The sequence below is a fragment of the Canis lupus genome, chromosome 31 (genome assembly GCF_048164855.1).
Source record: "Canis lupus baileyi chromosome 31, mCanLup2.hap1, whole genome shotgun sequence".
Taxonomy (NCBI): Eukaryota; Metazoa; Chordata; class Mammalia; order Carnivora; family Canidae; genus Canis; species Canis lupus.
This window is the reverse complement of record NC_132868.1, coordinates 13879312-13950746: the sequence shown is the minus strand read 5'-3', so window position 1 is coordinate 13950746 and position 71435 is coordinate 13879312. Positions and strand designations below refer to the sequence as shown.

Sequence of the window (71435 nt, the reverse complement as noted above, 5' to 3'; positions counted from 1 at the left end):
TTGCTGTGACACACTTGCTACTGAGCCCGTGTGGTCAGCACAGGACCCTGGCTGGACAGGGGACGGCATCTGGGGGCTCATCATACTATGTATGTTAACAAGCAGTGCAAATTGTCTAAAATTCAATGCACAACATTCAGAAATACATAAGAACACTGAGGGTGGGTGTCACTTTCACCGTCATTGGGTCCATGTTGTGTCCTGGTCAAGTGGTGGCGATGCTGCCCAGCCCCCAGATCCCCTTACTGCCCCCCTCAGCCCCCACCCCTGCGCCCTGCTCATCACTGGGCAGCTCCACACCCCTTGAGGTTCAGCTCCCACAGTGACACCTGGAGTCCCCATCTTGGTGGCTTCCCCATCCCAGGGACCCTGGTGGGGGGGGTCATGTGTGTCATCCCGAGCACTTTACCACGAGGCAGTGTTTTCTTTGTTGCCGCAATTCCACCTGGCCTCAGACACCCCGTATTACCTACCCAGGAGCCCTCAGGCCCCCTCTGGGGCCCCCAGTCACCGCTTGCCCAGGAGCCACACCCAACCCCAAAGCAGTCCCACCACATGACCATGATGTGGTTTGGAAGCTTCTGTTGATATCTAGATCTATCTGTTTGATGTCCCAGGAGGAGACTTGGGTTGTCTCCTTCATTCCTGTGGGGAGAACCAGGGAAAAGGAGCCAGTATCAGGGACACAGAACACCTATCGTCACCAACTGCCATCCTAAGGAGGAGCACTGCTGGCTATCATGTGATTATGTCCTACAGAAACCTCCTTCCTTCCCCTGTGAGGCCAGGGACAGCACAGGTGTCCAACATGCCTTTGGGGCCTCTGTGAGGGCTTGTGCTCAGCGGTCGTGGATGGGAAGGGGACTGAGGTTCAGCCCTGGGCCCGGAGGTACATGGTGGGTATCCCTGGGTGGGGAAGGGACACGGGGGTACACCACGTGTGGACAGAAGACCCTGATGGTGAGAGGATATTTGGGTTCAGCTGGGGCTGGGATCCCTTGGACCCCTGTGCTCCAGGCCCCCAGGCTGAGCCCCACTCTCCCCCAGCCCCTAATCACTAGGGCATGTAGGATCCTTTACACACTGGTGTGGGAGATACGGCAGCAAAGGTGTGCAAGCTGAGCCCGCCCGGTGAGGGGGCCTGGGTGCCTGAGCTGCAAGTGCCTGCTGTCGTGATGTCCCTTCCAGGAACATGCTGACTACCCCACTGGCCCTCTGTGCCCCAGGAGCACAGGCTGGGGTAGAAGAAGGATGGAAGCACTTCTGGAGCCCAGCCCGTCCAGGGAGCTTGGACAGAGGCAGCTCAGATCTCCCAGGGCACTTTGCACAGTCCAACGTGAACTGAGGCCACCAGCCCCCAGCTGTCACTCTCTTCTAGCTCCATCCTGGCTGGTGGGGCATGGGCTGAGTCCCAGTAAGTCTGTGATGGTCCTGCCCCTGGCGTCTGGCCGAACTTGGAAGGCACGGGGGCAGGTCAGTTTTGTGTGCCTGGTGGAACCTGTGCAGGTGCTGGTTGGGGCCTGGGCAGTGCCCCCTCCTCCTTTCTGGGGGTCTGTCCCCGCTGCTTGCACAGAGCTCTGGGAGACACAGAAATGGGCTGGCCATGCATTTTAACTCTCAACACTTTGTTGAACTTTCAACAACAAACGGGCTCAGACCTTAGGGTGCGCACCTTCCCCGGGGTAGGGGGCCATCCTGTCCTTTAGGGCAAACCTGAAGTCACATATAAGTGCGGGTGCTAGAGTCCCCCAGTTTGGGAACTAGGCAGACTCCAAGTGTGGGCACATTTCCTGAAGTTGTGGCCTGAGAGGCAGATCTGAAGCCAGCAGACCTGACCTGGACCTGGAGCTTAGGGGTTCCTGTGCTGGGTCCCAGCAGGTCATCTGGACCCCGGCCTCTGGCCCACTGGTCCAGGTGAGTGACTGCTGGAGACCCAGCATGTGGAGGAGCCTGCCTCCCTGTGTGGGTGAGGGTGTGGCCCAGCGGCCTGCCCCTGCTGTCCTTGCCCTGGGGTGTCCTGAAATTCCCAGTGTTGTCGTAGGTCATTGACCTGGATCTGTGGGGCACACCTCTGGCCCTGGAAGCCACATCCTGCTCTGAGAGGGTTGCTCATCCTTAGGGGAGAATCCAGAACTGGTCAGGGCCACCGGGGGCTCAACCCATCAGTCTGTATTCTGAGCCTGGGTGAGCTCATGTCCACCCTGCCTCCCCAGAGCCTGAGGAGAGGCCAGCCCAGGTCCCTCTGGGTCAGGTACTTTTTCTGTTGGGGGGGTGCCCTCCAGGAAGGACAGTGTGATGAGGCAGGGCATGGTGTCACCCTGCCAGAGCCTCAGGGCCCACATTTTCACCATCTTGCTCTGCCCCAGAGACCCAGTAGCATGGAGCCTCCTGTGGAGGCAAAGGTCAGATGGTCCCAGGACTCTGTGGGGCCTTGTCGTAGGGGGTTCAGCACTGCCCTGGCTCTGGCCTGGCCCTGCCTATCAATGCCTAGCAAGCAGCTTGAGCTGCTGTAGCCCCAGGGCAGGAAGGGTATCTGGATTCCTACAGTGTCACCTTAGTGGGCTGGGTGGACCCCGTGACAGGAGTCCCAGGGGGATTCTAGTGTCTGGTTTGCTGTGTGGCCTGTGGTGTGGCCCAGGCAGCTGCCAAGGGGAAGGGGACCCAGTGTTCTGACTTCAGGTCCTTGTTCGATGCCACCTGCCTGCACTCTCCTGGTTCCCTGGGAGCATGAGGAGGCAGTTCCCTGTGGGGCAGCTGGGCTGGCAAGTGGTCCTGGGCTGGGGGCAGCTAGAAAGAAGCAGAGCCCCCAATGTTCTGGACACAGGTGTGCAGTTGTGGGCTCTGGGAGGCTTCCCTCCTGCAGCAGCTCCTCGGCCTTGAGGATGTCCCTGCCAGGAGGGAGTCCAGACTGCTCAGGTTGTGTGGTTGTGCCTGCGGAGACCAGCTCGTCCACTCTGGGCAGCATCTTGGCAGTAGGAGAAGGGAGGAGACGCTCAGGTGCCAAGGACACTCGCTCCAGCCCCAGGGGCCTCCTGGGCTAACTCTCCAGGTCCCGTTGGAAAGAGACAGGCTGGTTTAACATCTCCAGCAAGCTGTAGGTCCCGAGCTGGGGGCCCCAGCGTTCCTCAGGACTCCTGGGTGCCCCCTGGTCTGACCCTGTCCACAGCCCTCCACACTACTGGTGAGCAGCCCCTGCAGTGAGTGCCCGGATGCCCAGCCCTGGCATCTAGGCACTATAGAAATCAGGCCATTGTCCCAGAGCCCCTCACCTCTGGAGCCCTTGCTGAAGGACAGGACACCACCACCCTGATTCAGGAGGCAGACACCTGGTCCTCCCCACAGCAGGCATGGAGGCCACTTCTCTGAGTGCCCAGAGGCTGGCCCCCAGGCCCAGCTCCCTTCCTACCCACTTCCCGGGTTTCCCTCCTGGGTCTCTCAGCTCCAGCTCAATGCAGACAAGGCCCTCAGAGGACTCCAGTGTACGAGGTCCTGACCCAGGGGGATGATCCAGCCTCCAGACAGGCATTCCTATAAATTCAAACCCCCTCCTGAGATGGATGAAGGGGTGCAGAAAGCTCAGATTGTCTGTGACCTTCCACAGTGATGGGTCAGCATCATCTCAAGGGTCACGTGGAGACCCCACTTGGCGTGCCTGAAAAAGAGGGGACGCCGTGGTGGGGACCAATCTGTGCCAGGGACATGGGAAAGGAGGGAACAGAATGGCTCATCTCCCCTGAATCCTGAGGCAGATAAGGACCCTCTAGGATTGGCCCAGCATCAGAGGACAGGCCTGTCTGCCCAATGGGAACAGCCTGACAGCCTTACCTGCTTTACCAGAGATGATCTCAACCTGGGCCTGACCTGATCTGGTGACTATTTCCCACATGTGACTCACGTGGACCTTGTGACCGAGGTCCCCATCTGGGCTCATTGGCTACTGATCACTAGGAGCCAAGATGGACCCTCGCTTCTCCTGATGCCCAGGAATGTCCCCAGGGTATCACTTGTTCCTGGTGACTATGGTCATTGTCTGGGCTAAGCTGGCTCATTCTTGGCTCTGGTCCCCTCCTGGGTCTCACCAGGCTCTGATGCCTCCAGCCCTTTCCTCATGCTCTGCTCCTCTGCTTTTCATCTCTGCCTGGGCCCTCCCTGCTCAGCTTAGATTCGGATTCCTGATTCGGTCTCACCTCCACTTGCCGGCTATACATCTGGACATGTGGAGCACCTGAGGACTATGACCCCTTGCTCCCTTACCTGTGCCTACTGGAAACAACACCCACTTGGGTCTCATTGGCTGGATTCTGCTATGACCCACACCTGGTACATAATTGCTGTTGCTGCTTATGATAACATTTGGGCCATACCCGCTGCTACATACCTGACTATACTCACCACCTGGGACTCACTGGGACCTGGTGACTATGATCCCCACCTGGGTTCAATGGCTACTGATGTCTAGGATCCAGGATGGACCATCAATAGCTCCTGATGCCCAGGTCCGTCCCCAGGGTCTCACTTGTTCCTGGTGACTGTGGTCCTTGTCTGGGCTGACCTGGTCCATGCTTGGCTCTGATTCCCTCCTGCGCCTCACCTGCTCTTGTAGGTGTGGTCCCCATCTCTAGTGGGTGCTCTAGCGTCTATGTTACTTCTCTGGGCTTCAGCTGATGGTATTTGACTATGATACAGCCCTTTCCAAGGCCAGCAGGGTCTCCAGGTCCTCTTGCCTGGTGCTGCTAACCACACACATCCAAGGATGACACTGCATGAAAACCTTCAGAGGACACAGGCATCTGTGTGCTCCCTGTGGGCAGGTCCCCATCTGTCTAACTGGAGGGTGGAGACCACCCCATAGCACCGAAGGGGATGTGCTGGGCTGGAGAATCACTCACGGGCACTCACTGTCTGTAGCTGGCCGATCTACAGCCCACCTTCCCAGCCACTGTCCCAGGACATGCCGTCATGCTGACTGGACAGAGCTCTCCCTCCCCCTTATCAGGAGCACAAGGAGGCCCAGGTGGCTGCGGGGAACTGCTGACCTGATGCTTGGGGTGACGTCTCCCAGCCCAGGGCTGGCACCGAGATGGTGGTGGATGGGCCTGCCAGTGAGTGTTCCTGAGGACTTGGGGCAGATGGAAGATTTCTCTTAGATTCCACAAGCACAACAACCAAAGGGAAAAAGCAATGAACTGGAGTGTGAGACAAGAATCCATCCAAATCCTAGAGGAGAACACAGGCAACACCCTTTTGAACTCATCCACAGCAACTTCTTGCAAGACACATCACCAAAGGCAAGGGAAAGAAAACCAAAAAGGAACTATTGGGACTTCATCAAGATAAAATCTTCTGCACAGCAAAAGAAACAAAAAACAAAACTTAAAGACAACCTACAGAGTGGGAGAAGATATTTGCAAATGACATCACATAAAGGACTAGTATCCAAGATCTATAAAGAACTTATCAAACTCAACACCCAATTCACAAATAATCCAATCATGAAATGGGCAGAGGACGTGAAATTTCTCCAGAGAAGACCCACACACGGCCAACCAGCATATGGGAAAATGCTCTGCATCACTGGCCATCAGGGAAATACAAATCAAAACCACGATGAGATGCCACCTCCCACCAGTGAGAATGGCGAAAATTAACAAGACAGGAAACAGATGTTGGGGAGGATGTCGAGAAGGGGAAACCCTCTCACACTGTTGGTGAGAATGCAATCTCCTAGAGCCACTCTGGAAAACTGTGTGGAGTTTCCTCAAAAAGTTAAAAACAGGGCTACCCTACGACCCAGCAATTGCACTGCTTGGTATTTACCCCAAAGATACAGATGCAGTGAAACGCCAGGAAACCTGCGCCCCAATTTTATAGCAGCAATGTCCACAATAGCCAAACTGTGGAAGGACCACGATGTCCTTTGAAAGATGACTGGATAAAGAAGATGTGGTCCATATATACCATGGAATAGTACTCAGCCCTCAGAGAGGACGACGATCCACCCTTTGCTTCGAGGTGGATGGAATCGAACGGTATTATAGTGACTGAAGTAAGTCCATTAGACAAGGAGAATCATCATATGGCTTCACTCTTACGAGGATTATAAGAGATAGTGAAAGAGACTATAAGGAAAAGGAGGGGAAGTGAGTGGGAAAAATTAGAGAGGGAGACAAACCATGAGAGACCTCTAACCCTGGGGAATGAACAAAGGGTAGTGGAAGGGGAGGTGGGCGGGGGTTTGGGAAAACTGGGTGATGGGTACTGAGGAGGGCACTTGAAGGATTGAGCACTGGGTGTTATACTATGTGTCCGCGAATTTAACTTCAATAAAAACAAACAAACAAAAAAATACAATAAAAAGTAAAGCAAAAATAACAATAACAACAATCCCCCCCCCCCAAAAAAAAACACGAGGGTATATTTTGCCCTGATTTTAAAAAATATTTTATTTATTTATCCATGAGATATACAGAGAGAGAGAGGCAGAGACACAGGCAGAGGGAGAAGCAGGCTCCATGCAGGGAGTCAGACGTTGGACTCGACCCGGGGTCTACAGGATCAGGCCCTGAGCTGAGGTCGGCGCTAAACAGCTGAACCACCTGGGCTGCCCTGGCCTGCTTTTAAAAAGAATCTAGATCCTAAAATAAGAAATAAATTTAAGAAATGTAAAGGACAATGCTTTTACATGAAAAGTAAGTACAATGCTTTTACATTAAAAGTAAGTTATTAATAAAAAAGAATTGAAGAAAATAAATGAAAAATAATAAAGAACAAAGTAGAAAGGAAGCAAGATCCTACTTTCCCCATACAGCTGAAGCTTTGCCGGCCTCTGTGATCAGTACTCTTGGTGGCAGCCAGTGGACTGTGGGGGTCTCCTGGGGGAGAGGTCGGTTATTGATTGTCAGGTGTGCACTTGCCTCAGTGGAGATGCACCTGCAAGGCTTGGAGGCTGGGCTCCGTGTAAGCGGCCCTGACCTCCACCAGGCGGCGCTGTGCTGTTCCCTGAAGACTCACAGGGCTGATGGGAGGGATGAGTGGGGGCGGGGGGCTGGGTTCTCTGGCCCTGGAGCTGAACATCCCATCCCCCAGTCTGCAGTGAGCCTTCACAGAAGAGCCATCAAGCCCTCATGTCTCCGCAGATGGTGTCAAAACCCTGTGTTCGCCCTGCCTGTGTCTCAGCCTTTTTTTTTTTTTTAATCTCAGATGAGCCACTGAGTTTGAAAACTACAAAATTTAGGACCTCCTGGGGTGGAGACCTGTGCTATTCCTGCCCTAGAGGGTCACCTCCCACTTCTATTCCAGTAAAGCAGTCTCATGACTGCACACCGGTTTACAATTCATGGCCACACAGGACAGAAAGCTGGCCTTGACACCCACTGCTCTCCTGTGCCTGGGAACACTTGGCACCACCGTCCTTGTGACCCCGGGACCCTAAGCGCACCGAATGGCTCCTGGGGCTGACCCTCACTTCACCACCTGAGCACCGTTAAGGCTGGTGTGTCCCCCACACTAGCCAACTACTGAAAGTTCTGAATTTGTGCTCTGCTGCTTATGATCCTGTGTGTAGACCTGTAAACTAGCTCCCTGCCCCTGTGGGATCTGGAACTGTGTCTCCCCAGATCAACTGATTGATTGATTTTTTTAAGATTTTCTTTTTCTGTAATCTCTACACCTAACCTGGGGCTTGAACTCACTACCCCAAGATCAAGAGTCACTTGTTGTTACCAACCACACTGAGCCTGCCAGGCTCCCTGTGATGGATTGACACATATTACTTGAACCAGACATACAGCATGTGTCGGGACAGAAGTTGAGCCCACACTCTCAGGTACGGTGGAGTCATTGGATCTTGATAAATGTTAAAGAAAGCATAGCTTCCCTGGGAGCCCATGGAGCGAGGCCCACACACATTAAAACTTGACAGTTTCCTCACCAGTAGTCATTTTACTGACGACGATTGATTTCAAGTGCCATTGAATGGCACATATAGTTCTAGGATTTGGATGTAGCAGGTGGTTCTGGGATTTGGAGGTAGCTAAAGCTCCCCCGTCATGGAATCAATGTTCCAGTTGGATGCAGAGATTGGCAAGCAAGCAAAGAGATATAAAACATGGCACTGGGGTGCCTGGCTGCCTTGGTTGGTGGATCTTGATGTCAGGATTGTGAGTTCAAACTCTATATTGCTATAGAGATTACGTAAAAATAGTATATTTCAAAACTAATAAATGGATGAAGACATAAAACATGATATCAAAGGTAAGTGCTTGCTTCAGGAAAATACTCGATCCAGACCATATCTAACCTACAACCTATTCTTATTTGCTCCTGCATTCACTACTTTGCCCAGATGACGTTCCCCACAAGTGAGGGTCCCGCCCAAGTGGGAGTGGGCTTCTTTCATTATAAGACTTGTGTTTCCTCTCATCAAGTGTGATCACAGGGTCCAGGATGGAACCTCAAGTGGGGCTCCCTGCTCAGTGGGGTCCTGCTTCGATCTTGCCACTGCACGTGCTCTCTCTGTCTCTGTCTCACCATGCCCACCCATACATCACTAAACGTTTCACAAATAATGAAATGCAGATACAGATATTTGTGGACATGCATGTGTGCACAGAGCTGATTAAGGGAGGCAGAGAGGTTGGGATATAAGGGCTAACTCTCAGAACTCCACTTCCCCACAAAGGCTGAAAACCCAGGTGTTGGCTCCGTGGGCCTCAGATCAGGATGTGAAGTCTCATCTCCAGGGCACGTGGGGCATGTCAGGGGCAGAATAAACCCGAAGGGCCCAACCACTCACACTCCCCATATTCTTCCAATTTTCCACCCACATTCCTCTCCCGAGGTTCGGTGACTGGACATTAATTTGCAAAGGCTGGATCCCATGACAGTGTAACCTCTGTGTGTGTCTACCTGTAAGCGCAAGTGAAATAGAGGGGTCAAGAGACAGAGAGAGACAGAGAGAGATTTAAGGAAATAGGGAGAAACAAGGAGAGAGGGAGGAGGCGACCATGAGGGAGGAGTGGGGAGATTCACTGCCCGTCCCGGAGGATCGGGGTTAGGGGTGAATTGTGCCTCAGCTCAAAGTATCCTGGTCAGATCCTGTGCATGGAGTGTGTGTCCCTGGGCGTCCCCGTCGAACCCTTGGAGGAGTGCTCGCATGAGCAGCGCCTCCTCCCAGTGAAGGAGGGTGAGTGAGGCCTGAGCGTGTGTCTCTGCCAAGGTGGGAGCTGCAGGTGGGCGTCGTGGTGTCTCCACAGCCCGTCTCAGGCACGGGAACAGGAAGCATTCCGAGTGTTGCAAGACGCAGGGAGTGACAAGGCTGAAGCCCCGGGGGATAAATGACACAAAGAGAGCGCTCAGGGGAGGCAGGGAGATATTTATTGTAGCCATGGGACATCCCATGGAGCTTGAACAACCAGGATGAGGTTTCTTCAAGTGACCCTTGGCAGGGAAGAGAGGAGACCCGGCTGAGGGACGATCTGTGACAGGCTGACAGCTAACGTCTGCTGCATCCTGAATAGCCAGGGACCCTTATGGTCCAGGGGCCTGCTGATGGGTCCAACAGAAGGAGAACACATGCACACGCACATGCACACACACACACACACACACACACACACACAGCTGAGATTCTGGAATGCAGCTCAGTGGGACCGTCTCACACTGACCGCCCTGAGTGGCGGAGGCCGCCCCTCTGCCTGCCATTTGTGGACCGTTGGCAATGCTCCAGGTGAGATGCCAGGCTGAGGCCCCAGGGCATTCCAGCCATAGCCTGGGACAGGAGGCCAACAGGGAGAGACTGCAGGCTTTGCCCCTTAGGCCAGTTCCTGCCCTGACAGCCTAGATGCATCTGTGTCCCCGGGCTGCCACGGTCCAGACCTGGAGCATGATGGCTGCTTCTCAGGCCTCAGGCTCCATCGGGGCCCGGGCCGTGCTGTGGGTTCCCCTCCTCCAGGTCACGCTAGGGCCACGTGTTCCCCCGGAGCCCTGAATGAATGTGATGGGCGTGGGGAGGACGGGGCCCTCGTCCTTGCTGAGGGGTGCTTCCAGGGGTCCTGAAGGCTCATCCTCCTATAGAGGCCCAATCCGTGAGGGGTGCGCGTCTTCCTCCATCTCACTGGATGAGAAAAGCTCTTGCAGGAAACTGTGGGTGCCGGCACACAGCTGGAGTTGTGGGGGCATCAGGGCACAGGGCCCTGCAGGAGGGGGAGGCTGCTGCCACCAAGTAGGGCTCTCCCTGAGGGCGGGCTGCAGCCCTGTCCCACCCTGGACCCCCTCCTGTGCCTATGATTGCCTGGGACCCCTGGCCCCTCCTCAGCGTGGCCTTGTCAGTACCCAAGGGACCTGCATGGCTCCAGTATTGCAGGGGATCAGCAGGTTTAGGCCACGGGTCATCTTGGGAGGGCAGGGGCGCCTTGCGGGGGTGCTCATTTAGCTGCTGGCATCTCCCAGGGGGAGGGGAGGCCAAGGTCAGCATGATCTGGTGTACCCCTCCTGGAGTCAGTCCTAAGCAACATCGGCTCCCCAAGGTCTCTGGGTGCAGTAGAGTTTCCTCCTTGCCCACCTAAGGTGGGTGGGACCAGGCTGGCCCCCAGACTCAGGCTCCACAAGCCCCCACAGAAAACTGGATGGGCAAATTCCACGTAGGGGAGAGGAGGTGTCCCTGCAGCCTGGGTCTGCATGCTTCCCAGGGGATCGAGGGAGCCAGATTTGGAGAGCTCCTGGGGACCCTGGACAGGTGGCAATGGTCCAAAGGGACTGTCTCGGGGGGACTGAGTTTGGGGTTTGCCACCAAGGCATTCACAGGGCCACTTGGGCTCTGCCCTGGGTGCCGAGCTCTTCTGTTTGAAACTAAACCTGGCACAGACAAGAGGGGTCATGGCCATCAGAAGGAGGAAAGGATGCCAAGTCTGCTTGCCTGTGTGCTGTCCGGTCCCACCTCACTCAACAACACACAGACCCCACCTTGTGCTCTCTCCAGGGAAGAGGCAGTGAATGTTTGTGGCTGAATCTCGGGGCACGGCTGTGCCTACCTTTCCATGGGCCCTTGAAAACTAAGTGCACGTCCTCGGCAACCTTGGCCACCTGGCCGGGAGAGGACTGGACCTGCATCGCTTTGCCTGGCAGGTGCTTCCCCTGCTCTTCATTCCCTGCCCTGCCCTCGCCTTCCCTGACAATTGTAGCCTGGGGATCGGTGGTGCCCTAGTCCTCGGATGGAGACTCAGACGACAGACTTCCCCACTTTACCCAGGATACTTCATGTCCTGTGGTCTGCTCCTGGCTGCCCTCAACACCTCTGTCCCCATCTACTCTTGGGTGCGAACGTGTGGAAAACCACATCCTCTGTCTTGGAGCCTTGGCCTCATGGCTACCTCATCTGACTGCAGGAACATCTGTGCTGGGCCGAGGGCAATGCCAGTTGTCCACAACAAGAACAGCTCCGCTTGCATCGGCCCTCACTACCCTCCTAGCTAGAGGAAAAGAGGAGCTCAGGTGAGAACCTGGAGGTTCCCCCCTGACCGCCGAGACGTGCCACCTGAAGCAACCTCCCCAGGCTCTTACACCAACTGAGAATCTATCAGAGAGTTTCTCTATATCTCCCCAAAAGCTGCCTCACACCTCCCATCCCAGAAAGCGCTGTGTGCAGAACTAAGGCAGAAGAGCCACACACAGCTGGGCTCCCTGATGCCTCTCCCTCACCTGGATGAGGGCCTGTAATCCAGGCTGATTAGGTTATCCACACAAGGTGTGTGGCTCCTGGGGATGTTCTGTTCCATCCCATGGTTCTGGGGCCCAGGGCAGTATCACACCGGTCTCCACACACAAGACAACAAGCCCACGCACACTAATGGCATCTTGGGAGCCTACCCAAAGGATATTTGGCCTGAGCTGTTGAAGTTCTGACACTTTGACTTCTCTCCAGAAGGGGCAACTTGGACACGTTCCCACTCTGGACCGGTCACCATTTCTACAAGCTTGTGGGCTAATCACCATTGAGTTTGGAAATCCTGCCTTTGACGGGTCCTCACTTGCATGGTCAACACTCTGCCCCTGGTGCCTCTGCCCCACACCCCGCGGGTACACCTGACCCAAGAGCCCACGTCTCTCCGGCACCATCTAAGGGCTGCCTTCCCTTACACAGGGAACAATGCCAGTGGTACACTGTAAAACTCACCTGAATTCTGGCTTCTGGAATGCCTGTTCTTATGGCCAGGCTTTCCCTCATAGCAATGCCAGGAAACCACTCCTCCTCAAAGGCTTGAAGGAGGATATTGGTTTGGGATGCAGAAATGGATGTCCATTTTCTATTGCCTTCCTTTTTTTTTTCTATTTTCTATATTTATATGAAAATAATTCATGCTTCATGCTAAATACATTATTTACCTTACAAGAACTTTGTTATTTTTTGAATAAAAAAAAGTTTTGTGTTTTGTGATTTTTTTCTTTTTTTTTTCTTTTTTTTCTTTTTTTTCAAAGGAATCCATGCATTGTGGATCAGAAATTTCTGCTGGCTACACTGGCTGAATGTGGAAATCACTGATTTTGCAAAGAAGAATCCTGACTGACATTAATTGCAAACTCCATTTTGAGGGCAGTATAGGAGTTTTTTTGTTTTTTGTTTGTTTTGCCATGTTTTTTACTTTTGTTTGTCCATCAATGTGCCTTTCATCTTTTAAAAATACACCACAATACTAATGGCAGGTTCTGTAGCTTTTTTTGTTTTCACTCGGATCAAATAGTTTTGACAGGCAGAAAAAAGAATCTGTACCATTATTTTCTTCCTTAACAGCTATTGTAATTTCCTGAACTTGATTTTCACTTGGGCAGTTAAGAAGACAGAGCTTGTTTTCTGCATCAGTTCTCTCTCTCTCTCTCTCTCTCTCTCTCTCTCTCTATCTCTCTTGCTCTCTGTGTGCGCGTGCACAGGGCCAACCTTCAGGCTTATGGCTTGTGAAACATTCTCTTAATTTAATACAGAACAAAATTCAGTGATTAGCAATGTCACTAAAAACTGACCCAGTTTCTTCTCATTAGTCGCGGACACCTGGTGTAAAATGAGTGGCCCAGAGTCCACCTCCTAAGATGATACCAGGCCGCACAGCTCAGAAGCACAAAGGACTGGAGACCGCTTCCCACTCCGTCCACCCACCCCTGCACGATTCATGGCAATGAAACCCACGGCAATGCCAAGGGTTTTCCTGGCACAGCTGGACACCCGGGGTTAAGAGCCTGGGTCAGCTCCCCGGGGACCAGGGCTCATCCTTCTCCCCAGTCGCCTCGCACGCACTCACTCAGCGACCCCAATGGGCGGGACGACCTGACCATGTTTAGACCTAAGGGTTGGGCCTGATTGATGATTACTCTGCACGCGTGCCTTCTAGGTGCCGAGTGGGTGTTCCCGTGGCATCATCGTTGGCATCCCTGCGGATTCAGCCACGTGTTTCTGACAAAGCTGGAGGAAGCAATGGTAATTTTGGCTTTTTTCGGTTTTGTCTTCAGATAATGAAAAGCTTTTGTAAAACAGCTGAGTGTCAATATGAGTTCTATGGCTTCAATCTCCTTTAAAAATAAAATTCTTAAGGGTCCAAAACAAAGGAGGGGCAAATTAAAAAAAAAAAAGAAAGAAAGAAAGAAAAGAAAACCAAACCAAACCAAAAGGAAAAAAAAAAGAAAGAAAAAAAATTGCTGATATTGCCACAAATCATTAGAAATCTCCTGACATGCTAAAACCAAATGGCCGAAAGTTCAAAACAAATCAGTGACTTGTTTTTAATTTTTTGTGGTTTCCTTTTGCTCTTTCTGCCCCTTTGCCGTCCGATTGGTGATGTTATTCAAACAGGACCGAATCCCTGCCAAGTGCAGGAGCGAGCCCGCCGCCTCCTTCATCTCCTCGTCGTCGCTCTCGGGGGGCTTCTCCGTGCGTCTCTTTTTGAGGGGCAGCGTGTCGCTGGGGACCTTGCGGGCCTTGGCGAGATGCTGGCGCTTCTTGTGCTGGGCCGCGTAGCCGCTGTCCCCCAGGGCATCCTTGGCCTCCTTCGGGCTGTGTTTGCGCTCGTCGTCCTCCGGCTCGCTGTGGCTCTCGTGGCTCTGGAAACTGCCCTCGCTGCCCTCACTGCCCTCCTGGCTCCCCTTGGCGGCGAACTCGTAGTGGTCGTCGGCCGACGAGGAGGACACCGAGTCGCTGGCCGGCGACGTGCTCCTGGCGTTGGAGGACTTGGCGCTGCTGTAGTTGTGATCCTCCTTGGGGTCTCCGCTGACCACCGGGGAGCCGCACGACGGCTCGTTCTCAGTCCGCACCCGGCAGCCGCCCAGGCCGTTCCTCACAGCTGCCGTCATCCCGATGGGAGTGATTGGCAAAGGCCGGACTCCGGGAAACAGCCCTCGGCTCAGAGCCCGCGCTCCATTCTGTATCACTCCAGGGGGCACTTGCAGAAGGGCTCCATTTCTCTTGAAGAAGGTACTGCCCGGCCAGATGGGTGGACCTGATGATGTGCTTTGATATGCCTGAGGAGAGGCAGGAGGTGTATTGAACACGTGTGAGTATGGGTGGTAAGGTGTCTTTTTCAAAGCCTGAATTAGATTTTGTCTATACTCTGGGTCTATGCACCACAATGACCCTTTCCCGATGCTCTGACTCCTCTCTTTGTCCACTTTCTTAAAACATTTATTCAAAGACAAATTATGTCTCACTGAGTTTTTCCACCCGGTAGGTGCATTTGCAAAATACGGAAAATGTTCCAAGATCCAGTTGTAGATATCCTTTACTGGCAGGCGCTTGGTTGGAGAGTCCTCAATGGCCATAAATATGAGGCAGCTGAAGGAGTAGGGGGGTTTGCAGTTGGGGTTCTGCCTGGCATCGTAGGGCATGTCCGAGTGGGCAGGGGATGGCGGGGTGTCATCGTCCAGGTCCTGCACGGGGCTGACACTCCTGAGGACCGACTCCCCAAAGCTCTTCAGCAAGTTCTTGCTCTCGTGTAGCCAGTTCAGATTGGTCAGCTCTTCATCTTCCATGGCCCCCTCTTCTAGTCGGATGTCAGGCAGAGAAAAGTCGAGGTCATCGTCCTCCTGCAGGGCCTTGGAGAAGCCACTGCCCCGGTAACACTGACTCAGCCCACTGGAGACACTAATTCCTGAGCTTTCTGGCTTCTTGCTGGGAGGCATGACTGGACCCATTTATGTGAAGGCTCCTGGCCGGCGCGGGGCGCGGGGCGCGGGGGCGCCGCAGCCCTTCAGCGGGAGCCGACAAAGTTTCGCGGGCGCCCAGCGGGCATCGCTCGGGGGCCCGGCTGAGGACGCGCGGGCGCGGCGCGGCGAGCCCGGGGCGGCGGGCGGCGGGCGGCGGGGGGCGGCCGCGGGCGCGGGCGCGGGCGGCAGGGGCGCGGGGGTCGCGGCGCGGCATGGGACCTGCGGCGTCCGCCGGGCGCGCCGCGCGTCCTCCCGCCGGCCCCGCCGCTCTCCCCGCCCCGTCCCGCCTCCCGCTCGCCTCCGCCGCGGCGCGTCGGGCCGGGGCGCGCCGAGCGGCGAGCTCTATTGCCTTCCTTTGGGACTCGACCTAAAGAGAGAAGAAGTTTGGAGGAGGGCATGGATGCTAATAGCACAGCCAGTGTGGAGACAGAAGTGGGTGTCAGGGTGTGTGTGATGGCGTGTGACTTCCTCTGTGTGTGTGTGTGTGTCTGTCTGTGTGTGTGAGCTTTTCTCCATGTTCTCTGTCTTCATAACCACTCATTCCCTGAGGCCAAGGAGCCAGAGCCTGTACCTACCCCCAGAAGCCAGTGTTTGGATAACAATGTTGTGTTGATGGAAGAAGAGGCCTGTAGTCCTGGCTAGCAGGTTTAAGACAGGAAGACCCAGATCCCTCGGGGCCCAGAATTGCTCGCCTGCCGCCTGTCCAGGAATGGCAGGCACAACATCGCCATCCTAGGTCACTAGGGTGGCTCTAGCCTGAGGGAAGAGCTTGGTGCCCTTCCTCAGGTTTTGCTACTGCCTGGTAAGCACACAGAGACACATTCCTGTGTCAAGTAGCAGCTCAGGAAGAGACCCTTCTTGGATACTGAGGAGTCACCTGGAGGTGACTGTCCTGTTCACGCTGTTCCTTTCCAGGCTGTGGTCCTTCTCCTTGGGGAATTGTGGAGCCCAGTTGGTGGCTCTGCCTTAGCTGTCTTGTTCGCTGGTTTTGGAAACAGACCTAAGGGACAGAAGAAGAAGCGATGGTCAGGTAACATGGGAGGGCAGGATACCCCACACACGTGGCAGGGACTCAAAGCCCCAAGAGCAACAAACCCTCCACGAAAAGCCAGAACTGGCTTGGTGCCTCCAGTGGCACAGGTTATTCGGCCCTCTGGTGTACAAGGAAGGAGGCGTTGGTCTCACCCAAGGAGCGGGAGCTGTTGCGAAACACACAACAGACGGTGTGGGGACAAGAGTCATTTCTTCTTTGTTCATCGGCATGGGCAGACAATGGAGTTCCTGCTGCAGTCACTTGTAGGGTGCTGAGGAGATTTTGACTGACCCGAGAAGACACTGGAAACGGGTGTCATTCTCCTCACAAATGGACCCATGTACAACCTTCCTCTCCACTGGAGGCAAAAGACAAAAGTGTCGTCATGGATGGGAACCTGTGTGTCTCAATGTGTCTCTTCCCCTCCCGTATAGTAGGACTCACAGTGTTTTATTGGGGAAAAACGATTGGCCAGGACACAGGATCTCTGGGGACAGGCAGCTCATGGGCATGGACCTGTCGTCAGGCCTCAGGCCTTGGGCCCCAGTGTTCCCTCGTCCTGAGAGTGAAGGCCTCGGAAGGACCTCCAAGAGCAAGGGCTCCTAGGGCCCGCACATCCCCAGGCCATAGGTTCTGAGCTCCCCAGCTGACCACGCAGAAGGACGGGCGATGGGCTAGTCACGTGTGTGTGCATGCCTCCACCCATGGAGACCAGGAGAGAAGCACTGGGGCTGCCTACCTGGATTCTGGACTCGGTGATGGCCAGCTCCCGGTACAGGTGTTCTCTGGCAGAGATGCCAAGGTAAGGGTTCTCCTGGAAGAATGCCTGCAGGGCCCCCTTCTGGCTCGCCGTCAACACGAGCCTCCTTCATTGGGGTCCTTGTGGAGTGGGCCTATGTGGGGATGAAGGCTGCCACAGGAGGAAAGCTTTCAGGGGAGCATAGACTGGAGACGTGCTCTCAGCGCTCCCCTTTCTGGGATGTCAAAAACATCCGCGTCCAGGGACGACCATTCCTTTGCCACTCATGGACCCACTTAACCCTGAGAGGGCTGTTCCACAGGACACAGGCAGTTCTGCATCTGCCCATGGAAATGGGTGATCGTCAAGGATCTAGGGAACTGGCAACCTTGATCTGGTATGTGATTCCAGTCCAAGGCGTGGAGAAGACCCTCGGTGGGGGTCCGGGTGGGGTTGGGGTGGGGGCGGGGTGAAAAGCCTCTTGGGAAAACCAAAGATGACCACATATCCACAAGGAAACCTCAAGGGAACCTATGAAAACCCATGCCCACGGTGGGTCCCTTGAGGTGAAAGTTCTACAGTCGTCAACCCATCTAAAGAAGTGATCCACCTTGACCTACTCTCTGCAACCGGAGATTCAGCAGGCGGCCTTACAGAGGCAGGACTCCTACTGGGAATCATGGCTAAGGCCAGGGTTGCATCCACGGCAGCCCAATGTAAGCCCCTCTCCAGCCCCTTTGCCCAGACCCCAGGGGAGCCCAGCCCTCCCACAGGGATCCCAGCCATTGGGTAGTCACTTCTCCTTTCCTAAGCCTGCAAAGTCTTCAGAGCCCTTGGGGCATCCCAGCAGGTGCGGGGCCCGCGATGGCCACTCACAGCCGGGGGTGCTGCTGGAAGCCATGCTGCAGGCGGCCCTGGGCTTTCGTGGCACTGGCAGGTCGACTGGGCAGGACACGGCAGCGTGGGACTTACCCCAGCCTAGGAAGGCCTGCCCCAGGATGGCCCACCCCTCGGCCTTCCCACAGCTTCCTGGGAGGCCCTGCCCTCAGTGGGGCCGATCTTTCGTGAACCAGGGAGGTCTCCCAGTACCAGGGCCTCGGGACCATGTGAAGCATGAGTTGGAGCTGGGCCTCCATCCGATGGGCCCGCCCCATGCTCTTGGACGGACAGGCACCTTCCCGGCACCCACAGGCCTCTCGGGATCTCAGCCTTGACACAGAGACGTGCCCTGGAGCCCCTGTGCACCATGTCTCTGGCCGGACCCCTTTGTGGCCCCCGTACAATCGCTGAGGATCTGGCCCGAGGGTGTGGAACTCTGGCCACCTCTGGCCGCCTGGCACCAGCCTCCTGCTTGATACTGGAAAGTCATTTTAATTTTTTTCCTTTATTTTTTTAAATTATCTGTATTAAAGATGTGTGGTTTATTTCCTTTCAGTTTGGTCATTTTCCATTGGGAGTGTTCCACTGTGTCTCTTTAGGTGTATTTGTTGCAATGACTTTGTAGTTTGGAGATTTTATATATATATAAGGAGAATATATATGTTTGTGGTTTTTTAAAAATGTGTACTTTGAGGTCCCCTTGGGTTTTGAACCCTTGACCCACAAATCTTGACGGTCAGCCTCTCAGTTTGGTCTGGATGGAGCCTCGGAATCTGGGGAATTAGTTTCCAGTGACACCTAGGCAGCTCCTGAGCGAGCCCTTAACAGCTCCTGTGAAGCCCCACTTGCCAGCCACGCAGGAACCAGAAATCAGACCCCTTAGATAGGAGGCCTATGAGGGATGTTGGGGCCAGCTGTCTCCCTCCATGTGGGGATGGGTGGCACCACGATGGATTGCCTGTGGGCATGAGGCAGCAACAAACTTGAAGGAAAGAATGCAGAGCACCCGTGAACGTGGACCATTCAGGGCACATGAGTGTGTTACCACGTCCTGGGGACATGGAGGCAATGCCCTCTTCAGGCTCATAGGGATTCAGGCCTCCCCTGGGGACAAGAGTGTGGGCTCCGTCAGAGCCCATCATGTTGTGGTCAGACAGGCTCCAGCTGCTTCTCCTCACTCTTGACCTCTCTCTGCTGGGCATGTCCGCAGGGACATGAGGTGTCAAGGAGAACGCAGCTTAGTGACTGGGAGACCCAGGAAGACACGTCCAATCACCTGCAAAGCACATGAAGAAAATCAGATCCCCCTTCGAATCTGTACTTTTGTATCCTTCGGATAAATACCTGGTTGTGCATTTCTGGTCATAGGGTAGTTCTCTTTTTAACTTCCTGATGAACCTCCATACTGTTTTCCACAGTGGCTGCACCTGTTTGCTTCCCCACCAGCAGTATAAGAGGGTTTCCCTTTCTCCCCATCGTCACCAATACCTGTTGTCTCCTGTGTTGTTAATTTTAGGCATTATGACAAGTGTCAGGTGATATCTCATTGTGGTTTTGATTTGCATTTCCCTAATGATGGGTGATATTGAGTGTCTTTCCTTGTGTCTGGCAGCCATCTGGATGTTACGGAAAATGTCCATTTATGTCTTCTGCCCATTTTTAATTAGGTAATTCACGTTCTGAATGTTGAGATTTATATTTTGGATATTAAGTCTTTATTGGATCTGTTGTTTAGACATATCTTCCCTCATCTCGTAAGTTGCCTTTTAGCTTTGGTTGTTTCCTTCAGTATGCAGAGCTTTTTATCTTGATGTGTCCCAATAATTTATTTTAGGTTTTCTTTCCCTTGCCTCTGAGGCATATCTAGAAAGAAGATCCTATGGCCAAGTCAAAGACATTACTGCCTATCTTTTCTTCTTTTTATGGTTTCAGGTCTCACATTTAGGTCTTTGATCCCATTTGAATTGTTTATACATGGTGTAGGAATGTGTTCCAATTCCATTCTTCTGCAGGTGGCTGTCTAATTTTCCCAACATCATTTGCTGAAGAGATTGTCTTTTAACTATTATATATTCTTTCCTGCTTTGTCGAGGATTAATTCAGCCTAGAGTTATGGGTTTATGTCTTGTTTCGGTTTTCCCTCTGTTCTATTGATCTATGTGTCTTCTTGTTGTTCCCACACTATACTGTTTGGATTATTAGAAATTTGTAATATAACTTGAAGTCTGAAATTGTGGTGGCCCAGCTTTGATTTTCTTTTTCAACACTTCTTTGGCTAACAATGAGACTGAAGAAAGAAAGAGAAATTAAGGAGTCAATCCCATTTACAATTGCACCCAATAGCATAAGATACCTAGATACCTAGGTATAAACCTAACCAAAGAGGTAAAGGATCTATACCCTAAAAACTATAGAACACTTCTGAAAGAAATTGAGGAAGACACAAAGAGATGGAAAAATATTCCATGCTCATTGATTGGCAGAATTAATATTGTGAAAATATCAGTGTTACCCAGGGCAATTTACACGTTTAATGCAACCCCTATCAAAATACCATGGGCTTTCTTCAGAGAGTTAGAACAAATCATTTTAAGATTTGTGTGGACTCAGAAAAGACCCCGAATAGCCAGGGGAATTTTAAAAAAGAAAACCGTATCTGGGGGCATCACAATGCCAGATTTCAGGTTGTACTACAAAGCTGTGGTCATCAAGACAGTGTGGTACTGGCACAAAAACAGACACGTAGATCAATGGAACAAAATAGAGAACCCAGAAGTGGACTCTGAACTTTATGGTCAACTAATATTCGATAAAGGAGGAAAGACTATCCATTGGAAGAAAGACAGTCTCTTCAATAAATGGTGCTGGGAAAATTGGACATCCACATGCAGAAGAATGAAACTAGACCACTCTCTTTCACCGTACACAAAGATAAACTCAGTGGATGAAAGATCTAAATGTGAGACAAAATTCCATCAAAATCCTAGAAGAGAACACAGACAACACCCTTTTTGAACTCAGCCACAGTAACTTCTTGCAAGATACATCCATGAAGGCAAAATGAACAAAAGCAAAAATGAACTATTGGAACTTCATCAAGATAAGAAGCTTTTGCACAGCAAAGGATACAGTCAACAAAACTAAAAGACAACCTACAGAATGAGAGAAGATATTTGCAAATGACGTATCAGATAAAGGGCTAGTTTCCAAGATCTATAATAAAGAACTTATTAAACTCAACACCAAAGATACAAACAACCCAATCGTGAAATAGGCAAAAGACATGAAGAGAAATCTCACAGAGGAAGACATAGACATGGCCAACACGCACATGAGAAAATGCTCTGCATCACTTGCCATCAGGGAAATACAAATCAAAACCACAATGAGAACACATAGAGAATGGGGAAAATTAACAATGCAGGAAACCACAAATGTTGGAGAGCATGTGGAGAAAAGGGAACCCTCTTACACTGTTGGTGGGAATGTGAACTGGTGCAGCCACTCTGGAAAATTGTGAGGAGGTGCCTCAAAGAGTTAAAAATAGACCTGCCCTACGACCCCTCAATTGCACTGCTGGGGATTTACTCCAAAGATACAGATGCAATGAAATGCCAGGACACCTGCACCCCGGTGTTTCTAGCAGCAATGTCCACAATAGCCAAACTGTGGAAGGAGCCTCAGTGTCCATTGAAAGATGAATGGATAAAGAAGATGTGGTTTATGTATACAATGGAATATTACTCAGCCATTAGAAACGACAAATACCCACCATGTGCTTCAAGGTGGATGGAACTGGAGGGTATTATGCTGAGTGAAGTAAGTCAATCAGAGAAGGACAAACATTATATGTTCTCATTCATTGGGAAATATAAATAATAGTGAAAGGGAATATAAGGGAAGGGAGAAGAAATGTGTGGGAAATATCAGAAAGGGAGACAGAACATAAAGACTCCTAACTCTGGGAAAGGAACTAGGGTTGGTGGAAGGGGAGGAGGGCGAGGGTGGGGGTGAAAGGGTGACGGCTCACTTGACAGGATGAGCACTGGTTGTTATTCTGTAAGTTGGCAAATTGAACACCAATGAAAAATAAATTTATTATAAAAAAAGAGAAATGCAAATAAATCAAAACCACAATAAGATACGACTCCATACACACTAGGAGTATCATAATCAGTAAGAAGGAAAATAATGACAAGTATGTGGAGAAGTTGGAACTCTCATACATTGCTGGTGGAAATGTAAAGTGGTCAGCCTCTGTGGAAAGCAATTTAGTGGTTCCTACATAAGTTAAACATATTATCACTATATGATCCAACTAATGTACTCCTAGGTATATACTTGAGTAGAAATACTAGAGGGTATTATGTTAATTGAAATAAGTCAGGAAAGTAAATTACCATATGGTTTCACTCCTAGGTGGAAGCAAAGAAGCAAAACAGTTGGACATCTGGGAATGGAAGGAAAAATAAAGAAGATTAAAACAGAGAGGAAGGAAAAAGAGACTCTTTATCATAGGAAACAAACTGAAGGTTGCTGGAGGTGAGGGCGTTGGGGAAATAGGGTCACTGGGGGATGGGCATGAAGGAGGGCACGTGATGTCATGAGCACTGGGTGTTATATCCAACACCTCTTGAATTCTAGTAATTCAGTATATGTTAATTAATTGGTAATAATTGGTTAATTAGTAATATAGCATATGTTAATTAATTGGATTTAAAATACATTTTTCAAAAAACATCAGTTGTCATGAGCACTGGGTGTTTTATCCAGCACCTCTTGAATTCTAGTAATTCAATATATGTTAATTAATTGGTAATAATTGATTAATTAGTAATACAGCATATGTTAATTAATTGGATTTAAAATACATTTTTCAAAAAACATCAGTTGACCATATCAGAGTGCATTTCCTTCCAGGCTCTCTATTCTGTTCCATCAGCTTATGCCAGGACCACAGCATTGTGGGTTTGATTTTTGTTCAGTAGGCTCCTTGCCTCATTCATAGCCCAGCTCAGGGCTTGAACTCATGACCGCGAGATCAATACCTGAGGTGAGACCGAGTGTCCTATGCTGAGCCAGACTGGTGCCCTAGAGCCATACTGTTTTAATTCCGTGGTTCTGTGACATAGTTTGAAATAGGAAAGTGCTGTGTCCAGCTCTGTTCTGCTTCTCAGGACTGTTTTTCCAGTCCAGGGTCATTTACAGGGGCAGACGAAAGGTAGGGTTCTTTTTCCTATTTCTAAAATCTGCCACCATCATTTGGTAGGAATTCAATTGAAAGTGAGGATCACTCCAGATACTATCAACATTTTAACAGGATGAAGGCTCCCACCTCATGAGCCCAGGATGTCTTCCCAAAGTCATCCAGGTTTCAAGTCTTTCACTTCCTTGGTTCAATCAAATATTTTGTTCTTTTTGTAGCTACTGAGAATGGAGTCATTTTCTTAATTTCCTTTCTGAGTGTTCATTATTGGTACACAGAAAGGCTAGCAACCTTTCAATGTTCATTTTGTGTCCCCCAAGTGAAATCACTCATTAGTTATGAGAGTTCTGCTGAAGCCTCTAGGGTTTCCAGTTCCTATTACCATGTCTTCAGCAAATAGGGACAGTTTGACTTCCCCCTTGCAGGTGTGGAAGCCCTTTCTTTTCCTTGTTTGTTTCCTACCATAGGACTTCAGGGACTCAGAGGGGACTTCCTTGTCTTGTTCCTTTTCTTATGAGGGATGATTTCAGGTCTTCATCATAGAATATGACATCAGCTATGGGCTAAGCTTCACACCCTTAATGCTGTTGATGGATATGTCCTCAAAACCCACTATGCTTTTTATGTTGTATTTTTCAAATGCTCTTTCTACAACTATTGAGATGACCATATGGTTTTTGTCCTTTCTCTCGTTAATGTGATGGATCATGTTGACTTATCACCAGAGAGGAAGTAGGTTGGAGATGGGCAAAATAGATCAATATTAAGAGCTATAAGCATCTGGTTCTCAAATATGTAAGCCACAGAAATTTAGAAAGTACAGCCTAGGCAATTGAGTCAGTACTATTGTAATAACTTTGTACAGGGACTGATGCTGACTACACATCTCGTGGGGAGAGCTGAGTAATGTACAGAATGGAGCCACGAAGTTGTAGGCCTGAAACTAGTGTAACATTGTATGTTGACTATACTTCAATAAACATTAATAGGGATTAGTGATAGAAATCATGGTGGGTCCATGAAAGGCAATGACACAGCTGTTACACATATGAAGGCACCTCTGCAGAGATGATAAAGATTTCTCACATATCTTCAATGATGATTATTAAAAGATTTGAGAGAGCGTATAGTGGAGGGGCAGAGGGCAAGGGAGACTCTGAAGTAGACTCCCCACCCAGCCAGGGCCGAACCCCACATGAGGCTGCACACCACAACCTCGAGAACCTGACCTGAACCAAAATCAAGTGTCGACGTTTAACCGACTGAACCTCTCAGGAGCCCCTCAAATGTTCTTAAGTGCAAAATCCAAGCTGTGAAACCTTGGGGTTGGTAGGACAGCTGGGACACAAGGCTACGTAGAAGGGTGGGAGGCCTGGAGGACCTGTGGGTGGGAACTAAGGACTTGGGGGGAGGGTACCTGCATACCCTTCCCACGCAGCGTGGTGACAGGACCTCCCCTCACAGCCTTGGCCTTCAGGGTGCAGGCTTAAGTGCTTACACGACCCCGCCAACATACAGTGATGACACGTTAAGCCATTGTGGGCGGAACCCTGGCGCCCCAGGGTTCCACTGCTGCCTGGCGCTACTCTGCATTCCCAGGCAATGGGAGGCACTCGTGCTTTGGATCTGGCTCACAGTGCCCGAACTATCCCACTCTCCCCAGTACCCCAGTGTATAAAGTGTAGATGCTCACACAGCGACAGGTCACAGATGAGTGGGAGTTTCTCCCTGCTCACCTCGAGTCACTGTGGCTACCGTGGGTACCGGTAGGGGTGCTGGCTTCCTGGGTTGGGGTGAGAATGCACCGACCCCCACGTGATGCCCATGAGGCAGCTCCTGCAGCCCTTCCCCAGGTCCACGAGGTCAGGTCTGCCTCCCTGTTCCCCAGTCCAAGAAGGAGTTTGTGGTGGAGGCTCGGGCACTTCATCTCAGACACCCACTCCCTAGTAAGCCCTGTTCTTTGCAGGGAGACCCATGCCATGACCTTCCCAGCCCATGTTAGCTACATGGAACCCAACACCTGATGACCAATCCCCCCACACTGTGTCCAGGGTGGACAGTCAGAGCTTCTGGGAACTCCTGGCCCATGAGCAGGCTTGCTCTTCATGAACTAGAAAATAGAGGCCCTCGTGTTCCTCCCACAGGCCCCCTCAGGCTATTCACAAATCATTGCATTCAGTGTGGGTAGTTTGGTCACACTTTGGCTGGCATAAGTTTTTAGTTTTGATTAAGTCCAGTTCATTGTTTTTTCCCTTTGGTCATTGCGCTTGTGGAATCTAAGAGAAACATTCCGTCTGCTCCAAGCCCACAGGAACACTCGCTGGCAGGCCCACCACCACAATCTGCGCGCCAGCCCTGGGCTGGGAGACGTCACCCCAAGCATCAGGTCAGTAGTTCCCCGCAGGCTCCTGGGCCTCCTTGTGTTTCTGATAGGGGGTGGGAGAGCTCTGTCCTCTCATCATGATGGCATGTCCTGGGACAGTGGCTGGGAAGGTGGACTGCAGGTGGGTGAGCTACAGACTGTAAGTGCCCATGTGTGATCCTCCAGCCCAGCACATCCCCCTTGGATCTATGGGATTGTCTCCTCCCTCCTTTCAGACAGATGGGGACCTGCCCACAGGAAGCACACAGATGCATGTGTCCTCTGAAGCTTTTCACGTGGTGTCATCCTTGGATGTGTTTGGTTTACAAAACCATGGAAGAGGACATGGAGAACCTGCTGGTTGTGAAAGGGCTGATATCATAGGCAAATACCATCAGCTGAGGCCCAGCTAAGTACCATTGACACTAGAGCACCCTCGAGAGGTGGGGACCACATTTGCAAGAGCAGGAGAAGCCCAGGAGGGGATCAGAGCCAAGGATGAACCAGGTCAGCCCAGACAAGTACCATAGTCACCAGGAACAAGGGAGACTCTGGGGATGGACATGGGAATCAGTAGCAAGTAGATCCTGGATCCTAGTCATCTGTAGCCCATGAGCCCAGGTGGGGGTCATAGTCACCAGATCCTGATGAGGCCCAGGTGGTGCACATACTCAGGTATGTATAAGCAGCAAGGGCCCAAATGGTATCATAAGCAGCCTGAGCAATTATGTCCCATGTGAGGATCGTAGCAAAGTCCAGTCAATGAGACCCAAGTGGGTGTTGTTGCCAGTAGGAGCAGGTAAGGCCAGGTGGGGATCGTAGTCCTCAGGAGCATGAGATATCTGACGGTGTGTTAGCCAGCAAGTAGAGGTGAGACCCAATCAGGGATCCGAATTTAATCTAGGCAGTGAGGGCCCAGGCAGAGATGAAAATCAGAGGAGCACTGAGGGGGGCACTTGATGGGATGAGCACTGGGTGTGATTCTATATGTTGGCCTATTGAACACCAGTAAAAAATAAATTTAAAAAAATAAAAAAAAAGGAAATCAGAGGAGCAGAGCATGAGTCAAAGTCTGGAGGCATTAGAGCCAGGTGAGGCCCAGCAGGGGATCAGAGACAAGGATGAGCCTGGTCAGCGCAGACGACCATAATCACCAGGAACAAGTGAGACCTTGGGGACAGACCCGGGCATCAGGTGAAGTCAGGGACCATCTTGGCTCCTAGTGATCGGTAGCCTTTGAGCCCAGGTGGGGACCAAGGTCACAAGGTCCAGGTGAGGCTCAGGTGGGGACCAGAGTCACCAGGACAGGTCAGGCCCCAGTTGGGATCATCACTGGTAGAAGCATGTAAAGCTGTCAGGCTGCTCCCATTGGGCAGAGGGGCCCTTCCTCTCATGCCCGGCCAATCTCAGAGGGTCCTGATCTCCCTAAGGACTCAGTGGAGAGGAGCCATTCTGCCCCCTCCTTTCCCTATGTCCCTTTCACTGATCAGTCCCACCACGGGGTCCCCTCTGTTTCAGCATGCCAAGTATCATCTCCATGGGACCTTGAGATGATGCTGACCCATCACTGTGGAAGGTCACAGACAATGAGATCTTTCTGCAGTAAGTTCCCCAGACATCCCTTCATCCATCTCAGGAGGCGGTTTGCATTTGCAGGAATGTCACTCTAGAGGCTGGTCTATTCCCCTGGGTCAGGACCTGACCCCTGGTGTGCTTTGAGAGCCATGTCTGCCCTGGGCTGGAGCAGAGAGACTCAGGAGGCAAACCTGGGAAGTGGGTAGGAAGGGAGCTGGGTCTGGGGGCACAGCCTCTGGGCAGTCAGATATGTGGCATCCATGCCTGCTTTGGGGAGGGCCTGGTGTCTGCCTCCAGCATCAGTGCGGGGGGCGTCCTGTCTTCAGCAAGGGATCCAGAGTTGAGACGCTCTGGGACAATGGCCTGCTTTCTACAGGAGGATGGTCTGGTCTGTGACAAATCAGCTGGGGGTGCTCCTCACTCATACCCCCAGGCCAGGGCTTCCACGGTCCTGAAGGTTTCTTCGGAGATGCAGATAGATGCCAGGGACACAGCAACGTCAGGTAGGGAGGGTGGTCAGCAGAGGAAGGGGCCCACCAGCTTGGGCAGGAAGAGGGAAGAGGAGGGGGAGGAGGCCACCTTGGGTGGCAAATGAGGGAAGGATGACAGCCCAGTGGCCTTGGTCAGAGGGGAGTAGGATTCTGATTCCTGGGCCCCACAGTAAACTCAGGAGGCTGCAGACCATATGGGGCCAACAGGGCTGCCCCCGGCCCCCTCAGCCCTGTTCAATGCCCACTGGCTGCTTGGATGGATCAGAGGTGGGTCATGCTCAAGGCTGTGACAATAGGTTCAATGGGTCAGAGTAGCAGAGATGACAGCAAGTGGAGTGGAGTCAGTGGACAGCAGGTAGGACGGCCAGGGTGCAGGGGGAGGCCGGCTGGATGCCGGGCAGTCAGGCCCTGGGAAAACAGGGGGGCCTCTGCTGAACAGTCCCTGTGCAGCATCTTCCCACTCCTGGGTGTCCGCATCCTGAATCTACAACCCCAGCAATTACCGTGCACACCCATCATCCTCCTCGTGGCCAACACTTGCTGCCCCTCGGTGCTGGGTACCCGGCTTCCCCCTTGGTGGCCACTGCAGGAAAGAGGGTCCTGCATCAGGCGAGTTTGGTCCTCAATCCAGGGCTCCCACCCTGCGGGGTCTCTGAGAGGACAGGGGTCTCTGGACACTGCCGCACCTAGCCAGAACAGCAGTCCTGCTCTCTGGAAAGACCGGGTCCATTCAGGGCTTAGAAGGCTGTGGGCCCACTGGGGTCAGGGCATGGGGGAGGAGGCCCCTGCCAGGATGCCTCTCACTGCCCGCCTGGTGATGAGGAGACCCTGATCTTTTGAGGTCTGGGGCCTTCTCAGACTTCTTCATTCCAGGATTCCCCAAACTGCTGAGTTTCTAGGCCCATCACGATCACATTCTAGACAGAGCTCATCCCAAGCTGAAGAAGCACATGGGGAGTAGATGCTCCCCAGGGGCTCTCTGCCCTTCGCCCCGGGGCAAGGGGTGACAGCACAGCCCTTCTGAACTGGCCCAAGTTTCGTGTCAAGTTCCTCCTCGTGGGGGCCTGGGGTGCCCTCGAGGCAGGGAGGGGCCATGGGGAGTGTGTCCACCTGGATCCACGGGGCCGCAGCATGGGGCCTGAGCACCTCCTGCCCATCTGCCAGGACGAGGAACAGATGTTCACTGGCATTTACACCCCCAAGTGGTTCCTTCATTGTTTCATCACTCAGGTAAGGCCACCCCAGCACCCCTGCTCCGTCATCCTGGCTACTGACCCCAAGGAGGGCCCAGCTCAACCCCTCCCTCCAGACATGCCAGGCCCAACCCTGGGGCCCTAAGGCTGAGGCTCGCAGCCCAGACCCATCTGTAGAAGCCCAGAGGGTCCCTGTAGGAGGTTCCAGGGGACAGGCTGTCTCTGCCTCAGCTCCCCCAGGGAGGCCTGGTTAGCTTGGGTTTTGGATGAGCCCTTGGCCCATTTTGCAGTTAGCCTGGGGTCTCTCATGGCATGTTGGCAGAAATGGGGGCAGCATCTGTGCCCCCCAGGTCTGTGGGTAGTGCTGGCCAGGATCAGAACCTGGCCCAGTAAGATGACATTGTAGGGATCCAGATACCTTTCCTGCCCTATGGCTATAGAGCTCAAGTCCCTCGCTGGACAGGGATAGGCAGGGCCAGGCCTGAGTCAGGACAGCACTGTACCCGCAACCCCAAGACCCCACAGAGTCCCGGGGCCATCTGACCTCTGCCTCCACAGGGAAGCTTGATGCACCTGGGATTCTGCAGCAGAACGAAATGGTGAGGGTGTGGGCCCTGAGGCTCTGACCAGCTGACACCATGAGCTGCCTCATCTCACTGTCCTTCCTGAGGGCGCCCCCCACAAGGCAAATGTCCCTGACCCAGAAGGCCCTTGGTTGGCCTCTCCCCAGGCTCTGGGAGGCAGCGTCGACATGAACCCCACTAGAGTCAGAATTCCAGAATGATGGGATTGAGCCCCCTGTGGCCCTGACCTGTTCTGGATTCTGCCCCAAAGCTGAGCGACCCTGCAGCAGGATGTGGCCTCCTGGGACCTGGGCAAGCCCCACAGATCCAGGTCGCTGACCTAGGAGAGCACTGAGAATAACAGGACACCTCAGGGCAGGGGTAGCAGGGGCAGGCCGCTGGGCCACACCCTCATCCACACTAGGATCTCCACATGCTGGGTGTCCAGCAGTCAGTCTCCTAGCACCAGTGGGCCAGAGTCCGGGGTCCAGCTGGCCTGCTGGGACCCAGCGAAGGAACCTCTAAGTTGCAGGTCCAGGTCAGGTCTACTGTCCTCAGAACTGCCTCTCAGGCCCCAACCTCAGGACATGTGCCCCGATTCAGGGTTGGCACAGCCTTCCAGCTGAGGGACTCTAGCACTCACTCTCCCATGTGATTTTGACTTTCCTATAAAGGACAAGATGGTCCCTCTCCCGAGGGGAAAGCGTGCACCCTGAGCAGACCTGAGCCCCTGTTTGCTGTAGAAAGTTCAATAAAGTGAGGTTGTGTTAAAATGCACAGCAAGCTCGTGTTTGCATCTGCCAGAGCTCTGTGCAAGAGGAGGGGATAGATCCCCAGAAAGGAGGAGGAGGCCCTGCCCAGTTCCCTGAGCTGCCCCTGCACAGGTGCCGCCAGGCACACAAGGCCTACCTGCCCCCATGCCTTCCAAGGTCGGCCAGACGCCAGGGGCCGGACCATCACAGACTTACTGTGACTCAGCCCCTGCCCCACAGGCCAGGATGGGGCTGGGATAGAGTGTCAGATGGGGGCTGGTGGCCTCAGTTCATGACGGTCTCTGCAAAGTGCCCTGGGAGGTCTGTGCTGCGTCTGTCCAGGGAGCCTGGACTGGCCGGGCTCCCGGTGTGCTTCCATCCTTCTTCACCCCGAACCTGTTCTCCTGGGGCACACAGAGCCATTGGGGCGGGCAATGTGGCCCTGGAGGGGAGGTCAGGACAGCAGGCACTTGCAGCTCACGCTCCTGGGGCCCCCTCACCTGGCGGACTCAGTTTATGAACCTTGTGCTATGGCATCTCCTGCTCCAGAATGTGGAAGGATCCTCCACGTCCTAGGGAGTAGGGTCTAGGGGAGAAGGGGGCTCAGCCTGGGGGCCTGGAGCACAGGGGACTGAGGGACCCTGGCCCCAGCTGACCCTAAATGTCCTCTCACCACCAGGGCTCAACCCCTATGTCCTCTGTCCATACAGGGTTGAACCCCGTATCCCATCCCCACCCAGGGACACCCACCATGTCCCTCCCGGCCCAGGGCTGACCCTCAGCCCCCTCCTCGACCAGGAGAGCTGAGCACAAGCCTTCATGCAGGCTCCACAGGCACGGTGGGCACCTGTGCTGTCCCTTGCCACACAGAGGAAGGAAGGAGGTTTCTGAAGGACACACTCACATAGTGCCTAGCAGTGCTCCTGCTTAGGATGGCTGTTGGTGACAGTGTTTTGTGTCCCTGATGTCCCTGTGTCATTTTAAATCAATCGTCAGTAAAATGACTACTGGTGAGGAAATTGTCAACTTTTAATGTATTGGCCCCACTCCCTGGATCCCAGGGAAGCTATGCTTTCTTTAACATTTATCAACATCCAAATGACTCTACCAAACCTCAAAATGTGAGCTCCATTTCTGCCCTGACACATGTTGTATGTTTGGTTCAATTAATAGATATGAATCCATCACAGGGAGCCTGGCCGGCTTAGTGTGTTTGGTAGAACAAGTGATGCCTGATCTCCCATTGGTGAGTTCAAGCCTCATGCAAAGTGAAGAGAATACAGAAAAAGAAAATCTAAAATCAATCAATCAGTTGACCTGGGGAGACACAGCTCCAGATCCCACAGGGGCAGGGAGCCACCTTACAGGTCTGCGCACAGGATCATAAGCAGCAGAGCACAAATTCAGAACTTTCAGTAGTTGGCCAGTGTGGGGGACACAGCAGCCTTAACGGTGCTCAGGTAGCGAAGTGAGAGTCAGCCCCAGGACCTATTGGGTGTGTTTAGAGTCCCTGGGGCCACAAGGACAGTGGCGCCAAGTGTGCCCAGGCCAGGAATGGGAAAACCAGCTGAGAGCAGTTGGTTTAGAGGACAGCTTTCTGCTGTGTGTGGCCATGAACTGCAAACCTCTGTGCAGTCATGGGACTGCTTTACTCGGACGGAAGAAGGAGGTGACCCTCCAGGGCAGAAAGAGCTGAGGTGTCCACCAGGGGAGGCCCTACATTTTGGAATTTTGAAACTCAGTCGCTCATCTGAAATTTAAGTTAAAAAAAAAAAAAGCTCAAACACAGGCAGGGTGGACGCAGGGTTCTGACACAAACTGCAGAGACAAGAGGGCTTGATGGCTCTTCTGTGAAGCCTCACTGCAGACTGGGGGGCGGGATGTTCAGCTCCAGGGCAGGGAACCTAGGGCCCCCACCCTCATCCTTCCCATCAGCACTGAGAGTCCTCAGGGAACAGCACAACGCCGCCAGGTGGAGACCAGAGGCGCTTACACCGAGCCTGCCTCTGAGCCCTGCAGGTGCATCTCCACTAAGACAAGTGGGCACCTGACAATCATGGCAATGACCCCTTCCCAGAGGCCTGAACAGACCACTGCATCCCACCAAGAGAACTGATCACAGAGGCCTGCAAAGCTTCAGCTCAAAGGGGAAAGTAGGATCTGTCTTCCTTTGTACTTTTTTCATTATTTATTATTTTTCATTTATTATCTTCAATTATTTTTTGTTAATTTCTTAATTTTAATTGTCATGTACATACTTGTATATTTCTTATTTTTGATTGCTTTCATTGTACTTTAATTTTCTTTTTATTTGGGACTAGATTCTTCTAATAATTAATTAATAATTACCAATCAGGCTAAAACACACCAGGGTCTTGTTTTGGGGGCATGTTTTCTGTTATTCTTGTTTTCCCGGTTTTTTTCTTTTTCTCTCTACCTTCTTTTCTGGAAAAAATAATGAGGTGGAGAAATTCACCTCCCAAAATAACATAAGATAGTACTCACAGCCAGGGATTTAATCAATGCAGATAAAGGTAATATGTCTGAACTAGAATTTAAAACCATGATTATAAAGATAGTAACTGGGTTTGAAAAAGAGGTTAGAAGACACTACACAATCCCTCACTGTAGAGATAAATGAACTAACATGTAGTCAGTTCACATTTAAAATGCTATAACTGAGATGCAGTCCCAAGTGGGAGCCCTAAAAACAAGAAACGAAAAGGACCAGAGAGGCAGACTTAGGAACTCAGACTCTTATTAAAGCAATAACCTTCGTATCATAGTAGACTCGGAACATGAAGAGAGAGATAAAGAGGCAGATGTTTTATTTGAACCAATTATATAAACTTGTCTCATGTGAGGAAGGACCCACACACTGAAACCAAGAGCACAGAGAGCTCCCATTAAATTCAACAAAAGCTGACCATCGCCAAGGAACATCGGACTCAAATTCACAAATACACAATCACAGTTAGAATCCTAAAAGCGGTGGAGGGTGGGGAGTGAGAGTCCTTAACCTACACGTGAGGATGAATCCAGTTTACAGATCTGTCCACACAAACATGAAAGTCCAGAAAGCAGGGGAAGGAAATATTCAATATTTTAAATGGGAAAAGTATGTAGCCGAGAATTCTTTATACAATAAGGCTATCATTCAGGATAGAAGGAGAGATTAAGAGTTTCCCAGAGAGACAACAAAGAAAGCAGTTCATGACCAGTAAACTAGTCCGGCAAGAAATTTTTAAGGGGGACTCTTCTAGTTGGGGAAAAAAAAAGACCAAAAGCAACAAAGACTAGAAAGGACCAGAGATCAACAGAAACACCAACTCTACTGGTAACACCAAGGCACTCAATTAATATCTTTCAATAATGAAACTGAATGTAGGTATACTCACTTTAGACCAATAGACACCAACATATTGAAAGTCAGGGGATGGGAAATCATGTATCATGCTAATGGACATCAAAAAAAAGCTTGAAGACACCTATTTATATCAGACAGACTGGATTTGAAACCAAACCTTGGGGACACATGGTGGCTCAGTGGTTGACCATCTAGTATTGGCTCAGTGTGTGATCCCAGGGTTCCAGGATCAAGTCCCACATTGGGCTCCCCTTGGGGAGCCTGCTTCTCCTGCTGCCTACGTATCTACCTCTGCTTCTCTCTGTGTGTTTCTCATGAATAAATAAATAAAACTCTTTTAAAAAAGAAAAAAATGAACAAATACTGGACCAAGAGAGCAGAAGGGCACTAATTCTTAATTAAGTAGGCTATCCCTCAAGAAGATCCAACAACTGTAAATACTTATGCCTCCAACATGGAAGTACCTAAACATATAAACCAATGAACAACAAACATCAGAAACTCACTGATAGTAATGCAATGACAGGGGATTTTAACACCCACTTATGGCATTGGACGGATAATCTAAGCAGAAAATCAACAGGGGAGCAATGGTTTGACACACTTTACCAGGTGGACTCAACAGATATATTCAGAATATTTCATCCTACACAAGCAGAATACACATTCCTTTCAAGTGCACATGCGACATTCTCCAGAACAGATCACATCATGGGCCACAAGTCAGCCTCAACAGGTACAAGAAGATTGAGATCATACCAGTAACATTTTCAGACCACGACACTATGAAACTTGAAGTGAACCACAGACAAAATTTGGAAAGACCTCGAATATGTGGAGATTAAAGAACATCCTACTAGTGAATGAAGGAGGCAACCAGGAAATTAAAGAAGAAATTTTAAAAATATATGGAAACAAATGAACATGAAAACATATTTGTCCAAACAACTGGGATGCAGTAAAAGCAGTCCTAAGAGGGTAGTACATAGCAATACAGGCCTACATCAAGACACAAGAAAAGTCTCAAATACACAACCTAATCCTATACCTAAAGGAGCCAGAAAAGCAAAAGCAAACAAAGTGTAAAGCCTGCAGAAGAAAGGAAATAATAAACATGAGAGCACAAATAAGCAAAACAGAAACAACAACGAAACAGTAGAATGGAATAACGAACCTAAGAGCTGGGACTTCAAACTAATTAATAAAATGGATCAAACCCTAGCCATACTTATCAACAAGAAAAGAGTAATGACCTAAATAATAAAATCACAAATTAGAGAGGAGACATTTCCACCATAAACAAAACCATTATAAGAGAATACTATGAAAAACTATATGCCAAAAATTTGGGAGACATGAAAAAAAAGTATAAATCCCTAGAAATGTACAAACTATCAAAACTGCAACAGAAAAATAGAAGGGCAGCCAAGTGGCTCAGTGGCTTAGTGCCATCTTTGGCCCAGAGTGTGATCCTGGAGACCCGGGATGGAGTCCCAAGTTGGGTTCCCTGAATGGGGCCTGCTTCTCCTTCTGCCTGTGTCTATACCTCTGTCTCTCTGTTTCTCTCTCTCTGTCACATGAGTAAATAATATATAAAATCTTCTTTTTTTAAAAAAAAAAAGGAAGAAATAGAAAATGTGAACAGACCCATAACTGGCAAAGACATTGAATCAACAAGGCACCTGGTTGCCTCAGTGGTTGAGCATCTGCCTTTGGCTCAGGACATGATTTCAGGATGCTGGATAAATCCCACATCAGTCTCCCTGCAGGGAGCCTGCTTCTGCCTGTACCTTAGCCTCCCTCTCTGTGTCTCTCATGAATAAATAAATAAAATCTTTAATGAAATACCTATCAACATAGCAATAGCATTTTTTTTTTCACAAAGCTGGAACAAATAATCCTAAAATTTGTTTGGAAACACAAAAGGTTTAAAATAGCCAAAGCATGTTGGAAAAGAAAACCAAAGGTGGGCCATCACAATTCCAGACATCAAGTTATATTACAGAGCTCTAGTGATCAAAAAAGTATGGTGCAGGCACAAGAAGAAGACACGCAGATCAATAGAACAGAATGGAAAACCGAAACACCATACAAACCAGTAATTCTATGCTTAATTAATCTTCAACAAAGCAGGAAAGAAAAAGCAATGGCAAAAAGACAGTGTTTTCAACAAACGGTGTTGGGAAGATTAGACTGCCACATGCAGAAGACTGAAATTGGATCACTTTCTTACACCATATGCCAAAAATAAATTCAAATGGATTAAAGACCTAAATGTGAGACCTGAAACCATGAAAGACAAGAAACGATAGGCAGTAATGTGTTTAACATTGGCCATTGGATCTTTCTAGATATGCCTCTGAAGCAAGGGAAACAAAAGCAAAAATAAACTATTGGGACTTCATCAGGTTGAAAAGGTTCTGCACACTAAAGGAAACAACCAATGCTAAAAGGCAACAAAGAAAATGAGAGAAGATACTTGTAAACCACATATCTAGTAACGACCTAGTATCCAAAATATATAAAGCAAATATACATCTCAGCATCATAAACACAAATGATCTAATTGAAAATGGGCAGAACACGAATGGACATTTTCTCTAACAAGACCTCCAGATGGCCACCACACACATGAAAAGACACACAACATCACCCATCATCAGGGAAATGCAAATCAAAACTACAATAAGGTATCACCTGACACTCATCATAATGGCTAAAATTAACAACACAGGAGACAACAGGTATCGTTGAGGATGGGGAGAAAGGGGAACCCTCTTACACTGATGGTGGGTATCAAAGAGGTGCAGCCTGTTGCATACTGTGGAAAAGAGTATGGCGATTCCTCTAGAAGTTCAAAATAGAACTACCCTACGATTCAGAAATTGCACAACTAGAAGATCAAAAGTACAGATTTGAGGGGGACATGCAGCCCAATGTTTATGGCAGCATTATCGACCATAGCTAGCTAAATTATGAACACAGCCCAGGTGTCCATCGACAGATGAAAGGGCAGAAAAGATATGGTAAATATACACACTGCGGTATCACTCAGTCATCAGAAAGGATGAAATGAAGCTATTTACAATGACGTAGAAAAAGCAACTAAAATTATGCTACCTGAAAGAAGTAAGAGAAAGACAAATACCATACGACTGCATTTATATGTGGAAACAAACTAGGGGTGGTGGAAGGGGAGGAGGGCGGGGGGTGGGGGTGAATGGGTGATGGGCACTGAGGGGGGCACTTGATGGGATGAGCACTGGGTGTTATTCTGTATGTTGGCAAATTGAACACCAATAAAAATAATTTTATTATAAAAAAATAAGAAACAAAACAAACTGGCAAAGGGGGGAGGGAATGAGAGAAGCAAACCAAGAAACACATTGTTAACCATAGAGAAGAAACTAACAAATACCAGAGGAAGGTGATGAGGGGATGGGTAAATGGGGGATTGGGTTGACGGAGGGCACCTGGGATGAGTACCAGGTATTGTATCCAAGGGTTGAATCACTATCTTGTACACCTGAAACTAATATTATACTGTGTTAACAAACATGAATTCAAGTAAAACTTTAAAATAACAATTGTTAGTATTGATGACACAGGTGCACACAAGAGATAAAATGAGTAAGGAAATTGAAAATCCAAATAAAGTTTATTTAGAGCCATATACCCCTCCTTAGCTCAGCTCAGGAGATGCCTGTCATGTCTATACTACCCCAGAAGAAGCCTGGAGTTTGATTCTCTGGGGAGGCCTCTGAATGGATGGATGCCAAACACAAACACTAACCCCAAACCTAAACACAACACTTAAAACTAACCCATTGAAGATACTAGGAGTCCCAGTGCCAGACATTCCCAGATCCAATCTCTACCTGTGTACAGACAATAACCTTAACCCTAATCTTAATCCTAACTTTCATCTAGCCTCACACTGGACCTATCACTAACTGAAAACCAAATATGAATCACTAGCCCCTAAACTATATACCTAACCATGACTTCAACCATAACCCTAACCCCAACCCTAACGCCTAACCCCTAATCCTAAACACTGAAAGGTAACCCTAACCCTTTAACCCTAAACCGACCTCTATTGTTATCCCACCCCAAATATGGAGCCTAACCCAAACCCAAGCCGTACTCCCTAACACTACCCCAAACCACAATCCTAACCAAAAACCCTTAACCATAACGATTAACCGATAACCCTCATCCCTAAAACCAAACCCTCCCCCTAACCCAAACCTGTAACCCTAACCCCTAACACAAATGTAACACTAAGCCTAACCCCTAACTCTAAACACGAACCTTAACCCCTAACCCAAAACACTAACCCTAACCCTAACCCTCACCTGAACCCTACCGTTACCCTAATTGTTATCCTAACCCCTGACCCTACCCCTAACCCCTAACGCTAGCATTAACTCTAACGTATCCCTTACCTTCTGGTTTTCAAGAGTCCCTGCTCATGTCCATGTGGACCCGATCAATGCCGTCAGAAGCCTCCAAGGAGGTTCTGAAAGGCCAATTTCCGTAGGCATGTCGGGCCCTACATCAGCCCCCATACTCATCACCCCGGGTCCTGAGGAGGCCAGAGCTGCTGTCAGAGTGGCCGCGGCCCCACGCGCTCCCCAAGCCTCCCCAGCGGGGCGACTCCTGTTCCTGCAGGTGGACAAGGCCCCCTGCACCTGCCAGCCCCCTGGGGCAGTGCCTGCGCTCGTGCGCCCCCTGCAGGGTGTTCAGGCACCACAGGAGTCCTGCAGGAGGCGGGGTCCTCACTGCCAGGGCCCCACCTGCCTCCTTCCAGGTTCCAGTTGAGACCTAGAAGCTTTGCAATGGCTCACTGGCATGCGCTACAACATCCCGGCTTCTCCAGAAATACTTAAGGAACAACGAATTGGAACCCATAGGATATGAAATGAAATGTGGGCAAAACTTTTACAACTTCCACCAAAAGTCACTCAACATTGTATGTAAACTTAAAACACACAGCTATCAAAACAGCAAAAAGACGACATAAAATCTATGAGACCTTGAGTGTGGTGGTGCGTTTTGACACACAACACCAAACATGATCCAGAAAAGAAAAAAACATAATGTGAACTTTACAAACTTTAAAACTGCTACTCTGAAATCTCACAGAGGAAGACATAGACATGGCCAACACGCACATGAGAAAATGCTCTGCATCACTTGCCATCAGGGAAATACAAATCAAAACCACAATGAGATACCACCTCACACCAGTGAGAATGGGGAAAATTAACAAGGCAGGAAACCACAAATGTTGGAGAGGATGTGGAGAAAAGGGAACCCTCTTACACTGTTGGTGGGAATGTGAACTGGTGCAGCCACTCTGGAAAACTGTGTGGAGGTTCCTCAAAGAGTTAAAAATAGACCTGCCCTACGACTCAGCAATTGCACTGCTGGGGATTTACCCCAAAGATTCAGATGCAATGAAACGCCGGGACACCTGCACCCCGATGTTTCTAGCAGCAATGTCCACAATAGCCAAACTGTGGAAGGAGCCTCGGTGTCCATCGAAAGATGAGTGGATAAAGAAGATGTGGTTTATGTATACAATGGAATATTACTAAGCCGATAGAAATGACAAATACCCACCATTTGCTTCAACGTGGATGGAACTGGAGGGTATTATGCTGAGTGAAGTAAGTCAATCGGAGAAGGACAAACAGTGTATGTTCTCATTCATTTGGGGAATATAAATAATAGTGAAAGGGAATATAAGGGAAGGGAGAAGAAATGTGTGGGAAATATCAGAAAGGGAGACAGAACATGAAGACTCCTAACTCTGGGAAACGAACTAGGGGTGGTGGAAGGGGAGGAGGGCGGGGGGTGGGAGTGAATGGGTGACGAGCACTGAGGGGGGCACTTGACGGGATGAGCACTGAGTGTTGTTCTGTATGTTGGTAAATTGAACACCAATAAAAAATAAATGTATTATTTAAAAAAACTGCTACTCTGTGAAAGACATTGCTGAGAGAACCTAAAGACCACTCACAAACTGAAGAAAGTATGTGTTCAAAACACATCGGATATTCAAAATTTTTAATTTTTATTCAATCTACACAAAAAAACCCTCATAACAATAAGAACACAGATAACTTAATTAACGATGGGTGACTATCTGAGCAGACACCTGGACAAAGATGGCACACAGAAAATAAGCAAGCCTACAAAAGTATGTTCTACATCCTCTAGCATTAGGAAGTTGCCAATGTGAATAACAGTGAGATGGTGCTACACACCTTTTAGAAATTTTACTTTTTTAAAAAAATTTTACTCATTTGACAGAGTGAGCAAGGAAGTAGGGGTAGAGGTAGGCAGAGGGAGAGAGAAGCAGGCTCCCCCCAAAGCAGGGATCCTGATGCAAGGCTCGATCCCAGGACCCAGGGATAATGACCTGAGCCGAAGCAGACGCTTAACCAGCTGAGCCACCCAGGCGCCCCTAGAAAGGCTAAAGTCCCAAAAAGGAGGATACTAGTTGCTGGAGGGTGATATATGACAGGAACGCTCCTTCATGCTGCGGATATAAATACGGTTGCTTTGGAAGAGAGTTTAGCAGTTTTTTCCAAGGCTCAATTAATCTCACCTGAGGCTCCAACAGTCACACTTCTAGAATCTAGACAACTGCTTTGAAAACAGGTTCCACACAGTTTTTGTAAAATCTAACAATCACTCATGGGAAAGAGTTTATCAGTTTTATCAAAAAAAATAGTTTGCATACAATTACCACATAATTCAGTAATAATTCACATAATTCACATAATTAACTACTGGGAATTTATTCCAGAGAAATGAAAATTAAAACAAAAAAAGCATTTACATAGCCATTACACATATGAAGGCACCTCTGCAGATATGATAAAGATTTCTCATATGTCTTCAATGTTGATTTTTAAAAGATTTGAGAGATCGTGCAGTGGGAGGAGCAGAGGTAAAGGGAGACTCTCATCACACTCCCCACCGGCCAGAACCCAAACCCACGTGAGGCTCCACACTACAACCTCGAGATCCTGACCTGAGCCAAAATCGAGTCGATGTTTCACTGACTGAACCACCTAAGAGCCCTTCAAATGTTCTTAAGTGCAAAATCCACGCTGTGAACCCTTGGGGGTGGGAGGACAGCTGGGACACCAGTCTACCTAGAAGGGTGTGAGGCCTGGAGGGCCTGAAGGCGGGAACTAAGGATGTGGGAGGGTGCTTGCATCCCCTTCCCACCTGGCGTGGAGACAGGGCCTCCCCTCACCTTCAGAGTGCAGGGCTAAGTGCTAACTGGACCCCAGACCTACAGTGATGACACGGGGCTCCATTGTGGGCGGAACTGTGGTGCCCCAGGGTTCCAATGCCTGGTGCTACTCTGTGTCCGCAGGCTCTTGGAGGCACCCGTGCTCCGGATCTGGCTCAGTGCCCGACCAGCCCACTCTCACCAGTACCTCAGTGTATAAAGTGTAGGCACTCACAAGGTGACAGTTCACAGGTGACTGGGAGCTGCTCCTGGCCCCCCCTCTGGCCACTGTAGGTCCTGTGGGTCTTGCTGCAGGTGTTGGCCTCCTGGGCTGGGGTGAGAACACACCGACCCCCATGTCATGCCCATGAGGCAGGTCCTGGAGCCCTTCCACAACTCCGCAGGGTGAGGGCTGCCTCCCTGCTGCCCCAGGCCAGGGAAGGAGCCTGTGTTCAGGGCTCGGGCGGCTCATCCTGGACCCCCGCTCCCCTCAAGCCCTGTTCTGTGCAGGAGGCAACAGGTCAAGCCATGACCTTTCCAGTCCGTCTTAGGTGCATGGACCCCAACATGTGATGACCAATCCCCCCACGCTGTGGTCCGGGGTGTATGGTCAGGGCTCTCTCGGTCCTTCTGGCTCATGAGCAGGCTTGATCTTCACAAACTGGAACATGGAGTCCCTCGTGCTCCCGCATAACCCTCCTCAAGCTATTCACAAATCATTGCATTCAAGGTGGGTAGTTTGGTCACACATTTGCTGGCATAAGTTTTTAATTTTGATGAAGTCCAGTTCATTGCTTTTTCCCTTTGGTCTTTCTGCTTGTGGAATCTAAGAGAAACCTTCGGTCTGCCCCAAGCCCGCAGGAACACTCTCTGGCAGGCACATCCACCGCCATCTCGGGGCCAGCCCTGGGCTGGGAAACATCACCCCAAGGATCAGGTCAGCAGCTCCCCGCAGCCTCATGGGCCCCCTTGTGCTACTGATAAGGGGGGTGGGAGAGCTCTGTCCTCTCAGCATGACGGCATGTCCTGGGACAGTGGCTGGGAAGGTGGACTGCAGGTGGGCCAGCTACAGACAGTGAGTGTCCCTGAGTGATCCTCCAGTCCAGCACGTCCCCCTCAGAGCTACTGTGTTGTCTCCACCCTCCAGTCAGACAGATGGGGACCTGCCCACAGGGAGCACACAGACGCATGTGTCCTCTGAAGGTTTTCATGCGGTGTCATCCTTGGATGTGTGTGGTTTGCAGCACCAGGCAAGAGGACCTGGAGACCCTGCTGGCCTTGGAAAGGGCTGATATCAGAGCCGAATACCATCAGCTGAAGCCCAGACAAATACCATAGACACTAGAGCACCCACTAGATGTGGGGACCACATCTGCAAGAACAGGTGAGGCCCAGGAGGGGATCAGAGCCAAGCATGAGCCAAGCATGAGTTAGTTCAGCCCAGACAAGGACCACAGTCACCAAGAACAAATGAGATCCTGGGGACGGGCCTCGGGTATCAGTAGAAGTGAGAGTCAATCTTGGCTCATAGTCATCAGTTGCCAATGAGCCCATGTGGTGACCACGGTCACCAGGTCAGGTCAGGCCCAGGTGGGAATCATCTCGCGGAGAAGCAGGTAAGGCTGTCAGGCTGCTCCCATTGGGCAGAAAGGCCCTTCCCCTCATTCCCGGCCAATCTCAGAGGGTCCTGATCTCCCTCAGGATTCAGGGGAGAGGAGCCATTTTGCTCCCTCCTTTCCCCATGTCCCTAGCGCTGATCGGTCCCCTCTGTTTCAGGCACGCCGGGTATGGTCTCCATAGGACCCTTGGGATGATGCTGTCCCGTCACTGTGGAAGGTCACGGACAATCAGAGTTTTCTGCATTGAGTTCCCTGGACACCCCTTCATCCATCTCAGGAGGCGTTGCAAAACGCCTCTCTTGAGGCTGGCACATCCCCCCAGATCAGGACCTCTTCCCCTTGGGCCCTCTGAGGGCCATGTCTGCCCTAGGCTAGAGCTGAGAGACCCAAGAGAAAAACCCTGGAAGTGGGTAGGAAGGGATCTGGGCCTGGGGTACGGCCCCTGGGCACCCAGAGGAGGGGCCTCCATGCCTGCTTTGTGGAGGACAAGGTGTCTGACACCTGCATCGGGGTGGGTGGTCAGGGCGTGGGGGAGGAGGCCCTTGCCAGGATGGCCCCCCTGCCTGCCTGTTGCAGGAGGAGACCCTGATCTTTGGGGATCTGGGGCCTTCTCAGGCTTCTTGATTCCAGGGTTCACCAAATTGCTTAGGTCCTAGGCGAGCACGTTCTAGACAGAGCTCACCCCAAGCTGAAGAAGCACATGGCGAGTAGATGCTCCCCAGGGGCTCCGACCCCTTGGCCCCAGGGCAGGGGTTGCCAGCACAGCCTTTCTGAACTGCCCCAATTTGGTGTCAAGTTCCTCCTCCTGGGGAGCCTGGGGCACCATTGAGGCTGTGCGGGGCTATTGGAACTGTGTCCACCTGGCTCACGGGGCCGCAGCGTGGGGCCTGAGCACCTCCTGCCCTTCTGCCAGGGCGAGGAACTGACGTGCACTGGCATTTACATCCTAAGTGGTTCCTTCAGTGTTTCATCAGTTAGGTAAGAGAACCCGAGGAACCCTGCTGCCTCATTCTGTCCCCTGACTCCAGGGAAGGCCGAGTTCAACCCTACTCTCCAGACAATCCAGTCCAGACCTTGGGCCCGAAGGCTGAGGCTGGCAGCCCAGAGCCACCTAGAGAAGCCCAGAGTGTCCCTGGAGGAGTTTTGAGGGAACGGGCTGTCTCTGCCTCAGCTCCCCCAGGGAGGCCTGGTCAGCCTGGGGTGTGGATGAGCCCTCGGCCCATTCTGCAGTTAGCCTGGGGTCCTCTTGTGGCCTATTGGCAGAAATGGGGGCAGAGTCTGTGCCCCCATGTCTGTGGGTAGTGCTGGCCAGGATTAGAACCCAGAGTGACCTGGTGCCCTGATCTCCCTGGGAGGAGTGCATGCACAGGAGGGGCTGTGGTGTCTCCTCGGATGTAGCCCGGCAGGGTGGCAGAGGCTATGGGCAGATGGGAGACCCCAAGGGGCTCTGCTCAGGCCGCTCCTCTCAACCCCCGCTCCCCAAAACCCCTTATCCCTACCCTGAAGCACTGGGACGCGTATATCCTGGACATGGAGCCTGTGCTCACAGCCATGGCTTACATGATCCTCAAAGTGCACAGGAGTAAGTGGGCCCCTGGGTGCCCAGGTGTGCCCGAGGCTGGGGGTGAGGGGACAGGGGTGTTGACCCCCTGCTCTGAGCAGCACCCAGGCCTGGGGACGGGGGGACGGCTGAGCAGGCGAGTAGATCAGGACTCCCTGAATGAGCAGCAGGCAGGGCCCTCCCTCGGTCATAGCACTGCCCACGGTGATCCTGCACAGCTGGATCCTCAGCTGCTACCCTTGGGAGGCACCTGGAGGCCACAGAGCAGGGAGCCTCTGGGTCTCACTCACACCCACTGCCCAGAGAGCCTCCTGAAGCTGCCCCTGGAAGGTCCTCAGGAGTTTCTGCAGGACGTGATGGTCCAGCCCTGGGCCCTGGAGGATGAGGTGGTGCTCAGACAACTTTGGGCCTCCACGACCCAGCTCCGAAAGATGAAGTGTGACCTGCCCCCACCCAGGTGTACCTAGGTCCCCATCCCCTCCCGATTCTGCTTGCTGGGGCTGCTCACGTGGATAGGGCCCCTGGGTTTTCCTCCTCATCTCTGGCCCAGACCTTCGGTCTGCCCCAAGCCCGCAGGAACACTCTCTGGCAGACACATCCCCGCCATCTCGGGGCCAGCCCTGGGCTGGGAAATGTCACTCCAAGCATCAGGTCAGCAGTTCCCTGCAGCCTCTTTCCAACAGGAACTGGAGAGTTACCTCAGGAGGCCCCTGGGCTTGGAGTGAGTGTCCCGGCAATTGAGCCTCTCCTCCCTTCTATTACCAAGACGCTGCCCAGAGTGGACGAGCAGGCTTCCCCAGGCCCAGCCACACAACCTGAGCAGTCTGGACCCCCTCCTGGCAGGGCCATCCTCAAGGCCAAGGAGCTGCTGCAGGAGGGAAGCTCCCCAGAGCCCACAGCTGTACACCTGTGTCTGGGAACACTGGGGGCTCTGCTTCTGTCTCAGCTGCCCCCAGCCCAGGACACCTCACTGGTCCGGAGGCCCCGTAGCGATAATACCCCCCTCCTCATGCTCCCAGAGAACCAGTACAGTGCAGGCAGGTGGCACCCAAACAAGGACCTGAAGCCAGAACACTGGGTCCCATTCATTTTGGCACCTGCCTGGGCCACACCACAGGCCACACAGCAAACCAGACAATAGAATCCCCCTTGGACGCCCCTCACAGGGTCCACCAAGCCCACTAAGATGACACTATAGGGATCCAGATACCCTTCCTGTCCTGTGGCCACAGCAGCTCAAGTCCCTCACTGGGCAGTGATAGGCAGGGCCAGCCCGTGCCAGGACAGCGCTGAACCATCTGACCTCTGCCTCCATGCTCCTGGGCCTCTGGAGGAGCGAAATGGTGAGGATGGGGGTCCTGAGGCCATGGCCAGCTGACACCATGCCCTGCCTCATCTCATTGTCCTTCCTGGAGGGCGCCCCCTCAATAGGAAGAGTCCCCGACCCAGAGGGACCTGAGCTGGCCTCTCCCTAGGCTCTGGGAGAGAGGGTCGACATGAGCCCCAAAAGGGACAGAATGAAGACTGATGAGATTGAGACCCCTGTGGCCCTGACCAGTTCTGGATTCTGCCCCAAGTCTCAGTGACCCACTCAGAGCAGGATGTGGGACCTGTTGTGCCCCACAAATCCAGGTCGCTGACCTAGGACAGCATTGGGAATAACAGGGCACCCAGGGCAGGGGCAGGAGGGGCAGGCTGCTGGGCCATACCCTCATCCACAGTAGGAGGCAGACTCACCCACATGCTGGGTCTCCAGCAGTCAGTCCCCTGGCACGTGAGCCAGAAACTAGGGTCCAGATGACCTGCTGGGATCCAGCGCAAGAACCCTGAAGTTGCAGGTCCAGGTCTGGTCCGCTGTCCTCAGAACTGCCTCTCAGGCCCCAACCTCAGGACACGTGCCCCCATTCAGGGTCAGCACAGCTTTCAAGCTGGGGGACTCTGGCACCAACACCCCCATGTGACTTTGGCTTTCTCCTAAAAGAAAGGAAGGTCCCCCTCGAGGGGAAGGCGTGCACCCTCGGCCCTGAGCTCCTGTTTGCTGTTGAAAGTTCAATAAAGTGTGGTTGTGTTAAAATGCACGGCCACCTCATTTCTGCATCTGCCAGAGCTCTGTACAAAAGGAGGGGAGAGAACCCCAGAAGGGAGGAGGGGGCCCTGCCCAGGCCCCTAATAGCTCTTACACAGGGGCCAGCAGGAACACAAAGCTGACCTGCCCTCCTGTCTTCCAAGGTCAGCCAGATGTCAGGGGCAGGTCATTCAAAGACTTACTGCGACTCAGCCTGTGCCCCACAGGTCAGGACAGGGCTGAGAGAGAGTGACAGCCGGGGGCCAGTGGCCTCAGTTCACGACGGTCTGTGCAAAGTGCCCTGGGAGATCTGCGCTGCCTCTGTCCAGGGAGCCTGGACTGGCTGGCCTCTGGGGCGTTTCCAACCTTCTTTGCCCTGAAACTCTGATCCTGGGTCATAGAGAGCCATCAGGGCGGGCAACGTGGCCCTGGTAGTGACGTCAGGACAGCAGGCACTTGCAGCTCATGCTCCCAGGCCCCCTCACCGGGCGGGCTCAGCTTGCACACCTTGTGCTACCGCATCTCCTGCACCAGCGTGTGGAAGGATCCTCCACGCCCTAGTGTGTAGGGGATGGAGGAGATTGGGGCTCAGCCTGGGTGTCTGGAGCACAAGGAACCGAGGGACCCCAGCCCCAGCTGACCCCCAAAGTCCTCTCACCACCAGGGCTGACCCCCATGTCCTCTGTCCGCACGGGGTTCACCCCCAGTGTCCCCTCCCCCCCAGGGATACCCGCCATGTCCCTCCCGGCATAGGGCTGACCCTCAGTCCCCTCTGCATCCACAACAGCTCAGCACAAGCCCTCATGTAGGCCCCACAGGCACGGTGGGCACCTGTGCTGTCCCTGGCCTCACAGGGGAAGGAAGCAGTTTTCTGCAGGACACACTCACATGGTGACCAGCAGAGCTCCTGCTTAGGATGACAGTTGGTGACAGTTAGTGTTCTGTGTCCCTGATGCTGGCTCCTACTACCCGGTTCTCGCCACAGGAAATGAAGGAGGAAGCCCAGGTCTCCTCCCAAGACATCAAACAGATAGTTCTAGATATCAGCAGAAGCTTCCCCAACCAAATCATGGTCATGTTCTGGGACTACTTTGGGGTCGGGTGAGGCTGCTGGGCAAGCGGGCTTCTGGGGACCCCAGGGCAGGCCCAAGGGCTTCTGGGTAAAGAACACAGGGTGTCTGCAGCCAGGTGGATCTGCGCTGGCAAACAAAACACTGCCATGTGGTAAAGTGCTCGGGATGACCCATGTGTTCCCCCCTGGGTCTCTGGGATGGGGAGGCCACCAGGACGGGGCCTCCAGATGTCACTGTGTGAACTGAACCACAAGCGGGTTTGGAGATGCTCCGTTAAGAGCAGGGCACAGGGGCAGGGGCCGTGTGGGGGCAGGAAGGGGACCTGGGGGCGGGGCAGCACCGCCACAGCTGGACCAGGACACACGGACCCAATGAGGGTCAGACAGGTGAAAGGGACACCCGGCCTCAGTGTTTTTATGTATTTCTGAATGTTGTGCATTGAATTTTAGACAATTTGCACTGCTTATAAACATATCTAGTATGATGAGCCCCCAAATGCCGTCCCCTATCCATCCAGGGTTCTACGCCGACCACACAGGTCCGCGGCAAGAAGTGTGTCACAGCAAACCCCAGACCTGTGGTCGAATTTATCTATAGCTCATTTGTGTGGCCTTGCACCCTGCTGTCCTTGCCATCTGGGAGCATCCTATGGGAGCCTGGGCAGTGAGGGAGCCATGGGAGCCTGACGTCCAAGAGGGGAGGGCTCTGAGGGGCCTCAGGAGTAGACACCCTCCATCAGGCAATGGCTCTTGCAGGAAGTGGGCTACTGCCAGGGCACGAACCAGATCGTGGCCATCCTGCTGATATTCCTGACTGAGGAGGATGTCTTCTGGGCGCTGGCCCAGCTGATGACCTACGGGAAGCACACCATGCAAGTTAGGGGCTGGATGGGCCGCTGGTCCGGACTACAGCTCAGAAGAGCCTCCTTGCAGGGCCACTCCAGCCATGGGGCAGTAGGGGACCCCCACTCAGCCTGCCTCCCCACTGGCATGGGCACCGCTTCCCCAGGTGGCCCTTGGTTTCCTGGAGCAACGGCCACCTGCACCACCATTTGCAGGCTAGTCTTGCACTCCCGCTGCTCCCTCAGCCCTGTCTTTGGTTGCCTTCTTGCTCCCAGGCCCCCCTTCAGCCCACAGACGACCAAACCCAAGTGCAGCATCTCCCCGCTCCCAGGAGACCCCATCAGGACTCCAAAGCCCCAGAGATGACCATGCCCACCCATTAGTCTCCCTGTGGCCTATACTCCTGACCCCCTGGTGCTGGGGACCCCAGACTCCTCCCCATGCTGACCACCACAAACAGGCATCCCCAGGGCTCCCTCCATCGGGCAGTTTCCTCCTAAGGATCTCCCCGACAGGGCCGCCCCTACATGTGGCTCCCAGCTTGAGAGGCATCGAGGAAGGAGAGGCAGCCGGCACTCAGCTGGGACCCACTGTCAGACACATGAATATGGCCCAGTTGGACCTTCAACCTGAGCTGACCCTCCAACAGAAATTCACTGCACGAACAAGACCAGGGTTGATCAGGAGATACCAACTATCCACCTAATGCCAGCACCTACAGTGATAAAGATTGTGGATTCAAGCCAGTTAGGTGTTAGGATGGCACAGCCCAAAGTCACATAGCTGCACAGTGAGAGATACACACACACTCCAAAATGAACAAAAATCGGAATCCCCCGCGATGTTGTCAAAGGGCAGCAGAATGGTTACATACTCGATGCTCAGGTCACTGGGGAGAATAGATTGAAGATCCTACAAATTATGACTGCACAGTGGTGTGGGAGGCATGGAGATATGTCTGCTGGGTTCTGATAGTGAGCAAGGAACGGTAGGAAACATCTTAGAGAGGGTGGACTCCCTCTTAGCAAAGGACACCAGATCCCTTCGAAGACGATACATGGTGAAATCTGTCCTCCTCTCTTTCTATTTTTGGTTTTCCCACTATTTGGTTCTTCATAATTCTATTTCAGCCTCCACCTTTCATCCAAGCCAATGACCATACAGGCTTTTTTAGGACATTGGGTCCCACAAGGAGGCACATCTTTCCCTACCAGGTTCAGAAATGATTATTGCCCAGGTTTGTGCTGATCCACCTAACTCGTGCCTTCACAGCTCTTCTCTCCTTGCAGAAGGAGAGGAAACACAGGTCTTACAATGAAAGAAGCCACTCCCACTCGGGTGGGACTGTCACTTGTGGGGAAAGTCATCTGGGCAAAGTAGTGAAAGCAGGAGTACGTAAGAATAGGTTGTAGGTTATCCATAGTCTGGTTCGAGTATTTCCTGATGCAAGCACTTACCTTCAATATCATGTTTTATATCTTCATCTATTTATTATTTTTAAATATTTTATTTTTATGTAGTCTCTATACACAACATGAAGTTTAAACACACAATGCTGAGATCACATCCACCGACCAAGGCAGCCAGGCACCCCAGTGCCATGTTTTATATCGCTTTGCTTGCTTGCCTATCTCTGCATCCTCTGGAACCTTGAGTCCATGACGGGGGAGCTTTAGCTACCTCCAAATCCCGGAACCTCCTGCTACACGTCAATCCTAGTATGATGTGTGCCATTGAATAGCATTTTAATTTATTGATTTTTTTATTGGTGTTCAATTTGACAACATATATAATAACACCCAGTGCTCATCCCATCAAGTGCCCCCCTCAGTGTCCGTCACCCAGTCACCCCCAGCCCCCGCCCACCTCCCTTTCTACAACCCGTGGTTCGTTTCCCATAGTTAGGAGTCTCTCATGTTCTGTCTCCCTTTCTGGTATTCCCCACTCATTTTTTTCCCTTTCCCCTTTATTCCCTTTCTCTATTTTTTTATATTCCCCAAATGAATGAGACCCTACTGGCACAAAAACAGACCCATAAATCAGTGGAATAGAATAGAGAATCCAGGAGTGGACCCTCAACTTTATGGTCAACTAATATTCGGCAAGGAAAGACTATCCACTGGAAAAAAGACAGTCTCTTCAATAAATGGTGCTGGGAAAATTGGACATCTACATGCAGAAGAATGAAACAGGACCACTCTCTTACACCATACACAAAGATAAACTCAAAATGGATGAAAGATCTAAACGTGAGACAAGATTCCATCTAATTCCTAGAGGAGAACCCAGGCAACACCCTTTTTGAACTTGGCCAGAGTAACTTCTTGCAAGATACATCCATGAAGGCAAGAGAAACAAAAGCAAAAATGAACTATTGGGACTTCATCAAGATAAGAAGCTTCTGCACAGCAAAGGATACAGTCAACAAAACTAAAAGACAACCTACAGAATGGGAGAAGATATTTGCAAATGAAGTATCAGATAAAGGGCTACTTTCCAAGATCTTTAAAGAACTTATTCAACTCAACAGCAAAGAAACAAACAATCCAATCATGAAATGGGCAAAAGACATGAACAAAAATCTCACAGAGGAAGACATAGACATGGCCAACACGCACATGAGAAAATGCTCTACATCACTTGCCTTCAGGGAAATACAAATCAAAACCACAATGAGATACCATCTCACATCAGTGAGAATGGGGAACATTAACAAGGCAGGAAACCACAAATGTTGGAGAGGATGCGGAGAAAAGGGTACCCTCTTGCACTGTTGGTGGGAATATGAAATGGTGCAGCCACTCTGGAAAATTGTGAGGAGGTTCCTCAAAGATTTAAAAATAGATCTGCCCCACGACCCAGCAATTGCACTGCTGGGGATTTACCCCAAAGATACAGATGCAATGAAACACTGGGACACCTGCACCCCGATGTTTCTAGCAGCAATGTCCACAATAGCCAAACTGTGGAAGGAGTCTTGGTGTCCATCGAAAGATGAATGGATAAAGAAAATGTGGTTTATGTATACAATGGAATATTACTCAGCCATTAGAAACAACAAATACCCACCATTTGCTTCGACATGGATGGAACTGGAGGGTATTATGCTGAGTGAAATAAGTCAATCGGAGAAGGACAAACATTATATGGTCTCATTCCTTTGGAGAATGTAAATAACAGTGAAAGGGAATAGAGGGGAAGGGAGAAGAAATGGGTAGGAAATATCAGAAAGGGAGACAGAACATGGAAGACTCCTAACTCTGAGAAACGAACTAGGGGTGGTTGAAGGGGAGGAGGACGGGGATGGGGGTTAGTGGTGGCAGGCACTGAGGAGGGCACTTGACGGGATGAGCACTGGTGTTATTCTGTATGTTGGCAAATTGAACGGCAATAAAAAATAAATTTATTATTAAAAAATAAATATTTAAGGAAAAAAATTCTGGAAAGACCACAAATATGTGGAGATTAAATAATATCCTAATAGAGAGTGAATGAGGCTACCAGGAAATTAAAGGAGAAATTTTAAAAAATGTTTGGAAGCAAATGAAAATGAAAACATATTTGTTCAAACCTCTGGGATGCATCAAAGGCAGTCCTAAGAAGGAATTACATAGCAATAAAGGCCTACCTCAAGACATAAGAAAAGTCTCAAATACACAACCTCATCCTATAAATAAAGGAGCTAGAAAAGGACAAGCTAACAAAGCATAAAGCCTGCAGGAGAAGAGAAATAATAAAGTTGAGAGCACAAATACACAATTAGAAACAACAAAACAGTAGAATGGAAAAACGAAACGAAGAGCTAGTACTTCAAACTAAGTAATAAAATGGATCAAGCCTGAGCCAGACTTATCAACAAAAAGATAAAGGTCCTAAATAAATAAAATCCCAAATGCGAGAGGGGATAGCTACACCACAAAGGAAAACAATTAAAAGAGAATACGATGAAAAACTATAAGCCAACACACTGGGAGACCTGAAAGCCATGGACAAATCCATAGAATGTACAAACTACCAAAACTTAAATAGGAAGAAATAGAAATGTGAACAGACCCATAACTAGCAAAGACATTGGATCAGCAAGGCACCTGGGTGGCTTAGTGGGTGAGCATCTGCCTTTGGCTCAGGTCATGATCCCGGGATCCTGGATCAAGTCCCACAGCAGGTTCTCCCGCAGGAGCCTGCTTCTGCATGTACCTCTGCCTCCTTCTCTGTGTTTCTCATGAATAAATAAATGAAATCTTTTAATGCAATCCCTATCAACATAGCAATAGCATTTTTTTTTTCACAGAGCTGGAACAAAAAATCCTAAAATTTGTATAGAACCACAAAAGGTTGAAAAAAGCCAAAGCGGTGTTAGAAAAGAAAACCAAAGCTGGGCCATCACAATTTTAGACTTCAAAAAAAAAATGTTTAGACTTCAAGTTATATACAGAGCTCTAATGATCAAAAAAGTATGGTGCAGGCACAAGAAGATGACACGCAGATCAATAGAACAGAATGGAAAACCGAAACACGATACAAACCTGTAACTCTATGCTCAATTAATCTTCAACAAAGCAGGAAAGAATATGCATTGGCAGAAAGACAGTCTCTTCAACAAGGAGTGTTGGGAAACCTAGACAGCCACATGCAGAAAACTGAAATTGGATCACTTTCGTACACCGTATGCCAAAAATAAATTCAAAATGGATTAAAGACCTAAATGTGAGATTTGAAACCATAAAAAGAAGAAATGATAGGCAGTAATGTGTTTAACATTGGCCATTGGATCTTTCTAGATATGCCTCTGAGGCAAGGGAAACAAAAGCAAAAATAAACTATTGGGTCTTCATCAAGTCGAAACGGTTCTGTACAATGAAGGAAACAACCAAAGCTACAAGGCAACATACAAAATGAGAAAAGATATTTGTAAACGACATATCCACTAAAGACTTAGTATCCAAAACATATAAAGCAAATATAAATCTCAGCATCCTAAACGCAAGTGACCGAATTAAAAATGGGCAGAAGACACGAAACGACATGTTCTCTAAAAGACATCCAGATGGCCACCAGACACAGGAAAAGACACTCAACATCACCCATCATCAGGGAAATGCAAATCAAAACCACAATGAGATATCACCTGACTCTTGTTATAATGGGTAAAATTAACAGCACAAGAAAGAACAGGTATTGGTGAGGATGGGGAGAAAGGAGAACCCTTTTACTTGCTGGTAGGAATTCAAACAGGTGCAGCCTGTTGCATACTGTGGAAAACACTATGGGGATTCCTCTAGAAGTTAAAAATAGAACTACCCTACGATTCAGACATTGCACAACTAGGTATTTAACCATAGGATACAAAAGTACAGATTCGAATGGGGACATGCAGCCCAATGTTTACAGCAGCATTATCAACAAGAGCTAGCCAAATTATGAACACAGCCCAGGTGTCCATCGACAGGTGAATGGGCAGAAAAGATGTGGTCAATATACACACTGCGGTATCACTCAGTCATCAGAAAGGATGAAATGAAGCCATTTACAATGATGTGGAAAAAGCGACTAAAATTATGCTAACTGAAATAAGTCAGAGAAAGACAAATACCATACAACTGCATTCATATGTGGATTTTAAGAAACAAAACAAACTGGCAAAGGGGAGGGATGAGAGAAGCAAACCAAGAAACACATTCTTAACCACAGAGGAGAAACTAATAAATACCAGAGGAAGGTTAGCGGGGGATGGGGAAATGGGGGATGGGATGACGGAGGGCACCGGAGATGAGTACCAGGCATTGTATCCAAGGGTTGAATCACTCTCTTGTACACCTCAAACTAATATTATACTGTGTTAACAAACAGGAAAACCCAATAGAGCATATTTAGAGCCATATATCCCCTCCTTATCTCAGCTCAGGAGATGCCGGCCAGGTCATCTGGGGAGGCCTCTGAATGGATGGAGCCAAGGACAAACCCTAAAGAAAAACTTTAACCCATTGAAGATACTAGGAGTTCCAGTGCCAGACACATGCCCCATGCCCAGATCCAATCTCTACCTGTGTACAGACACGAATCCTACCCTAACCTTAATTCTAATTTTCACCTAGCCTAACACTGGACTTATCACTAACTGAAAACAAAACACCAATAACTAGCCCCGAATCCATACACCTAATCATGACTCCAACCATAACCCTAACCCAACCCTAATCCTAACCCCTATCCCCTAACCCTAAACACTGAAAAGCAACCCTAACCCTTAACCCTAGCCCTACCTGTGTTGTAACCCTACCCGAAATCCGGAACCTAACCCAAACACTAGCCTAAGCCCCTAACGCAAACCCCTAACCTTAACCCTGCCCAAATGCCCCTCACCATAATCCTAACCATTAAACCTTAACCCCACTCCTAAACTCATACCCTACCCCAACCCAAACCTCTAACCTTAACCCCTATCCCAAATGTAACACTAGCTCTAAACTAACACCTAACTCCTAAACCAACCCCAACCCTAAACCTAACGCTAACCCTAAACACTAACCCTAACCCTCACCTTAACCCTACCATTATCCTAACCCCTACCCCTAACTCTAACATTAACTCTAACTTATCCCTTACCTTGTGATTTTGAAGAGTCCCTGCTGATGTCGGCATGGACCCGACCAATGCCTCCAGAAGCCTCCACAGCGGGTCCTGAAATGCCAATTTCTGTAGGCTTGTCAGGCCCTACATCAGCCCCCATACTCAGGACCCCAGGGCCTGCAGATGCCGGGGCTGCTGTCACAGTGGCCGCGGCCCCACATGCTCCCCAAGCCTCCCCAGCGCGGGGGCTCCTGTTCCTGCAGGTGGACAAGGGCCCCTGCATCTGCCAGCCCCCTGGGGCAGCGCCTGCGCTCGGGCGCCCCCTGCAGGTGGTCAGGCACCGCAGGAGTCCTGCAGGAGCGGGGTCCTCACTGCCAGGGCCCCACCTGCCTCCTTCCAAGCTCCAGCTGAATCCTAGAAGCTTCGCAATGGTTCACTGACATGTGCTACAATATCTGGGCTCCTCCCGAAATACTTAAGGAACAAGGAATTGGAACCCATAGGATATGAAATGAAATATGTGGCAAAACTTTTACAACTTCCACCCAAAGTCACTCAACATTGTATGTAAACTTAAAACCACAGCTGTCAAACATCAAAAAGATAGCATAAAAGAAAATCTACGTGACCTTGAGTTTGGTGGTGCATTTTAACACACAACACCAAACATGATCCAGAAAAGAAAAAAACATAATGTGAACTTTACAAATTTAAAACTGCTACTCTGTGAAAGGCATTGCCCAGGGAACCTAGGGACCTCTCACAAACTGAATATTTGTTCAAATATTTGAAAATATTTGTTCAAAACACACATCTCATATTAAAATTCTTAATTTTTTCAATCTACACAAAACGAACTTCATAACAGTGAGAACACAGATAATTTAATTAACAATGGGTGAATATCTGAGTAGACACCTGGACAAAGATGATAGGCAGATAATAAGCAAGCCTGCTATGTTCTACATCCTCTAGCATTAGGAAGTTCCCAATGTGAACAACAGTGAGATGGTGCTACACACCTTTTAGAAATGCTATATTTCTATTTTTTATTTTTATTCTTTTATATCTTTTCTTTTTCTATTATAAATTTATTTTTTACTGGTGATCAATTTACTAACATACAGAATGACACCCAGTGCTCATCCCATCAAGTGCCCCCCTCAGTGCCCATCAGCCAGTCACCCCCAGCCCCCACCACCTCCCCTTCCACCACCCCTGGTTCGTTTCCCAGAGTTAGGAGTCTTTCATGTTCTGTCTCCCTTTCTGATATTTCCCACTCCTTTTTTCTCCTTTCCCCTTTATTCCCTTTCACTATTTTTTATATTCTCCAAATAAATGAGACCATATAATGTTTGTCCTCCAATTGACTTATTTTTTCAATTTTACTTATTTGACAGAGAGTGAGCAAGCAAGTAGGGGTAGAGGTAGGCAGAGGGAGACAGAAGCAGGCTCCCCCAGAGCAGGGAGCCCTATGGTGGCTCCATCCCAGGACCCAGGGATCATGACCTGAGCCAAAGGTAGGCACTTAAGCAACTGAGCCACCCAAGCATCGCAGCAGCTGAGCCACCCAGGGGCCCCTAGAAATGCTAAACTCCCAAAAACGAGGATACTAGTTGCTGGAGGTTGGCATATGACGGAACGCTCCTTCATGCTACGAATAAAAATATGGTTGCTTTGGAAGATAGTTTAACAACTTTTTCCGAGGCTAAATGAATCTCACCTGAAGTTCTGGCAGGCACACTTCTAGTATCTAGACAACTGCCTGGAAAAAACAGTTTCCACACAGTTTTTCTAGAATCTTACAATCACTCCTGAGAAAGAGTTTAGCAGTTTTGTCCAAAAAATATTTTGCATACAATTAACACATAATTCAGCAGTAGCACTCCTGGGAAATTATTCCAGAGAAATGAAAATTTAAAAAAAAAAGCATTTACACAGCTATTACACATGTGAAGGCACCTCTGCAGAGATGATAAAGATTTCTCAAATGTCTTCAATGTTGATTTTTAAAAGATTTGAGAGAGCGTGCAGTGGGAGGGGCAGAGGGTAAGGGAGACTCTGAAGCAGATTCCCCCCGCCGCCGGGGCCGAGCTCCACCTGAGGCTCCACACCACAACCTCAGTTCCTGAACTGAGCCAAAATCAAGAGTAGATGTTGAGCTGACTGAACCACCCAGAGCCTCTCAAATGTTCTTAAGTGCAAAATCCATGCTGTGAACCCTTGGGGATGGAAGGACAGCTGGGACACCCAGTCTACCTAGAAGGGTGGGAGGCCTGGAGGGACTGAGGAGAGGAACTAAGGATGTGGGAGGGTGCCTGCAACCCCTTCCCATCTGGCATGAGACAGGACCTCCCAGAGCACCCTTGGCCTTCAGGGTGCCAGGCTATGTGCTGATTGGACCCCCGACCTACAGTGATGACACGGGATCCCATTATGGGCAGAACTGTGGTTCCCCAGGGTTTCACTGCTGCCTGGCACTACTCTGCGACCCCAGGCAGTTGGAGGCACCCGTGCTCCGGATTTGCTCACAGCACCCAAACTATTCCACTCTCCCTAGTACACCAGTGTATAAAGCGTAGGTGCTCACACAGCGACAGGTCACAGCTGAGTGGCAGCTGCTCCCTGCACACTTCGGGTCACTGTGGTGCCTGTGGGTCCCAGCACAGGATGCCAGGGGTGCTGGCATCCTGGGTTGGGGTTAGAATGCACCAAACCCTGTGTGATGCCTAGGAGGCATCTCCTGCAGCCCTTCCACAGCTCCACGGGATCAGAGCTGCCTCCCTCCTACCCCAGGCCAGGGAAGGAGACTGCGGTCAGGGCTAGGGCAGCTCATTTGGGACCCTTACTACTTTGTAAGCCCTATTCTGTGCAGGGGAGACCCAAGCCATGACATTTCCAGCCAGTCCTAGGTACATGGACCCCGACATGTGATGACCAATCCCGCCACCCTGTGGTCCGGGGTGGGCGATCAGGGCTCTCTGGGTCCTTCTGGTCCATGAGCAGGCTTGCTCTTCACAAACTAGAACATGGAGGCCCTCGTGATCCCCCCCGCAGATCCTCCCTCAGGCTATTTACAAAACACTGTATACAGGGTGTGTAGTTTGTTCACGCTTTTGCTGGCATAAGTTGTTAATTTTGATTAAGTACAGTTGATTGCTTTTTCCCTTTGGTTGTTGTGCTTGTCGAATCTAAAAGAAACCTCATCTACCCCAAGCCCGCAGGAACACTCACCTGAAGCCATCCATAGCCATCTTCGCGTCATCCCTGAGTTGGGACACGTCACCCCAAGTATCAGGTCAGCAGTTTCCCTAGCCTCCTGGGCTCCCTTGTGCTCCTAGTAAGGGGTTGGGAGAGCTCTGTCCTCTGAGCGTGATGGCATGTCCTGGGACAGTGGCTGGGAATGTGGACTGTAGGTGGGCGAGCTACAGACAGTCAGTACCCATGAATGATCTTCTAGCCCAGCATGTCCCCTGGGAGCTATGGTGTTGTCTCCACACTCCAGTCAGACAGATGGGGACCTGCTAACAGGGAGCACACAAACGCTTGTGTTCTCTGAAGGTTTTCATACGGTGTCATCCTTGCATGTGTTTGGTTTGTAGCACCAGGCAAGAGGACCTAGAGACCCTGCTAGCCTTGGAAAGGGCTGATATCATAGCCGAATACCATCAGCTGAGGCCCAGACAAGTACCATAGATGCTAGAGAACCCACTAGAGGTGGGGACCCCTCCTGCAAGGGCAGGTGAATCCCAGGAATGGATCAGAGGCAAGCATGACAGGTCAGTCCATTGAAGAACCATAGTCACCAGGAACATATGAGATGCTGGGGACGGACTCAGGCATCAGCAAGTGAGGGTCCATCCTGGATCCTAGACATCGGTAGCCGATGAATCCAGGTGTGGATCACAGTCACCAGTTCCCCATGAGGCCCAGGTGGTTGTATACTTAGGTATGTGGCAGCGGGTATGGTCCAAATGGTATCAAAAGCAGTAACAGCAATGGTATGTACTGTGTGAGGATCATAGCAGAGTTCAGGCAATGAGAACCAAGTGGGTGTTGTTGCCAGTAGGAGCAGGTAAGGCCAGGTGGGGATCAAGTCCTCAGGTGCTCCAGATGTCCAGATGCATAGCTAGCCAATGGAGGTGAGACCCAATCAGGGATCTGAATCTAAGCTGAGAAGTGAGGGCCCAGGCAGAGATGAAAATCAGAGGAGCAGAGCCTGATGGCCGGGGGCATCAGAACCAGGTGAGGCCCAGGAGGGGATCAGAGCCAAGGATGAGCCTGGTCAGCCCAGACAAGGACCATAGTCACTAGGAACATGTGAGGCCCTGGGGACTGACCAGGGCATCAGTAGAAGTGAGGGTCTATCTTGGCTCCTAGTGATTGGTAGCAATGAGCCCAGGTGTGGACCACGGTCACCAGGTCTAGGTGATGCTCATGTGGGGATCAGGTGATCTGGGTCACCAGATCAGGTCAGGCTCAGGTGGGGATCATCTCTGTTAAAGCAGATAAGGCTGTCAGGCTGCTCCCATTGGGCAAACAGGCCCTTCTTCTCATGCTCGGAGAATCTGAGAGGGTCCTGATCTCCCTCAGGATTCCGGGGAGAGGAGATATTCTGTTCCCTCCTTTCCCCATGTCCCTGGCACAGATCAGTCCCCACCATGTGTTCCGCTCTGTATCAGGCATTCCAAGTAGGGTCCCCAAGAGATCCTTGGGATGATGCTGACCTGTCACCGTGGAATGTCATGGACAGTCAGAGCTTTCTGCCCCCCTTCATCCATCTCAGGTAGGGGTTTGCATTTGTAGGAATGCCTCTCTGGAGGCTGGCACATCCCCCCTGGTCAGGACCTCATCCCCTGGAGCCCTCTGAACACCATGACTTCACTGGGCTGGAGCTGAGTGACCCGGGAGGCAAACGCGGGGTGTGGGTTGGAAGGGAGCTGGGCCTGGGGGCTGGCCCCTGGGCACTCAGAGAAGTGGTCTCCATACCTGCTGTGGGGAGGGCCAGGTGTGTGTCTCCTGAATTGGGTTGGGGGGTGTCCTGTCCTTCAGCAAGGACTCCAGAGGTGAGGAGCTCTGGGACGATAGCCTGCTTTCTATAGGAGGATGGTCTGATCTGGAGCGAATTGGAGGGGTGCTCCTCACTCACACCCCCAGGCCAGGGCTCCGACAGTCCTGAAGGTTTCTGCGGGGCTGCAGGTAGTTGCTGGGGACAAAGCAAGGTCAGGGAGGGAGTTTGGGCAGCAGAGGAAGGGGTTGACCAAATTGAGCAGGAAGAGGGAAGAGGAGGAGGAGGAGGAGGCCACCATGGGTTGAAAACAAGGGAGGGAGAAGAGCCCAGTGGCCTTGGCCGGAGGGGAGGAGGCTGCTGGGTCGACGGCACCACAGCAACCTCATGAATGCTGGAGACTCCATTTTGGGGCCAACGGGGCTGCCCCTGGTCCTCTCAGCCCTGCTCTCTGCCCAGTGGCTGCTTGGAGGGGTCAGGCATGTGTCGTGCTCAGCGGCTCTGACAAGACAAGAGGTACAATGAATGGGGACAGTAGTGGAGGTGACAGTAAGAGGGTTGGATTCAGGGGACAGCAAGGAAGACACCCAGGGTGCAGGGGGAGGCGGGCTGGAACCCGGGTAGTCAGTCCCTGGGAAGGCAGGGGCCTCTGCCGAACAGTCAAGTGGGCACCTAGGCCATGCTGACAGCTCTCAGGCTGGTCCATCTCAGTGACAGGGCACCTCCTGGGGGCTCCGAAGGGGTCCCACCTAGCCTACCACCAGCAACAACCCTTCTCGGACCCCCCAGAACCCTGTCCCAGACCGACCACAGGCAGCGTGCAGCCCCTGCCTTCCCTAGTGGACCCTCACCTCCGAGTGCCGTGGCCTCATATGTTGGGGACTCTGGGGCCAAGCCTGGAGCTCAGGGATCTGTGCCTCTGCCTTCCCAGAAGAAGGACCTGCCCGGCCCCAGGCCCCGAGGCCAAGGTGGGAGCCAGTCCTGGGCACTGGGCAGGATTGGGAGTGGGCGTGGGGCCAGCTGTCCACAGACCCCGTCCTGCAGGACATCCCCAGGGGTGTCTCCCCAAACGCCCTGTCCCAGCGCTGCTCAGGCTGCGAGGAACGCACTGCAGACCCCGAGCCACGGTCAGCGGGAAGGTCTCTGTGCCTTCCTGGGTCACTCCTCTGAGTCCCCGCAGGGTGACTGGATGAAGCAATGTACGCCCATCTCCCAGGGCTAGAGGCTCATCTGCTGCCCCTGTATGTCCTTTTCCAGAAACAACGCCAGCAAACCTGGCGAGCCACCAAGTGGCTAACCATGCTCAGGAAATGGGGCCAGTACCAGCAAGCAAGAAGGTGGGGGCACTGCGTGTCCCCCAAGGGCACTCTGTCTTTAGGAAGCTGGGGGCCGCCCAGAGCCACCTCCTGCCCTGTCCATGGGAGATTTCCCTGTCTGGGAAGAGTCTGCTGCCAGAGGCAAAGCCTCCACAGGCCCAAGGTTTGCGGTGAGGGTAGCGTCAGTTCAAGGCCACGAAACCCTGCTACTTGTGGAGGACGCGCCCAGCTCTAGGGAGGCTCAGCCTCTCTGGAGACAACGAGCAGCTGAAACCACAATCTTCTCGATGCCTCCCTTTCTCTGAGCTCCAAGGTGCCGCCCTGGGCCCAACTCCCCGACACTGCCTTCCCTTCTGCTGCTGTGTAGTCAAGTTTTCAAGGGGGTCCCGCCCTAGCTGCATGTACAGGTGTGGTTGCGTTTGCTGGAGATTGAGAATGTTAAATCTCCAGGGACCGAGACTCAGCAGACGGCCTGCCCCACTTTACCCACTGTACTCCACGTCCTGAGGTCTGCTCCCAGCTGCCCTCAACACCTCTGTCCCCATCTACTCTTGGGTGTGAATGTGTGGAAAACCACATCCTTTGCCTCAGAGGCTGGCCTCACTGCTACCTGGTTGGACTACAGGCACATCTGTGCTGGGCCGAGGGCAAGGCGTGGGCAGCCAGTCATTCACATGGAGAACAGCTACGTAGCATCTGACCTCCCTCCCCTCCTGGCTGGAGGAAAAGAGGAGCTCAGGCTAGCACCTCGAGGTTCTCCTCTGACCCCTGACGAGACGCGTCAGAGGACCCCTGAGGAGTGCCACCTGAAGCAACCTCCACAGGCTCTTGCACCAACCGAGAGTCTTTCAGAGACTCTTCCTATATCTCCCTGAAGGCTACCTTACACCTCCCATCCCAGCAAGCACTTTGTGCAGAACTAAGGCAGAAGAGCCGCACACAGCTGGGTTCCCTGACACCTCTCCCTCACCTGGATTAGGGCCAGGATTTAGGTTATCCGCACAAGGTGTGTGGCTCCTCGGCAGGATCCGTTGTAGCCCCACGGTCCAGATGCCCAGGGCACCATCACATCTGTCTCCAAACACAGGACAGGACAGCAAGCCCACACCCAGTAATGGCATCTCGTGGACCTACTCAATGGATAATAGGGCTGAGCTCTTGAAGCCCTGACACTTTGGCTTCTCTGTAGAGCGGGCAACTTGGACGTATTCCCACTCTGGTCCGGTCACCATATGTACAAGCATGTGTGTTAACCACCCATTGAGTTTGGAAATTCTTCCTTTGGACGGGTTCTCACTGGCATGGTCAACACTATGCCCCTGGTGCCTCTGCTCCACACCCCGTGGTTAACCCCCCAAGAAGTTCACATCTCTCCGGCAAAATCTAGGGGCTACCGTCCCTTCCACAGGGAACAACGCCCATGACACAAGGTAAAAAACTTGCCTGAATTCTGGCTTCTGGAATGCCTGTTCTTATGGCCAGGAAACCGCTCCTCCTCAAAGGCTTGAAGGAAGATACTGGTTTGGGATGCAGAAATGGATGTTCGTTTCCTCTGCATTCCTTCGGGACTCGACCTAAAGAGAACACAGCATTGGAGAGGAGGGCTTGGACGCCAGTAGCACAGCCAGTGCGGAGATAGAACTGTGTGTCAGGGTGTGTGTGGTGGTGTGTGAGTGCATGTGACTGTGTGTGTGTGTGTGTGTGAGAGAGAGAGAGAGAGAGAGAGAGAGAGAACTTTTCTCTATGTTCTCTGTCTTCATAGCCTCCCTTCCCTGAGACCAAGAGCTAGAGCCTGAACCCACCCCTGGAGCCAGCCTTTGGATAACAATGGTGAGTTGATGGAAGAAGAGGCCTTCTTCCTGGCTACCAGGTTCAGGACAGGAAGACGCAGATCCTTCCTGGCCCAGAAACAGCCTGCCTGCTGCCTGCCCAACAATGGCAGGTGGGGTGTCGCCATCCTCGATCACAGGGTGGCTGGAGCCTGAGAGCAGAGATGATGCCCTTCCTGAGGCTTTTGCTACTCCTCGGTAAGCACACAGAGACACATTCCTGTGTCAAGGAGTGGCTCAGGAGGGGACCCTTCTTGGATGCTGGGGAGTCACCTGGAGGCTCTTCCTGTCCACGCAGTGGCCTTTCTCCTTGGCGGATTGTGGAGCCCAGTCAGCGGCTCTGCCTTCGCTGTCTCGTTCGCTGGTTTTGGCACCAGACCTAAGGGGCAAAAGAAGAAGCAACGGTCAGGTAACACGCGAAGGCAGCTTATCCCACACATGGCAGGGACTCGAGGACCCAAGACCAACTAACACCCCACTGAAAGCCAGAGCTGGCTTGTTGCCTACACTGTTACATGTATTTGCATGGCCCTTTGGTGTACAAGGAAGAAGGCGTTGGTCTCCCCTGAGGAGCATGAACTGTAGGTAAACACACAATGGATGGTGTTGGTAGAACAGTCATTTCTTCTTTGGTCATCTGCATGGACAGATGATGGGGTTCCTGCTGCAGTCCCCTGTAGGGAGCTGAGGAGACGTTGACTGACCCAAGAAGACACTGGAAATGGGTGTCATTCTCGTCACAATTGGACCCTTGTGCAGGCTTCCTCTCTGCTGGTGGCAAAAGACAAAATGGTCGTCATGGATTGGCACCTATTCCTCTCTATGTGTCTCTTCCCCTCCCGTGTAGGAGGACTCACGGTGTTTCATGTGGTAAAAGCGATTGGCCATGGCACAGGATCTCTGGGGACAGTCAGCCCATGGGCATGAACCCGTCATCAGGCCTCAGGCCTTGGACCCCAGTGTTCCCTCATCCAGTGAACGAAGGTCTCAGAAGGACCTCCAAGGGCAAGGGCTCCTAGAGCCCGCACATCCCCATGCCATAGGTTCTCAGCTCCCCAGCTGAGCACGCAGAAGGACAGGCAATGGCCTAGCCCCATGTGTTTGCATGCCTCCTCCCCCAGAGACTATGAGAAAAGCACTGGGTCTGCCTAGCTGGATTCTAGATTCGGGGATGGTCAGCTCTCGGGCCAGGTGTTCTCTGGCAGCAATGACAGGGTAAGGGTCTCCTGGAAGAATGCCTGCAGGGCCCCCATCTGCCTCACCATCAATACGAGCCTCGTTTGTCGGGGTCCTCATGGGAGTGGGACTGTGTGGGGAAGAGGGCAGCCACAGGAGGAAGGCATTCAGAGGAGCATTGACCAGCAATGTGCTCTCAGCACTCCCCTTTCTGGGATGTCGAAAAACATCCCCGTCCAGGAATGACCTCCCCTTTGCCACTTATGGTCCCACCTAAGCCTGAGGGGGCTGTTCCACAGGACATAGGCAGTTCCCCATCTGCCCTTGGGAATGGGTGTTCGTCAGGGATCTAGGGAAAGGGCAGCCTTGAGCTACCTATGTGATTCCAGGCCAAGGCTTGGAGAAGACCCTGAGTGGAGATACTGGTGGGGGTCAGGGTCGAGGAGGGGGCGGGGGAAGGGTGAAAAGCCCATTGGGAAAACCAAAGAGGACCACATGTCCACGAGGAAACCTGAAGGGAATATGTGAAAACCCATGCCCATAGTGGGTCCATTGACGTGAAAGTTCTACAGTCGTCAACCCATCAAAGGAAGTGATCCACCTTGACTTGCTCTCTGTGCCCTGAGATCCAGCTGGCGGCCTTACAGAAGGGGGACTCTTGCTGGGAATCTCGGCCCAGTCCAGGGTTTCCCTCCTCCCGCAGCCCTATGCAAGCCCCACTCCTGCCCCTTCACCCAGACACCAGGGGAGCCCAGCTGTCCCATGAGCGTCCCACCCATTAAGGCAGTCACTTCTCCTTTCCTGAAGCCCGGTATGTCCTCTGAGCCCTTGGGGCATCTCGGCAGGTGCGGATCCTGTGATGGCCACTCACAGCCAGGGGTGCTCCTGGAAGCCATGCTGCAGGCGGCCCTCGGCTTGAGTGGCGCCGGCAGGTCAACTGGACAGGACCCAGCACGCGGGACGTACTCCGGCCTGGGAGGGCCCAACCCAGGATGGCCCACCCCTTGGTCTTCCCTCAGCTCCCTGGGTGGCCCCACCCCCAGTGGGGCTGACCATCGGTGGACAAGGGAGGTCTCCCTGGACCGGACCTTGGGACCACCAGAAGCAACAGTTGGAGCTGGGCCTGTGTCTGATGGGCCTGCACCCTTCCCTTAGATGACCAGCGCCTTCCTGGCACCCACAGGCCTCTCGGGATCTCAGACCTGAAATAGAACCGTGCCCTGGAGCCCCTGTGCACCGTGTCTTTGGCCGGACTCCTTCGTGGCCCTCGTACAGTCGCTCAGGATTCTGGACCGATGTTGTGGAACTCTGGCCACCTCTGGCCTCCCAGCACGAGCCTCCTGCTTCACCTTCCTAGAAAGTCATTTTAATTTTTTTCTTTATTTTTATAATTGTTTTAATTAAAGTTGTGTGGTTTATTTCTTTTCACTCTGGTCATTTTTCATTGGGAGTGTTCTGCTGTGTTTCTTTACGTGTATTTGTTGCAATGACTTTGTAATTTGGAGATTTTATATATTTCCAAAATATATGTATGAACACATAATATAAGGATGTGGGGTTTTTTTTATAGTGTGTACTTTGAGGTCTCTTTGGGTTTTGAACCCTTAGCCTGCCAATCTGGATCGGTCAGCCTCTCAGTTTGGTCTGGAGGCAGCCTCTGGATCTGGGGAAGCAGTTTCCAATGACACCTGGGCAGCTCCTGTGAAGCCCCACTTGACAGCCAGGCAGGAGCTGGGAATCAGACCCCTTAGATAGGAGGCCTATGAGGGACGTTGGGCGCCAGCTGTCGCCCTCAGTGTGGGGATGGGTGGAACCACGATGGTTTGCCTGTGGGCACGAGGGAGCAACAGCCTTGAAGAAAAGAACAAAGAGGGATCCCTGGGTGGCGCAGCGGTTTGGCGCCTGCCTTTGGCCCAGGGTGCGATCCTGGAGACCTGGGATCGAGTCCCACGTCGGGCTCCCAGTGCATGGAGCCTGCTTCTCCCTCTGCCTGTGTCTCTGCCTCTCTCTCTGTGTGTGACTATCATAAATAAATAAAAAATTAAAAAGAAAAGAAAAGAACAAAGAGCACCCGTGATCGTGGACAATTCGGGGCACATGCGCATCTTACCACGTCCTGGGTCCACGGAGGCAATGCCCTCCGCAGGCTCATACGGTTTCAGGCCTCCCCTGTGTGCCCAGAGAAAAGAGTGTGGGCTCCGTCAGTGCCCGTCATTTTGTGGTCAGACAGGCTCCAGCTGATTCTCCTCGCTCTTGACCACTCTCTGCTGGTCATGTCCACAGGGACATGAGGTGTCCAAGGAGAGTGTGGCTTAGTGACCTGGGAGACCCGGGAAGACACGTCCAAATACCTGCAAAGCACATGAAGAAAATCATCTCCCCCGTCGAATCTGTACTTTTGTATCCATCGGGTAAGTACCGAGTTGTGCATTTCTGGTCATAGGGTAGTTCTCTCACTGGGACACCTGCACCCCGATGTTTCTAGCAGCAATATCCACAATAGCCAAACTGTGGAAGGAGGCTTGGTGTCCATCAAAAGATGAATGGATAAAGAAGATGTGGTTTATGTATACAATGGGATATTACTCAGCCATTAGAAACGACAAATACCCACCATTTGCTTCAACGTGGATGGAACTGGAGGGTATTATGCTGAGTGAAGTAAGTCAATCGGAGAAGGACAAACAGTGTATGTTCTCATTCATTTGGGGAATATAAATAATAGTGAAAGGGAATATAAGGGAAGGGAGAAGAAATGGGTAGGAAATATTAGAAAGGGAGACAGAACATAAAGACTCCTAACTCTGGGAAACAAACTAGGGGTGGTGGAAGGGGAGGAGAGTGGGGGGTGGGGGTGAATGGGTGACGGGCACTGAGGGGGGGCACTTGAAGGGATGAGCACTGGGTGTTATTCTGTATGTTGGTAAATTGAACACCAATAAAAAATTAGTTTATTGAAAAAATAATAAATAAATATAAAAGCATAACTTGCTTAAAAAAATAAGGTAGTTCTCTTTTTAACCTAAGGAACCTCCACACTGTTTTCCACAGTGGCTGCCACTGTTTGCTTCCCCCTATCAGTGTAAGAGGGTTCTCCTTTCTCCTCATCCTCACCAATACCTGTTGTCTCCTGTGTTCTTAATTTTAGGCATTATGACAAGTGTCAGGTATTTTCTCATGTGGTTTTGATTTGCATTTCCCTGATGATGGGTGATGTTGAGTGTCTTTCCTTGTGTCTGGTAGCCATCTGGATATTACAGAAAATGTCCATTCATGTCTTCTGCCCATTTTCAGTTGGATGATTCATGTTTTGAATGTTGAGATTTATATTTGGATATTATGTCTTTACTGGATCTGTCGCTTAGAAATATCTCGTCTCATTTTCTAAGGTGCCTTTTAGCCTTGGCTGTTTCCTTCACTGTGCAGAGCTTTTTATCTTGATGAAGTCCCAATAATTTATTTTTGGATTTGTTTCCCTTGTCTCAGAGGCATATGTAGAAAGAAGATCCTATGGCCAAGTCAAAGACGTTACTGCCTATCTTTTCTTCTTTTTATGGTTTCAGGTCTCACATTTAGGTCTTCAATTCCTTTTGAATTTTTATACATGGTGTAGGAAACTGTTCCAATTCCATTCTTCTGCATGTGGCTGTCTAGTTTTCGCAACATTATTTGCTGAAGAGAGAGTCTTTTATTTATTTTAAAGATTCTCTTTATTTATTCATCACACACACACACACACACACACACACACACACAGAGGCAGAGGCAGAGGCAGAGGCAGAGGGAGAAGCAGGCTCCATGCGGCGAGCCTGACACAGGACTCTATCCTAGGTCTCCAGGGTCACACCCTGGGCTGCAGTGGCCGCTAAACTGCTGCGCCACCAGGGCTGCCTGAGACTGTCTTTTAACCATTGGGTATTCTTTCCTGCTTTGTCGAGGATTAATTCAGCTTAGAGTTTCGGGTTTGTGTCTGGTTTCGGTATTCCATTCTGTTCTATTGATCTATGCGTCTTCTTGTTGTGCCCGCACTATCCTCTTTGGATCACTAGAAATCTGTAATATAACTTGGAGTCTGAAATTTTGGTGCCCCCAGCTGGATTTTCTTTTTTAATACTGCTTTGTCTATTTTCAATCTTTTGTGGCTCCATACAAATTTTAGGGTTATTTGTTCCAGTTCTGTGAAAAATGTTAGTGCTATGTTGATAGGGATTGCATTGAATAAACAGATAGCTTAGAGTAGTATAATCTTATTTGCAATATTTGTTCTTCCAGTCTTTGGGCATGAAATATTTTTTCATTTCGTGTCATCTTCAATTTCTTTCATCATTATTTTTATAGTATTTCCAGTACAGGGCATTCACCTCTTTGGTTAGCTTGCACCCTACATATCTTATTGGTTTTGTTGCTAATTAGAAATAGGATTGAGTCCTCAATTTCTCTTTCTGTTGCCTCATTATTGTTGCATTGAAATACGACACATTTCCACATATTAATTTTATATCCTGCTACTGTTCCAAATTCATGTTTGATTTCTAGCAATTTTTTTTTGGTGATGTCTTTTGGGTTTTCTAAATAAAGCATCATGTTTATGCAAATAATGAAAGGTTGACTTCATCTCTGACAATTTGGATCCCTTTTATATTTTGTTGTTGTTGTTGTCAGATTACTGAGGCCCAGACATGCAGTACTATGTAAATAGGAATGGTGAGCGTGGACATCCTTGTCTCATTTCTGAGTGTAGGGGAAAGACTCTCAGTTTTTCTCCCCTGAGCATGATATTAGCTGTGGATCTTTGGTATATGGCTTTATGATGCTGAGGTATGTCCCTTCTATCCCTACCTTGCTGAAAGTTTTTTTTTTTTTCAAGAAAAAGTGCTGTATGTTGTCGAATGTTTTTTCCACATTTATTGACAGATCATAAGGATAAGCTTCTTATCCTTTCTTTTATTAATGTAGTGTATCATGTTGATTGATTTGTGAATATTGTACCACCCTTGCAACCGGGGAATAAGTCCCACTAGATTGAGGTGAATAATTCTCTTAATATCCTGGGAATATGATTTGCTAGTATTTTACTGAGAATTTTTGCTTCCATGTTTCTTTAAGCGTATTGGTCTCTAAATCTCCTTTTTAGTGGGTTTTTTTTCTGGTTTTGGTATCAAGGTAATGCTGGCCTCATAGAAAGAGTTTGGAAGTTTTCCTTCCATTTCTATGTTTTGGAAACGTTTGAGAAGAATAGGTATTAACTCTTTTTTAAATATCCAGTAGAATTGCTCTGGGAAACAAGCCAGGCCTGGACCTCCATTTAGGGAGGGTTTTTTTTCTTAAGATTTTATTTGCTTATTCATGAAAGACACAGAGAGAGAGGCAGAGACAGAGGGAGAGGCACACTCCATGTGCGGAGCCCGATGTGGGACTCAATCCTAGGTTCCCGGGATCACAACCTGAGCTCAACGCAGACACTGAACTCCCGAGCCACACAGGTGTCCTATTGGGAGGGGGTGATTGCTGATTGAACTTATGGGCTAGTTCTGGGTTTGTTCACATTTTCTATGTCTTCATGGGTTAGTTTTGGTAGTTTGTACATTTCTTGAGGTCTGTCCATTTCTTTCAGGTCTCCCAGGTTGTCGTCATAGAATTTTTCATAATATTCTCTTATATTTTTCTTAAGCAGAAAATAAACCTTTATTTCTATCAAATTAAAAAGTAGGAATCAAGCTTCAAGCAAGATAACCAAAGTAGTCAATAACACAATTTAACAGTTAGGAGAGCATGTACGGATTAGAATACAAGTTTAGATACTTTTAAGCATGTACACCCAAAACAAAAGGGCTGACAACTTTCACACTGAGGAGAAGCAATGACTCATCATAAACACACAACTTCTGGGAAACTGGAGCTGACTTTTCACAGGACAGTAATCTGAAGTGACAAGCTGTCACTGGCTTAGAGAACAGATTTGAGCTTGATAGGGGTCACAGTGAAACACCATTGTAATGCAACAATTGTACTTGTTTTATTTTTGTAGTGCTGTATGTGATCTCTCCCCTTTCATTTGTGATTTTATTTATTTGGGTCCTTTCTCTTTTTGATAAGTCTGGGTAGAGGTTGATGAATTTTATTAACTGTATTTTATTTTATTTTTTTATTTTTTTTATTTTTTTTATTAACTGTATTTTAGAACTAGCTCTGAGTTTCATTATTCGATTCTACTGTTTTCTTGTTGTTGTTGTTTCTGTATCATTTATTTCTGCTCTAATCTTTATTATTTCCCTTCTTCTGCAGGCTTTACGCTTTGTTTCCTGTACCTTTTTTAGTTCCTTTAGGTGGAAACTTAGGTTGGGTATTTGAGGCTTCTCTTGTGTCTTGAGGTAGGCCTGTATTTCTATGTACTTCCCTCCTAGGGCTGCCTTTGCTACATGCCAGAGGTTTGGACAAACATGTTTTCATTTCCATTTACTTATATATATTTTTATAATTTCTTTAATTGCCTGGTCACCTCATTCATTCTCCAGTAGGGTGTTCTTTAATCTCCAGGTATTTGTGGTGTTTCCAAAGTTTTTTCTTTAGTTGACTTCAAGTTTCATAGTGCTGTGGTCTGAAAATGTACGTGGTATGATCTCAGTGTTCTTGTACCTGTTGAGGGCTGATTTGTGGCTCATCATGTGATCTATTCTGGAGAATGTGTCATGTGTATTTGAAAGGAATGTGTATTCTGCTGGTGTAGGATGAAATATTCTGAATACGTCTGTTGAGTCCTTCTGGTCCAGAGTGTCAATCAAAGCCCTTGTTCCCTGTTGATCTTCTGCTTAGATGATCTGTCCTGTTTGTCAGTGGGCATGAAAATCCCCTGTCATTGTATTAATATCTGTGAGTTTCAGTATGTTTGTTGTTCATTGGTTTCTATATTTAGCTACTTCCACATTGGGTGCATAAATATTTACCATTGTTTGATTTTCTTGATGGATAGCCTCTAATTATGAAATAATGTCCTTCTTCATCTCTTATTACTGTCTTTGGTTTCAAATCTAGTTTTTCTAAGTGTGGCTCTTCCAACTTTTTATTGATGTCCATTACCATGATAGATGATTGTAAATCCCCTGACTTTCAATATACGTGTTTCTGTAGGTCTAAAGTTAGGCCTTTGTAGGAAGCATATTGATGGATTTTTTAAAGATTTTATTTATTTATTCATGGGACAGAGAGAGAGAGAGAGAGAGAAAGGCAGAGACATAGGCAGACGGAGAAGCAGGTTCCACAAAAGGAGCCCGATGTGGGACTAGGTCCCTGACACTGGCATGATGCCCTGAACTAAGGCCAGACACTCAATCTCTGAACCACCCAGACATCCCATATTTGCTTTTTAATCCACTCTGATACCTTATATCATTTGAATGTGACTTTTAGTCCATCTACATTCAGAGTGATTTTTGAAAGTTATGAATTCAGTGCTTTGGTATTACCAGTAGAGTCAGTGTTTCTGGTGATGTTCTCTGGTCCTTTCTAGTCTTTGTTGTTTCTGGTGTCTTTTTTTTTTCCTCACTAAAAAAATCCCCTTTAAAAAGTTCTTGCTGGACTGGTTTAGTGATCATGAACTCCTTTATTTGTTGTCTGCCTGAGAAACTCTTAATCCCTCTTTCTATCCTGAATGACAGCCTTATTGTATAAAGAAATCGTGGCTGCATACTTTTCCCATTCAGTATACTGAATATTTCCTTCCACTACTTTCTGGCCTGAGAGGTGTGTGTGGGCAGATCTGTTGTCTGGATTTGTCTTCC

At 50.4% G+C, this 71435-nt stretch overlaps 3 long non-coding RNA genes and 1 pseudogene across 5 annotated transcripts; 1 reads left to right on the top strand and 3 right to left on the bottom strand.

Annotated features, from left to right (window-relative positions):
- Positions 1-12695: 12695 nt before the first annotated feature.
- LOC140622029 (forkhead box protein N3 pseudogene) lies at positions 12696-15231 on the bottom strand (annotated as a pseudogene).
- Positions 15232-15470: 239 nt separating this feature from the next.
- LOC140622402 (uncharacterized) lies at positions 15471-20070 on the bottom strand. 2 transcript variants are annotated; one of them, XR_012022173.1, is made up of 4 exons: positions 16956-20070; positions 16369-16574; positions 16061-16183; positions 15471-15550 (listed from the first exon to the last, which is right to left on the bottom strand). It is a non-coding gene; the product is annotated as an uncharacterized lncRNA (long non-coding RNA). The 2 variants fall into 2 exon arrangements; XR_012022172.1 differs by having other exon boundaries at positions 15490-16183.
- Positions 20071-40139: 20069 nt separating this feature from the next.
- On the bottom strand, positions 40140-46976 carry LOC140622028 (uncharacterized). The gene is made up of 2 exons (XR_012021756.1): positions 46732-46976; positions 40140-46400 (listed from the first exon to the last, which is right to left on the bottom strand). It is a non-coding gene; the product is annotated as an uncharacterized lncRNA (long non-coding RNA).
- A 32-nt stretch (positions 46977-47008) lies between these two features.
- LOC140622027 (uncharacterized) lies at positions 47009-65075 on the top strand. Of its 2 annotated transcripts, XR_012021754.1 has the most exons (4): positions 47009-47067; positions 57546-57626; positions 57931-58107; positions 62415-65075. It is a non-coding gene; the product is annotated as an uncharacterized lncRNA (long non-coding RNA). The 2 variants fall into 2 exon arrangements; XR_012021755.1 differs by lacking the exon at positions 57931-58107.
- The last annotated feature ends 6360 nt before the right edge of the window (positions 65076-71435 follow it).